At 45.8% G+C, this 60948-nt stretch overlaps 4 protein-coding genes across 11 annotated transcripts; 1 reads left to right on the top strand and 3 right to left on the bottom strand.

Annotated features, from left to right (window-relative positions):
* Positions 1 to 221: 221 nt before the first annotated feature.
* LOC136520650 (putative disease resistance protein RGA1) lies at positions 222 to 7178 on the bottom strand. Of its 4 annotated transcripts, none has more exons than XM_066514238.1 (5): positions 7059 to 7178; positions 3582 to 3914; positions 3259 to 3468; positions 2933 to 3110; positions 222 to 2747 (listed from the first exon to the last, which is right to left on the bottom strand). In XM_066514238.1, the coding sequence occupies exon 5, from the start codon at positions 2721 to 2723 to the stop codon at positions 507 to 509; it is 2217 nt and encodes a 738-aa protein (XP_066370335.1). In that variant the 5' UTR covers positions 2724 to 2747; positions 2933 to 3110; positions 3259 to 3468; positions 3582 to 3914; positions 7059 to 7178; the 3' UTR covers positions 222 to 506. The 4 variants fall into 4 exon arrangements, with proteins under 4 accessions (XP_066370335.1, XP_066370334.1, XP_066370336.1 ...); XM_066514237.1 differs by having other exon boundaries at positions 3259 to 3471; positions 3582 to 3918; positions 7059 to 7167; XM_066514239.1 differs by having other exon boundaries at positions 2933 to 3113; positions 3582 to 3918; positions 7059 to 7167.
* A 178-nt stretch (positions 7179 to 7356) lies between these two features.
* On the top strand, positions 7357 to 9144 carry LOC136524534 (uncharacterized). The gene is made up of 2 exons (XM_066517872.1): positions 7357 to 7380; positions 8509 to 9144. The coding sequence occupies exons 1-2, from the start codon at positions 7357 to 7359 to the stop codon at positions 9076 to 9078; spliced, it is 594 nt and encodes a 197-aa protein (XP_066373969.1). The 3' UTR covers positions 9079 to 9144.
* A 2659-nt stretch (positions 9145 to 11803) lies between these two features.
* On the bottom strand, positions 11804 to 22561 carry LOC136520651 (putative disease resistance protein RGA1). The gene is made up of 3 exons (XM_066514241.1): positions 21472 to 22561; positions 12984 to 13671; positions 11804 to 12115 (listed from the first exon to the last, which is right to left on the bottom strand). The coding sequence occupies exons 1-3, from the start codon at positions 22559 to 22561 to the stop codon at positions 12106 to 12108; spliced, it is 1788 nt and encodes a 595-aa protein (XP_066370338.1). The 3' UTR covers positions 11804 to 12105.
* A 12620-nt stretch (positions 22562 to 35181) lies between these two features.
* LOC136520649 (putative disease resistance protein RGA1) lies at positions 35182 to 51483 on the bottom strand. Of its 5 annotated transcripts, none has more exons than XM_066514232.1 (7): positions 51349 to 51483; positions 50680 to 50887; positions 50506 to 50588; positions 49905 to 50355; positions 49572 to 49783; positions 35708 to 38208; positions 35182 to 35546 (listed from the first exon to the last, which is right to left on the bottom strand). In XM_066514232.1, exons 6-7 carry the CDS (start codon positions 38182 to 38184, stop codon positions 35519 to 35521), a joined length of 2505 nt encoding a protein of 834 aa, XP_066370329.1. In that variant the 5' UTR covers positions 38185 to 38208; positions 49572 to 49783; positions 49905 to 50355; positions 50506 to 50588; positions 50680 to 50887; positions 51349 to 51483; the 3' UTR covers positions 35182 to 35518. The 5 variants fall into 5 exon arrangements, with proteins under 5 accessions (XP_066370329.1, XP_066370328.1, XP_066370330.1 ...); XM_066514231.1 differs by having other exon boundaries at positions 49572 to 49780; XM_066514233.1 differs by lacking the exon at positions 49572 to 49783.
* Between the last annotated feature and the right edge of the window lie 9465 nt (positions 51484 to 60948).

Raw genomic sequence — 60948 nt, 5'->3', positions numbered from 1 at the left:
GTTGAACCCATCTCCGGTGACTCTCGGCTTCTCCTCTTCTCCGACTCCGGCGGCTCTCACCACCAGCTTCCTCCCCGACACCGCCTCCTCGGCTCCGATACCAGTTGTTGGCGCAGGGACAGCCCAGCGCGTGATCGATGACGACGACGACGATGGTGGTGACCACGGCGAGGTTTTAGTAGATGGAACACGAACTCACAGAGATAAGATTTGGTGCTGCCAAGTTGCCGCAGCTTTTCGGTCTCTATTCATGCTCTTTATATATAGATGCAGATACACGCTTGGCCTTGATCTCCAAGCCTCCCCACGCCACACCGCGTACCTTGCGCGACGTCGTTTCACCGCGACGCGCGCCGCGTGCGCAATACTCGCTGTGGCGCGAACCAACTAGACCGACTAGGTTGGATCGCGATCTGGCACGCCACCGATCACGTCCACCCCCTAACCTACTAACTGAAGCAAGATCTTAACCGAAACAAAGATTACAAGCGTGCCTATCAATTTAGCTAACAGAGGCGGCAAAGCCCGTCAAAGGCTTCCTCTGGTTTCATCAGATCAAGCTCTGCACAATTATGAATAACCAACTTCTGGAGTTCGGAGAGCTGACTCATGGCAGAGGGAAGAGAATGCAACTTTGGACAGTTGAAGATGAATAGGTCTCTGAGGGAAGACAGGCTGCCAAGTCCCTCTGTCAATGATGCTAGCTCAAGGCAGTTGTCCAATTCTAGAACTGACAGGGAAGGCCAACCACAAAACCCATCTTTTAACAAATGTTTCTGCTCTGAAGTCAAGAAGAGAAACGTCAGGTTAACAAGTCCATGCACGTCTCTTGGTAGCTCCACTAGTTGGTCACACATATAAACATGGAGTGTTTGTAGATTCACTAATTTGCATAAAGAATTTGGTAGGTATTTGTTTTCTCTATTCCATTGTAGATCTAGATACCTTAGGTGCCTTAAATTTCCAATCGAACTTGGCAGCTCTTCAAATCCAGCTTCAGAAAAAACTAGGACACGAAGGTGCTTGAAAGTTGAGAAAAGGTCTTCAAGAAAGGCTTTACTCACAATGCCATAATTGTATCTGCTTATAAATGTCCTCGCCCTACAGGCCCTTTTTAGCTGCTTAGGAAATTTCATCTCCATTGAGAAGTCTTGGTTGTCCCACACTAGGTGTCTAATCCTCTCAGAGACATCAAATTTTTCACAACTGACAACTGTATGTTCCTTTTGGGACACTTTTATTGAAAGGTCATGAATAAGATCATGCATTTTACAATGCTCTATAGTAGAGTCAAAAACAATATACTGATCTTGTAAAAGTGATCTTCCTAAAAGTTCATGACAGTATTCTTGGCCAATACTGATAATGTCATTGCTTTCCTTTCCTCCGTCCAACAATCCTAATGCCATCCAGAACCTAACAAGACCTTTTGTAAAAAGATTGTAGTCTTTTGGAAAAGTGGACAAGGAAGCAAAACATGCCCACAGATGGGGTGGTAGTGCATCATAACTTAGTTTTAGTGCTGCCAAAATTCCAACGTTATCTTGCTTCACATTCCATAATTTCAATTCGTTGATGCGATGCCACTCTCCAACATCTCGACTGCTTAACAACTGGGAACCCAATGTCTTTGCAACCAAAGGGACACCATAGCATTTCTCAACAATTGAGTGTCCAATTTTTAACAACTTAGCATCCCTTTTTTCGTCACCTTTGAATGCATATCGGAAAAATACTTCCGTGCACTCTTCTTGTGGTAGCTTTGCTACTTCATATGGCTCCAGTGTCTTCACCACTGATGCAACATTTGAACCACGTGTGGTTACTATAATTACACTTCCATTACGACCACTACATAGAAGGCTTCTCAAGTCTTCCCATTCACTCACTTCTTCATTCCACATATCATCTAGTACAAGAAAATATCTCTTTTCATGTAAAATCCCACGCAACATACACTGTAGCGTCTCAAGGTTTAGTTCTTTGTGGCTTGCACCAGAAGATGATTGTATTATGTCATCCAAGATCTTCTTAAGATCATATACATCAGAGGCACATGCCCATAACTTCATGTCAAATTTGTTGGTAATCTGCACATCATTGTAAATTAGTTTGGCCAATGCAGTCTTCCCAATGCCTCCTAAACCAACAATGGGAAGTATAGACAAAGGACTCGTGGAGTCTGCAGCGGCTAGAATCCTTTCAACTATCTCATCTTTAGCACCATCTCTCCCAATAATGTTTGGTTCAATGATGGAGTGCGTTTCCCTACTACTACTTTTGGTTGCTGGGAAATCAATTAGCTTTTCAGCTAATCCAAACTGTGATTTGTTGGCTGCTATCTCATCAAGATTATCACGGACTTCTTTTATTCTGTGACTCAGTTCGAAGGGAGAAACTAGTAGATGTCGAAGTCGAGCATGGAAACCTTTGTGTACTTCTTGCTCCAGAATTCTGGTAGCCACATCATCCAACACATCATCAATGTTGTATACTGCATCCTTCAAGTTATCAAGCCACTCTTGGAGGGCATGCGAACTAGACTGCTTGTTCTCGGCATCTTGTAGAACAGCACAAATCGATCTCAGTGACCTTTCCAACTTCCCTATTTCTTTCTTGACATTCCAGGCTGACTTGATCTCATTAACTGCCCATTCTGTACCAAAGGATGTGACCTTCTGGAGAACAGAGGTTGCGAAGTGTGATAAAATAGCCTCAGCCATAGCGAGTGTCCAGCAATCTAACCACTGCAAAGCAAAAGAAAAACATCCATCAGGTTGTTACACTTATACAGATTTATATTTTGTTTTGTGCCACAAGACATTCTCTAATCATTGTTGGAATTCAAAAATGCAAAACAAGGTTTCATGTTTTGATAGTTGCAAAAAGGAAGCAGAGTACGTATGAAAGACTAAATACTAGATAGTAGTACCTTGATTTTTGGGAGAGAAATACAGGGCCTATTTGCAGCAGAGTGTAGCAAAGAACTAGAAGTATGAAACAACTAATTGTGTCTTGTCGTCTCCTTTCAGTTATGAGAGCAGCATGCAGCGGTCATGGCTCAAGTATAACTTTGCAGCTGGAGCATCATATTCGTGGTAGCTCCATGTCTTCTGTGTCAAAGCATGCCACAGGGATTAATGGAACTGACTTGATTGCAGAAACATCAGGCAAGCAAGGCACGAAGCAAACGTTGTAATTAAGGTTTGGTTGCCAGAAACAAAAAGGAAAATGATGGTTATACTGTAACGCACGTACCAGGAACCTGGCGATTTAAAGCGCGGTAGTAGTCCTCCCATGGGCGGTCTGAGGAAAGGTTCTTCTCCTTGCCGGAGATGAGGATTGAAATGGCAGGCAAGCAAAGACTTGAGGTCGTCTTTATTTTCTGCCGGACGAGTCAACTGTGATCCAGAGTTAAAAAGGGAGATCCATAACATAGATCTGCCTTGAGCTAACGGAGTTGGAGTCCTGCTTCATACACAGAAAATGAAGATTGAAGAGCAAGGGCGATTAATTAGTTGTCATGAAACCACGCATCAGTAGAGGAAATGAGATTCTGACTGAGGAGCAGGGATGAATACCTGAACAACTTAACCTTCAGATTTCAGTAGTGGAAGTGCTGATGCACAGACCACACCAACCGAGTTCAGCATGTGACACCCCTTGGAATCCGGAGGGAAGGATGACATTAGTTTGGTTTAAACATGTCAGATCCAGCAATACCGAGGCAGGCAAGCATATGTCGGTCTTCGTGAAATAACAGCGTTAGTTTAGTTGACAACCGGATAGAATACTTAATAGCCAACGACGCCGCGATCAACGTGCCCACCGACCAGCCGGACTTGTGCTTCTGAGCGACTGAGCTCGAGACGTTTGGCCTTCCCGCGCGTCCTCATCAGTCGGCCCGTGCGCACCTAGCTAAGTGTGTTTTTTAAGAGAAGACAAAAAAATTTGTCATGATTTTTATTAGACGGAGAAATAATATATGTGTCGGTTTAGTTTTTGAGTAGAAACCGAGCCCAAAAACCAAACAACTGGAAGAGTGGGTCACTCATCCTGCATAACTTCAGACCACAGACCAAACAACTTACAACTTGACGACACTACGTGCTCAACCCTGAGCTAACTTGGTCGAAACGGCCAAACTAGCAACTCAATTGCACTGACATTGAACTAACAACTAAAGCAACTCAGACATCACAACCTAAGAACCAACTAGGAAAACAACTTTCTATGTCAACCAACGTGTACAACTAACAAACTCAAAGGGTTGCTGAGCACCACTCTATAGCTTGAAGCAACTGCTGTGGCTAGACGAGAGTAACAAGGCTGGAAAAGCCTAGTGACGCCTTCAAGAAGGAAATGACGCCAAAGGCGCCGACAAGCTAGCTCATCATGGGAAGATTTTCACATACAATTCTAGCACGGTAAGAGAAGAGGTATAGAGAGGTAAGAGAAGGGGTGTGAAGAGAATGCGGTGTCCTCAGATGTCACTGTCTAAGTTTTCACCCTGACCTCAAGCAATCCACCCTCCTTGGCTCACCAAAACCTCCGCATAGGAAGGATATCTTGAAGAAAAACGCTGATGATGACACACGAGCATCCCACCAACACCAAACGCCAGCACGCGCACGACAGGCGTTCCCGCACCATAGCAAGAAGGCGGGATGCAGAGAGGAGAGGGGGTCGGTTGTAGCATCGAAGGATCAACCCACCGTCCCAGGAAGCCACAGCGTGCGAAGGACAGGAACCGTACCGGCACCCTAAGCTAGCAAGACAAAGCCTCCATGGCCGACATGACCAACATAGGACCTATTAGACAAGGAGCCTCCATGGCCGACACGCCCAACATAGGACCTATCGGACAAGCAGGGCCACCACCACAAGTGTCCGCTAGAGCACGCCCACTAACGAACTGCTACTGCCATTGTCACGACCACACAACGAGAAGACCACAAACATGTATGCATGGTGCCGGGAAAGAGCAACCAAATACGCAGGTAAAAACACAATAGCGAATTAGCGACCCCAGGAAGCGTGTGTGCTTAGCTGAGAGCTCACTGCATCAGTGGCGTACTGCTTCCTTGCCATGATTCAGGATCAGCAAGAGCTTGCCGGGTTCTTAACTCTTCCTATGCAGAAATAGAGTAAGACAAACTAGTACTATTTTTAGTTGGTGCAAGCAAAGAAAATGATGTGAATTTCTATTTAACTGGCAAAAAAAAACTACAGCCAACAATTATACTTTTCCAATCGCACCCCATCAAACCATATCTCAAGGATGTGGATCTAGATATGATAATCCTCCCTGGAACCCACCGCGCATCCTGTGCTCAATGTAGGGGAGTCACAAATGATAATTTTCTTAAGAGAAGTGAAGTCTTGGACTACACTTGGCAACGTCTCCAATCCTTTGCAATTTTCAATGTAAACGTATTCAAGAGAGGATGCAACAGATTTGAAGCTATTTGGAAATCCCACCAACTTTGGAAGAGTGGCAAGATTGAGTGAACCAAGGCAGCACTTTGCTTATGGCTTCTCTAGTTCCATCAGATCAAGCTATGCATAATTATTAATAACTAGCTTCTAGAGTTTGGAGAGTTGTCTCGTGGCAGAGGGAAAAGAAGCCAACTTTGGACATTTGAAGATGATTAGCTCTTTGAGGACAGCCAGGCTGCCAAATCCCTCTATCAATGATGTTAGCTCAAGGCAGCCATTCAGTTGTAGAATTGCTAGGGAAGGCCAACCACAAGACCCATGTTTTAACAAATGTCTCTGCTCTGAAGTCAGGCAGAGCGACATCAGGCTGACAAGTCCATGCACATCTCTTGGTAGCCCCGCTAGTAGGTCGCACATACAAAGGTTTGGGTGTTTGTAGATTCATTAACTTGCATAAAGAATTTGGTTGCCTGCCTTGGTTAAGTATTAACCGAAGTGGTTGCTGGCCCGGCTGTGCTGCCTCGAATAACCGAGGCGGGCAACCAGGCCGCCAGCCTCGGAGCCCCATTTGAAAACGCCTCGCAAAAGTTTTTGTGTAGTAGTGTAGGTATCTGATTTTTCTTATTCCATTGTAGATCTAGGTATCATAGGTGCCTTAAATTTCAAATTGAATTTGGCAGCTCTTCAAATACAACATCAAAGAAAACTAGAACACGAAGGTGCTTGAAAGTTGAGAAAATGTCTTCAAGAAAAACTTTACTCACATGGCCACAGTTGTGTATGCTTATAAATGTCCTCAACCTATAGGCCCTTTTAGTTTGTTAGGAAATTTCACTTCCATTGTGAAGCCTCGCGGTCCCAATTTAGAGACTGCCCAGCACCTCTTCATTGAATGTCCCTATCTCGACGGGTTTGGGTTTTAGTATCTGCTTGGAGTGGTTGTCAGAATATGAACCCAGCCCAGCGAATGGAAGTAGGTTATCTTGAAGCATGGCTATGCCAAGTGGTAATGACCGGGAACAGTATTGTCAGTCACAGCCTGACAATACTGACTCTGTGGTGCATATGGAAGCAGAGGAATGCGAGGATTTTTAGGGACGTACAGGCAGGAAAGCAGAACATGCTTTGTTTGTCGAGATTAAAAACACATGTCAGTTGTGGTCTCTTGCGGGGGGATCTTCCTGAAGCCCCTTTGACGACGAGATCCTAACATATGGGTATGTTAAGCCTTGGGATCGATGGTTTCCGACCGAAGAGAACTGATCGAGCCTGGGCACGCCGCAGCCCCCGCTAGTGGTGCCATGTCGTCTAGTTTAGACTGGAGTATGAAACCACTAGTGGTGCCATGTCGTCTAGTTTAGACTAGGAGAGTAGCATGCAGACGCAGTGGCCAAGGCTCAAGCATAACTTTGTGACCGGAGATCACAAGTTGGCATCATATTCATGGTATAAATGCTCCTTATCTTTTGTTTCACATGCTTGACGGGGAAGGGAACTGAATTGATTGCACAAAAATCAAACAGGCAAGCCACAAAGCAACGTTGTAATTATGGTTGGATCGTCTGAAATAAATAAAAAAAGATTAAAGGAATATCAAGGTTGAACTGTCACGCACATACCAGAGAATTGTTGGCGATTGAGAGCTGCAGTGTAGCAGTACTCTCCTGAGCAGTATGAGGAAACGCAATTCTTGCGGCTTCTTCTTCCTGCCGGAGGTGAGGATTGAAATGCCGATAATGCAAGAGACGACTTGACTACTGGAGGTCGTCTTTGTTTTCGGAGTAGGTGGCACGAGTGATGATCGACTTTTGCCGGCCGAGTCATTGGAGAGTTGGAATACATATTCCGAATAAAATATACGAGCTGCTAAGATCGCCTTTGATTCTTAGTGCTAATGGCGACAAGTTTATTTCTAAAATGGTGACAACTTCAGCAAGCCAGGTCAGCACAGCTGTTGGGACTGATCTTTCAACAAGTATAATATAGGAGGCTGATTGGGCTATGAGCCTATAACTTGTAAGGTATGACGTTACAGGGAAAAAAGAATCATTTCTGCAATATCAGTGGCCTTTCGCCGCTCTAAATGACAAGAAACTCGATGTATAGTTTAATGGTGAGGTAAACATCAGTGATACATCAGCGCGTGCTTAGTCGTCAATCAAGGAGCACAAGGACAGGAGGTAGAGGACGACCAGTAGAGGAGGAACAGAGCAAGGCGAAACTAAGGGGGTGTTTGGTTTAGCTTTTGGCTTCAGCTTCAGCTCCCAAAAGCCCAAAAGCTAACCAAAGGGCACCTGCTGGCCCAATAGCTTTTGGAAAAGCCAGCTTTCACGTAGTTCAATTTTCACAGCTAGGGAGAGGCTGCTTTCACCGGCTGGGGGGGGGGGGGGGGGGTCACTTTCAACAAAATTACCCGCACTGCCATCGGTTATGAAGAAAATGTTTCGTTCTTTTCACTTCTCTTCCCTTCCGCGCGACTCCGAGCCCCTCCGTCCGCAAGTGGCGACGCCTAGGCGGAGCTAGGGTTTGGCGGCGGCGCATCTCGCCGGCCGTGCCCCGGCCTCCTCCAGTGCCGCCCGGTCCTCTCCAGCGCCGTCCCAGTCCTCTCCGCTGCCGAGAATCGCCGGCCCTGCCCCGTCCTGGCCTCTCTAGTCCAGCGCGAACCCCTGCCGCCAGGTGCTCGCCGGCCCTGTCCAGCTCCTCGCCAGCCCCCGGAGTCGCCGGCCACGCCCCGTCCCTCCTCTCTGCTGCGGCACGGGATTGGTCCTCTTCGCTCCTCTCCGCTCTAGTTCGTCCCTGCCCAGCTCGCGAGTGAACCGCGCCTAGCCGCAGCACATAAGGTCGGCGCCCCTTTCAACGGCCTCAGCTTCATTGATCTACGCCTCCAGTGACCGGATCTGCAACGTAGGTACCTCAATCTCCGATAAATGGTTCGATGCTTGTTATTTATTCATGAGTTCAAGAATGGTGGACTGAACACCTTGCTGTAAGAACTAAACTCTCACTATTGATATTCTATTTCATACTTTGATATGGTGTGTCTTGCTAAAAATTTTCACTCAATTTCAGAGATGCGATAACCGTGGGAAAGGACTGAAATGCAACCATGTGAGGTTCAGAAAACAAGGACCGAAGTACTTTGATGATCTTGATCTAATTTTTGGCAAGGCACATGTGACTGGGGCCACTGCATCCTGTCCTGGAGATATATCCTCTGATGAGGCAAGTGATGAGGACGTGGCTGAGGTACCAAACCCTCCATATAATGATAATGCCAAGCTAGCCGCTTTGAAGAAACCAGGGAAAAAGAAACGCAAGAGCTCTTGTACTGAAGACAAAGAAGAGAATAGTCCATTTTTTCGCATGTACAAAAACACATGTTTGAGGATAGAAAGTGCAGCAGACAAGATCTCCTCAAGTGTATCTGCATCATCAGCTCCTCCAACTAATTTTGTCCCCACTATTGGAGAGGCTATGACGATGGTCGAAGAGTGTGGGGTGGAAGAAAGAACTGCTCTAATGCACACTGCCACCATGCTGATCATGAAGTCTGAATTTAGAGAGGTCTTCAGCCATATCAAAACGAATAAAGGAAGGCTAGATGTGATTGAGAGGGAGCATGCTGAAAAGGAGAGCTGAGGCGACAGTGAACCAATTTTTATTTCTATTGCTGTCGTGTGAACCAATTTTACTCTCTATTGTTGTTGTGTGAACCAATTTTAATTTCTATTGTGAGAACTATTAGTTGTATGGCTGTAACAAATAATTTGATTGTGCTGAGACTATTTGCTTGTGCTGAGACTATTTGTGAGATTATTTCTTTGTGTGAGATTATTTCTTTGTGTCAGATTATATCCTTATGTGAGATTATTTTCTTGTGTCAGATTATTTTCTTGTGTTAGATTATATCCTTGTGCATATACTGATGTATCCTAGTTCAATTGAATTAATAAATTTTAATATCCTTTGTAGATGGATGACAACTTGGAAGGTGTAGCCAAAGAAGGACAGAAGGGACTAGTGCTCCTAGCTGAGCTTTCCCAGCATGCTGCTGTTATTGGTCAAATGGGTGCACATTACACTAAGTGTTATTTTGACAAAGGTGAGTACAGGGAAACACCAGAAATTGAAATTCAATGGGTGCTGAGGTGCTTTGCTCGTCCAAGGTACTTCTATAAGATGTTTCGAATGAGTACTGAGGTCTTCACAGCACTACATGAGTTGCTAGTATCTACCTACGGTTTGACCTCCACTAATAATATTTCATCCATTGAGTCATTGGCAATGTTCTTGTGGATTATCGGAGGCCCACAATCATTTTCACAAGCTGAAAATTGCTTCACGTGGTCACTGTGGACAGTTCACACTAAATTTCACGAGGTACTTAAGTGTTTGCGCAAGTTAGCTAAGGACAATATTAAGTCGAGAGATGCTGGTTTTTCTACGGAACATGAAAGAATCAAAGATGAATGTTTCTGGCCTTACTTCAAAGGCGCTATTGAAGCAATAGACGGTTCACATGTTCCAGTGGTTGTGCCAGCCGAGGATATGGTTAATTACACATGCCGTTTTGGATATACATCTCAGAATATGCTAGCTGTTTGTAACTTTGACATGAGGTTTATCTTTGCGGTTGTTGGTTGGCCCGGATGTGCACATGACACACGTATCCTCAATCATGCAATGGCAAATTTTCCTTCATTTACCGTGCCTCCTAAAGGTATAAACATATCCTTACTAAGGTAGCAGTAAAGTACTTGTATTATTATTTGCTTATACTGATTTGATTTTGTAGGATAATATTATCTCGTGGACTCTGGTTTTCCAAACCGAATAGGGTATCTGGCCCCTTTCAAAGGAAGCACATACCATATACTAGAATTTCATAATCGTCCTGGACCACTCCAAGGGAAGTATGAGGTGTTCAATTTCTTGCATTCATCCCTTCGAAATATCATTGAGCGGTCTTTCGAAGTATTGAATGAGAAGTGGCGTATTTTGAAGGGCATACCAAGTTTCTCAACTCGTACTCAGAAGCATATCATCATTGCTTGTTTGGCATTGCATAATTTTATCCGTGACAGCCATTTGCGTGATAAGGAGTTCGAGAGATGTGATGCTGATGAGGAATACTTGGTACAAGAGACAAGTGGCACAACACAAACATAGGGAGATGAGAGTGAAGATGTGGAGAATGAGGATACTATGAATACCATTCGTAGTAGAATAGCTGATGCTTTGGTTAGTGCGAGAGGAGGATAGTTATGTTCAGAGATGACATAGTTGGATGAGCCCTTATCTTTTGGTTCTATTTATGTGGACTATATCACTTTGAATGATAAAAAACTTAGAATAAATTAATTTTTCCTTTCCAAAATAATTATTTACATGCGAATAAGTGAGTGCAATAGTTATTTAGGAGCAATTTGCATATAAAATAGTCTGTCAGGCCTTTAGGGGCATTATAGACATTTCTTACACGGCCTACAGTTTCACAGCTTCTCCAACCAAACGATTTTCAGCTTTTCCTACAACTCTCAGCTCACAGCAGCTTTTCCGCAGCTCATAACTCAGAGCAGCCTTTTCAAAATCCACACCTCAACCAAACAGGGCCTAAAACTAGACGAATTTCAGCTCGTATGCTTCTAGGACCCAGCCCATCTCAGGTCCACTCGCATTTTCATTGGAGGCCCATTTATATGAGGAATCAGCAAGACCAGTAGCACAAACATTCGAACGAATCAGTAACGTCTAACCGTTGAGGATACACAAACTTTTTTCTCCCTTGCGGGCGATACATAGGATTTCCGCACAGACAGAGCACGTGAACAAATCGCACGACACCAACGTGGCAGCATTTGGTCGTCACTCGTGAACAAACAGGCATGTCCTGCTGACGAAGACTTGAAGTTATCTGACACCGTTAACCCGACTACACGAGCGAGGTGAACAGATGGTCACGCACTAGACATATTTACGACGCATGTTTGTCGCCGATGGATCGGAGCCTGGGCCTGGCCAGCGCCCGCAGCACGCACACCGCCGGCCGGCCGGCATCGACGCCTCCCTTGAGCTAGCAAAAACATGCCACGCGCCTCTCGTCTCACAAACGAACACAAGTGACAAGTGGGTTAATTAAGCCGATCGAGGACGCCACGCCACGCTGCCACATGTTCAGCAGCCCCTGTGCCGCCCGAGGCTGAGCCCCGAGGTGCTCGCCGGCCACAAGAGCAAATAAAACCACGCCACGCCAGGATCAGTGAAGCAACAAAATCTTAACATGCATGGATAATAATATTTGAAGCCTAGCATGTAACCAAGCGAAACCAATCATGAGGTCCGTAAGCTCAACACATTTGCTAATAATTGTCCACTTGCACAATTGTTCAGCAAACATAGAAATTCAACCATGTATGTACAACGAAATGTGGCACTAACGTTACATTTTAAGTAGCTGTGTCCAGCTTATTATAATTATTTATATATCACAAAATGCAAGTGTATCACGATCACTCGACGAGAAGACCACAATCATCGGAAGCACTAAACAGGATGCTGCTACAGAGATATACGAATAATACGATAATAGGCGAAGAGCTCGCAGCGTTGGTGCTTAGCAGCTCCTTTTAGTCACGGTTCAGTACCTAGGACGTCGTTGCTGGTGCCTCAAGTGGTTCTGCGCATGCAATGAGCCAAAAGAGTCGGAGTTAGAATCCTCAGCGGGGAAAAAAACGTGTGGGATAAGATTTTTACAGCAAGACCTTTTGGTTGGTAGAATAAATAAAACAACCAGTAAATACAATTGATCAAGGAGTAAACCAGAGCAGACAAAGAATATACCTTTTGAAGACTATGCCATCAATGTGTATATCTCACGTACGTGGCGGATGAGAAGATAATCCTCCCCAGAACCCACGGCACATCTCTTGCTCAACGCAGGGCAGTCACCAATCACAATTTTCTCAAGAGAAGTGAAATCTTGGATGAAACTTGGCAGCTTATCTAATCCTTTGCAATCGTGGATCAAAATATATCCCAGAGAGGAAGCAGCAGATTTGAAGCTATCGGGAAATCCCACCAACTTTGGAAGAGAAACGAGCTCTAGCGTACGGAGGCGGCAAAGCCCGTCAAAGGCTTCCTTTGGTTTCATCAGATCAAGCTCTGCACAATTATGAATAGCCAACTTCTGGAGTTTGGAGAGTTGTCTCATGGCAGAGGGAAGAGAAGCCAATTTTGGACAGTTGAAGATGCGTAGCTCTTTGAGGGAAGCCAGGCTGCCAAGTTCCTCTGTCAATGATGTTAGCTCAAGGCAGCCATTCAATTGTAGATTTGCTAGTGAAGGCCAACCACAAAACCCATCTTTTAACAAATGTTTCTGCTTTGAAGTCAAGTAGAAAAACATCAGGTTAACAAGTCCATGCACGTCTCTTGGTAGCTCCACTAGTTGGTGACACCTAGCAAGATGGAGTGTTTGTAGATTCACTAATTTGCATAAAGAATTTGGTAGGTATTTGATTTTTCTATTCCATTGTAGATCTAGATACCTTAGGTGCCTTAAATTTCCAATCGAACTTGGCAGCTCTTCAAATCCAGCTTCAGAAAAAACTAGGACACGAAGGTGCTTGAAAGTTGATAAAAGGTCTTCAAGAAAGGCTTTACTCACAGTGCCATAATTGTATCTGCTTATAAATGTCCTCGCCCTACAGGCCCTTTTTAGCTGCTTAGGAAATTTCATCTCCATTGAGAAGTCTTGGTTGTCCCACACTAGGTGTCTAATCCTCTCAGAGACATCAAATTTTTCACAACTGACAACTGTATGTTCCTTTTGGGACACTTTTATTGAAAGGTCATGAATAAGATCATGCATTTTACAAGACTCTATAGTAGAGTCAAAAAGAATATACTGATCTTGTAAAAGTGATCTTCCTAAAAGTTCATGACAGTATTCTTGGCCAATACTGATAATGTCATTGCTTTCCTTTCCTCCGTCCAACAATCCTAATGCCATCCAGAACCTAACAAGACCTTTTGTAAAAAGATTGTAGTCTTTTGGAAAAGTGGACAAGGAAGCAAAACATGCCCGTAGATGGGGTGGTAGTACATCATAGCTTAGTTTTAGTGCTGCCAAAATTCCAACGTTATCTTGCTTCACATTCCATAATTTAAATTCGTTGATGCGATGCCACTCTCCAACATCTCGACTGCATAACAACTGGGAACCCAATGTCTTTGTGTAGCACCCAGTTTGAAGAACAAAATCAGATACGCACCATATGTGAGCCCAGGAAGTCAAATCTCACATATAGCTACAAATAAGGGTAATATCAATAGACAATACTTAAATACATAATGTATTAGTATAAAGTATATAACCTCAGAGTATAGACAGCGGAAAGACAACTCTGATCTTCAAGCGAAGACTCCAAATCCACAGGGACAACTGACTGGTTGATCACAAGCCTAATTCCTTCAAACTCTAGCAATCTGGTACCCATCCAGGATTTTTATCCAAATAATTGAAAATAAAGCAAGCGTAAGTACATGTCGTACTCAACAAATATAACAAGGGGTTCATGAGGCTCAAAAGACTGACACTGGTTTAACTGTGATTAGCTTTTAATGAGTCATGATTTTAGCATAGGAGTAGCAACAAGTTTATCTCAAGCCCATAAACACATGATGAGGTAAACATGAATAATGAATAGCATAAACAATAATCATTAGTGAGCATCTTCATCATCAGTATCATCTGTGTTCATCATCTATTCCGTAAATGTTCCAAGGCCACTCGTGACCGTGAGCATGGCTGATATACCAGTTTTATACTCTGTAGAGGTTGTACACTTTCACTGTGAGTCGTGATTTACCCTTTCGCCCGAGGTGATCAGCCTCTTGACCCACTACCAAGGAAGGTCGGCAAGGTTCACTATGAAGCCTTTCAAAGGTTCGTCTAACAAGTTAGGGCCATTAGATTCACTCGGCAAACAGATATAGGAACCCCCTGTCGAATGGCACAATTCCATCACGGCTATACACATAAGAGTAGAGGTTGTCCTATACCTGATTCGGCAAGCCATTCTTACGCCAATAAAGGTAACCTCTAACAAGCTAGAAAAGGTCATCATACTGAGCTAAAGCCAGAGCCATATAACCCTCACAGCTGTACTGTAAGTCCCGGATTATCACTTACAGATAAGTCCTTAGGGAGAGGAATCTAGAGCACCATAAAATAGTCCAATGCTCCAGCCCCCTTGTTCCAGGTTGCTAAAAAGCATCTTTTAATGTTTATTGCATAATCCATTAGTCAAGTTATAAGATCATGGTTGTAGTTGAGCACTAGCATCATACTACCCAATGCAATACCCCATAGGAGTCAAGGTACAAGTACAAAAGACTAGGATATCCTTAGTGGTAGTCAAGGTAGACACATGCAATATGAATTAAATGATTAAAGGTGAATAGGAAACAAGGAAGATGCTATGCTATACTTGCCTTAAACACCGATCCTTCGATAAGCTTTAATCTTCAACATTCTTCTTCTTCTTGATCACCACGTATATCTCACCGACTGGATAAAATCATAAAGCACCACACAAGTATCCATACAATCATACACGAAGCAAACAATAGATCTATATTAAAATAGTACACCAAACATAAAATCAAGATGAAAAGTTTGTACAACGAATCTACGTCTCACTACGAACAAAGACACGAAAAGCACGCTAATCAGAGCTACGGTTAAAAAGATACAACTACCGATAGATTTACTCATAAAACTATTAGTTTCATGTGTCTTAATGGTATAAAAACAAATATAAGATATTTTAGAGATTATAATTTAAGTCAAATTTAGATTTGATTTATAAAACTAAAGTAAAACAAATCATATTTTATTTATAAAACCCAGTTGCATAATTATTAATCAAGATATGATTTAAACCATGAAATTTTAGAAATAGTGACATGGTACACAATGTTACTAACGTGTTGATCTCGTTACAATGAATCTAGCGCAACTTGAACGGACTAAAACGGAGTTAAAACGCAGAAGATATGATTTAAACAAGATTTCCTTTAATCAAATAATAGATTAAATCTAATCACGAATTTTAAAAGTTTAAAACACATCTAACAGTAGTACAAACATATAGATTATGAAATTACGGACCTAACATAAGTTGAACGGGTCAAATCAGAGTTAAAACGAAGAAGTTATGGCTAAAACAAAATCAGTGGCAAATCTGTAAATAAGTGAAAACGTATTTTGGATCTAAACCGAAGAAACTACGCTTTTCGAAAGAAGAAAACGTAATCTGTGATTGCGCTATGGTCTGCGGGTTCATTTCAGAAAACATCGGGGCTCTTTTGCAAAATTCCCAGACGAAGGGGTATGGATGAATATCGGCCGTCGGATCAGACACGGGCGGCCGAGATTGGATTAGCTGTGGAAGAGACGACAGTGGTCGACCGGAACAGGGAAAATCACGGCGGCGCACCATGGCCGGCGACGGAGCTCGGCGGCAAAACTCAAAAACAACCCTACAGTGCATGGTTTTCGATGGAGAAGACACAGAAGGATAGAGGAGGAGATGGCGAACTTACTGCGAAGGATTGCGGTGGCGCAGAGCAAGCGGAGGCAGCGCAGAGCTTGGCACAGCGGACGGCTCATCGGTGGCACGGACAGCGGCGACGACGACAGCGACGGCGACGACGACGGCGACGGCGACAGCGAGAGAAAGAGGAGAAAAATATAATTTACTACACGAGGGATTTCCCAAACTAGGGGCTCCCCTTACGATAGTTTTGGTGTGCTTTACCCAAGGGGTTGGTAGCTATATATAGGAAGAAAAACTCCCCACATCTACATCAACTAGCAATATGGTACTAATCGATGTTACACCCTCCACATTTACTAATGGGCCTAAATAATCATTAAAGCCCATTAGTAGATAAATGCATGGGCCTTTAGGATTTATTATGATTATTGCACATGGGCTTTGAGCGTTGGGAAAAATGAGAGATTTATTATTTTCGGAATTAATTAATTTTGTGGATAAAATAATTCTAGAAAAGTCCAGAATTGATATTTAAGCCACGAAAAATACTCCGAGACCTCCGAAAATTCAGAGAAAATTCTCAGAGATACTTTGGAACATGATGAACCCAAATAAAGTATTTGGAGACCATAAAAAGATTGATGAGAACTTGGAACATAAAGATTAAGGTGAAGGAGTTAGGAATTAAATTCCAGAAAGAAGCTGGAAAATTTCTAGAGATAGATATTCGTCTCCTAAACGTATAAAAACACACATTTTGCAAATAGAAACACGAGGTGCGACTGGCATGAATGCAACAAACACGTTTCTACCTTATGATAAATTTTAAATTAATGAAAATTTTTATTTTCCTATGTTTTCATGAGCACAAAATTCCAAATTAAATCATTTTAGCTCTATTTACAGAAATTCAAATTTTAGGGTGTTATAATTCTACCCCCCTTAAGATGAATCTCGTCCCCAAGATTCGGAAGACGTCGACTAAGAGATAGGGATACTCTATCTTTGAATTCTTCTTTACTTCATCGTGTAGTCTTAGTCCATAATCTTACTAAACTGATTTCAAGATTCTGACAGGTACCTTGAACAATACTCAGGTAACTCCAATCACTAGGCCACCTTTCCTTTTTAGTCCGTAATATTAATTCTTTTTCTTAGAATATTCACCTTCCAACGAAGCCTGACGAATCTCTTGGTCAGAAGGATATTCTACTACCAACCTTCAAAACATTAATGATTCCGGTCAAGTTGCTCAAACTTGAAATACAATTCTTAGTCCTTGGTGTCACCCAAACCTTCTTAGCATGATTCTCCATTGCTAAGGGCATCGGTCGCGACTTTTGCTTCTCCAAGTGTTAGCACTTTTCCAAGTCATAACCAATTTCATTCCAACGAGGATATCATAAGCTCAAGACCAACTTAGTAAAGATGTCCGGTAGATTCTTGTGATCCCCTTATATACCACTTTTACTTCTAAAAAGACAGTAGTTCCATGCCCCACAATGGATAACTCTAGATGCATGTTAGGTAGTTCAACTCACGTTTCCTTAGTTGACTTAGTGAACATGCCACTTCTTTTCTTCTTGTATAAGGACACATTCCACACCTTGACAAGGTCCATCATTGTAGATATGAATCTCTCGAATGGATTTGGCAAAGCTAATACTTAGGTTTTACTCCAACCTTTTCTTGGATTCCTTCAAACACTTAGTTGAGGTCTCTTGATCCAAACTAACTTAAAACTTCTTCCAATAGCATTATCAATATCCTGATGATCTTAGTTAAACCTCCCTTGAACCTTTAATCAAACTTCATTAAGACTCTGAGTTTCTCTCACATCTTTGAGTACCACCACGCTTCCGCTGCGCAAACTAGAACGTATGATTCTTTATCTTACAAATTCTTCACTTGGCTACCCCCTTAAGAAAAGATAGACTAGGGGACACAAGAAGGGTAGCTTGCACCTTCTTCCAGAGGAGCTAACTAGTATCACTACGTCCTGACATCCCAATGAGGTTCTTGTGTATGGGCAAGAACAAGAAATCTAGAATTCCTCGTGAGTAGAAAAATAATAGCATTGTAAAACGACTGTAACTCTCATTCTGTTAATCCAATGAAGTTGTAGCTTATATCGTTGGAAATCTTATCAAATTCTCCATAACTTCCTTATAAAACACTTTTCCAAATTCCTTAGTTTTCTTGGTCGAAAACAGTGCACAACAGAAACTATTCTAGGTTCCAAACAGCACAGATGCATCGCCTTGTGATTTTCGTATCTCCATAACCAAAATAGCTATCAAGTTGATTCTAGCGCTCAGAGAAAGATATTGAAGTCTACTGTTGTCCAGAATTTTATCATGATTTTTGGTTGTCCAAGAATAGAGATATAAGCCGAAGAGTGTAGGCTGCTCTGAAACGACAGGATAGGGAAAACAGAGAAAAACTATAACCCAACTATTTATTTTACAAATCCTTATACCTTAGGCCTATAAACTAAATGAAATTGTGGGAACACCCAACAAGATCATTGCAATCATTACAAAGATACAAAACAATCATAAACATAATGACAATTCAACAAGCAATAAAGATGCACAATTCAATCATTGACTCAACTTGTGATACTATCATCCTCATTGTACCAGGGTAACAATCCTAAGACTTATCTTCAGATTACGCAAGAAGGTGGTGAGGAACAGTTAAAAGCATGTCAAATCAAGGAGTGAAGATGAGAACAAAGGCTTAAAACTAGCATCAAGGAGGAGATAAATATCAAGGATAGAGATATAGTAGAGAAGAAAATATCAAGGTTCATAGAGCAAGGATTTTTGTAGCAACTTCTAAACCTTAGAACGACCAGTTTCTACTAGGCTTATGTCCTACAGTCAGCATTGCTCTGATACCACTTTGTAGCACCCAGTTTTCCCAGGAAGTCAAATCTCACATATAGCTACAAATAAGGGTAATATCAATAGACAATGCTTAAATACATAATGTATTAGTATAAAGTATATAACATCAGAGTATAGATAGCGGAAAGACAACTCTGATCTTCAAGCGAAGACTCCAAATCCACAGGGACAACTGACTGGTTGATCACAAGCCTAATTCCTTCAAACTCTAGCAATCTGGTACCCATTCGGGATTTTTATCCAAATAATTAAAAATAAAGCAAGCATAAGTACATGTCGTACTCAACAAATATAATATGGGGTTCATGAGGCTCAAAAGGCTGACACTGGTTTAAGTGTGATTAGCTTTTAATGAGTCATGATTTTAGCATAGGAGTAGCAACAAATTTATCTCAAGCCCATAAACATATGATAAGGTAAACATGAATAATGAATAGCATAAACAATAATCATTAGTGAGCATCTTTATCATTAGTATCATCTGTGTTCATCATCTATTCTATAAATGTTCTAAGGCAGCTTGTGACCGTGAGCACGGCTGATATACCAGTTTCACACTCTGCAGAGGTTGTACACTTTCACTGTGAGTCGTGATTTACCCTTTCGCTCGAGGTGATCAGCCTCTTGACCCACTACCAAGGAAGGTCGGCAGGGTTCACTATGAAGCCTTTCAAAGGTTCGTCTAACAAGTTAGGGCCATTAGATTCACTTGGCAAACATATATAGGAACCCCCCTGTCGAATGGCATAATTCCATCACGGCTATACACATAAGAGTAGAGGCTGTCCTATACCTGATTCGACAAGCCATTCTTACACCAATAAAGGTAACCTCTAACAAGCTAGAAAAGGTCCTCATACTGAGCTAAAGCCAGAGCCATATAACCCTCACAGCTGTACTGTAAGTCCCGAATGATCACTTATAGATAAGTCCTTAGGAAGACGAATCTAGAGCACCATAAAACAGCCCAATGCTCTAGCCCCCTTGTTCTAGGTTGCTAAAAAGCATCTTTTAATGTTTATTGCATAATCCATTAGTCAAGTTACAAGATCATGGTTAGAGTTGAGCACTAGCATCATACTACCCAATGCAATACCCCATAGGAGTCAAGGTATAAGTACAAAAGACTAGGATATCCTTAGTGGTAGTCAAGGTAGACACATGCAATATGAATTAAATGATTAAAGGTGAATAGGAAACAAGGAAGATGCTATGCTATACTTGCCTTAAACACCGATCCTTCGATAAGCTTTAATCTTCAACATTCTTCTTCTTCTTGATCACCACGTATATCTCACCGACTGGATAAAATCATAAAGCACCACACAAGTATCCATACAATCATACACGAAGCAAACAATAGATCTATATTAAAATAGTACACCAAACATAAAATCAAGATGAAAAGTTTGTACAACGAATCTACGTCTCACTACGAACAAAGACACGAAAAGCACGCTAATCAGAGCTACGGTTAAAAAGATACAACTACCGATAGATTTACTCATAAAACTATTAGTTTCATGTGTCTTAATGGTATAAAAACAAATATAAGATATTTTAGAGATTATAATTTAAGTCAAATTTAGATTTGATTTATAAAACAACCCTACAGTGCATGGTTTTCGATGGAGAAGACACGGAAGGATAGAGGAGGAGATGGCGAACTTACTGCGAAGGATTGCGGTGGCGCAGAGCAAGCGGAGGCAGCGCAGAGCTTGGCACAGCGGACGGCTCGTCGGTGGCACGGACAGCGGCGACGACGACAGCGACGGCGACGACGACGGCTACGGCGACAGCGAGAGAAAGAGGAGAAAAATATAATTTACTACACGAGGGATTTCCCAACCTAGGGGCTCCCCTTACGGTAGTTTTGGTGTGCTTTGCCCAAGGGGTTGGTAGCTATATATAGGAAGAAAAACTACCCACATCTACATCAACTAGCAATATGGTACTAATCGATGTTACACCCTCCACATTTACTAATGGGCCTAAATAATCATTAAAGCCCATTAGTAAATAAATGCATGGGCCTTTAGGATTTATTAGGATTATTGCACATGGGCTTTGAGCGTTGGGAAAAATAAGATATTTATTATTTTCGGAATTAATTAATTTCGTGGATAAAATAATTTTAGAAAAGTCCAAAATTGATATTTAAGCCACGAAAAATATTCCGAGACCTCCGAAAATTCGGGGAAAATTATTAGAGATGCTTTGGAACATGATGAACCCAAATAAAATAATTGGAGCTCATAAAAAGATTGATGGGAACTTGGAACATAAAAATTAAGGTGAAGAAGTTAGGAATTAAATTCCAGAAAGAAGCTGGAAAATTTCTAGAGATAGATATTCGTCTCCTAAACGTATAAAAAACACACATTTTGCAAATAGAAACACGAGGTGCGACCGGCATGAATGCAACAAACACGTTTCTACCTTATGATAAATTTTAAATTAATGAAAATTTTTATTTTCCTATGTTTTCATGAGCACAAAATTTCAAATTAAATCATTTTAGCTCTATTTCAGAAATTCAAATTTTAGGGTGTTACACTTTACAACAAAAGGGACACCATAGCATTTCTCAACAATTGAGTGTCCAATTTTTAACAACTTAGCATCCCTTTTTTCGTCACCTTTGAATGCATATCGGAAAAATACTTCCGTGCACTCTTCTTGTGGTAGCTTTGCTACTTCATATGGCTCCAGTGTCTTCACCACTGATGCAACATTTGAACCACGTGTGGTTACTATAATTACACTTCCATTACGACCACAACATAGAAGGCTTCTCAAGTCTTCCCATTGACTCACTCCTTCATTCCACATATCATCTAGTACAAGAAAATATCTCTTTTCATGTAAAATCCCACGCAACATACACTGTAGCACCTCAAGGTTTAGTTCTTTGTGGCTTGCACCAGAAGATGATTGTATTATGTCATCCAAGATCTTCTTAAGATCATATACATCAGAGACACATGCCCATAACTTCATGTCAAATTTGTTGGTAATCTGCACATCATTGTAAATTAGTTTGGCCAATGCAGTCTTCCCAATGCCTCCTAAACCAACAATGGGAAGTATAGACAAAGGACTCGTGGAGTCTGCAGCGGCTAGAATCCTTTCAACTATCTCATCTTTAGCACCATCTCTCCCAATAATGTTTGGTTCAATGATGGAGTGCGTTTCCCTACTACTACTTTTGGTTGCTGGGATATCAATTAGCTTTTCAGCTAATCCAAACTGTGATTTGTTGGCTGCTATCTCATCAAGATTATCACGGACTTCTTTTATTCTGTGACTCAGTTCGAAGGGAGAAACTAGTAGATGTTGAAGTCGAGCATGGAAACCTTTGTGTACTTCTTGCTCCAGAATTCTGGTAGCCACATCATCCAACACATCATCAATGTTGTAGAGTGCATCCTTCAAGTTATCAAGCCACTCTTGGAGGGCTTGCGAACTAGACTGCTTGTTCTCGGCATCTTGTAGAACAGCACAAATTGATTTCAGTGACCTTTCCAACTTCCCTATTTCTTTCTTGACGTTCCAGGCTGACTTGATCTCATTAATAGCCCATCCAGTACCAAAGGATGTGACCTTCTGGAGAACTGAGGTTGCGAAGTGTGATAAAATAGCCTCAGCCATAGCGAGTGTCCAGCAATCTAACCACTGCAAAGCAAAAGAAAAACATCCATCAGGTTGCTACACTTATACAGATTTATCTTTTGGTTCCCGATGACGAGTATAAAAAATTGAAAACATATATGCGCCAGTTGCATAAATATTACATGGCTCAAGCAACCGAGACGGAGGACATTGGTTTTGATGTTATTATCCGTTCGCCACATGTTTTTCATTATCCTGAAGAAGAGAAGTTCGATGTCGAGTGGGAGTGCTTGTTCCAGCTATACCAGAAACGCTCTCTCGATTCACAAATGTTGACGTTGTAGACTATGTAAGTACCATACACGCACGATATTATAATTAACTACTCTCTCGGGACAAAAATTGTTAACTTTTGACCAATTACCATGATTTTATATAGGTGTATAGCAAAAGTTTGCATACTAAAATGCAAATGGGATAACATAGGCTTCTTGGACCCCTTGCGAGTCAATGAGAAGACAAGTTTAGGCCTCCATGGATGTGACGTGGAAGACTTGAAAGAGAGCCACTTGAAACAGAGATTGATTGTTGTTTTCGATGAATTCAAGATGAAGAACAAAACCCACATACTTCTAGCTTACAACTGCGAGTATGTGTTCTCGGCTTTTAATTTTATGCTTCTTTTTTCGTTAAGATTATTCGATAATTAGGATTCTGTCATTGCAGCAACCATTTCATCTTCATTTGTGTCAATCTTGCTAAAAATCTGATCGAGGTGTGGGACTCGAAGAAAAAATCATTTCATCATCTGGATGCACTGGTGGCAGTGCTGAATTAGTAAACGATCCTAATAACATATTATTTTCTAGTCACACATACCGCTTTCTAATGTTTCTCCTTTTAATGTTGCACAGTGTCCGAAGAAGACATATCGGTGGGACGCAGGTCCCATTCAAGATTGTCGAAATGGAGGGAAGTACCTAAAACAGCCGGCGGAAAACAATGAATGTGGGTTTTATGTAATGTGGGCAATGCTTCGCTACATCGGCGGGAAATCGGAACAAGCAGATAAGTTGGTGTGTATAATCCCCATTTCATTTATGTCTGTTAATAATTCAACAAAATGATTTACTGATTCCTGTTTGGATATCATCTTTTTTGAACGACAGCGCAAGAAATATAACCACGAAAGGTTGTTAGACATGTAGATCGTCGCACTGCAATTGGAGCTAGCAAAACTCATCTTAACCGAGGTATTGAAAAAAGATGAAGTATTTTCCATCGCACAATCCGTGAAGTTCAAAGACCAGTATGGCCCAGAGCGGCTCGCTAGATTATTGTAAGAAGTCCGAGAAGCATGCTTCATCTTATCGAATAATTTCTTTTTTATTTTGAGGGATCGAGTTCTTGATAAGAATATATGAACTGTAACCGTAACATTTGTAATATTTTATATTGATGGACCTGTCGTCTACGTAGCGTATATAAAGCGAAACCCGATTCCATGAAAAAATATAAATTAAAATAAATTATAAAACAATAAAATGCGAACGGACCATCACTGCCGGTTAGCAACAAATCGGTAGTGTTGTCGTAACCTTCACTGCCTGTTAGAAACAAACTGACAGTGTTGGCCTCGATGGCACTGCCGGCTTGAGCCACAAACCGGCAGCGTTAGCTTAGCCATCACTGCCCCTCGATTTGAAGCATATAAGTCATACTTTAGTGCCTTTCATGAGTATTTAGAGATCACCCAAATCTCATAGACTGTGACTAGCAGTCTGACTCATATAGATGTGTTCCTCAAAAGATATTATGTAGGACAACATCTTTGCTTTGACAAGCCACTTGGAACGCATTAAGACAAAAGCCAGCCTGTCTTGCAGAAAGGAAAGATATGCATCAGAAATGAGTCTTAATAAAGATCTTTCCTCACAATTTACTACTAGCTTGTTTCACTGTCCTACTTCACGGGATCTCCGATCACGTAGAACAGGTTACCACTATAGTAAATTTCAAGTGGGTCTCAAACCCATCTCTCTCGATGCACTTTCTATCACGTTGCGTGATATACCCTTAGTGAATTGATCTGCTAGATTGTTAGACGTGTGAACATAATCCAACGCTATTACTTCGGAGTTTCTTAATTTTCTGATAGATTTTAGTCGTCTCTTAACATGCCTTGTGGACTTCATGTTATCCTTAGAACTGTTAACCTTTGTAATCACAGTCTGGTTATCACAGTTCATAGAAATAGCCGGTACAGATTTTTCAACAACCGGTAAATCCATAAGGAGATCACAAAGCCACTCAGCCCCAGATCCAGCAGTGTCTAATGCTGTGAGTTCTGCTTCCATTGTAGACTTCGTTAAGGTAGTCTGTTTGCAAGACTTCTAGGAAACAGCACCACCTCTAAGCGAAAACACATATCCACTTGTGGCATAAAGCTCATCAGCATCAAAAATCCAGTTGGCATCACAATAGCCTTCCAGCACTTTTGGATGTCTGGTATAACAAATACCATAGCTCATGGTCTCTTTTAGGTAGCGCATCACTCTCTCAAGAGCTCGCCAGTGATCATCTCCTGGGTTTGACACAAACCGGCTTAGCTTGCACATAGCAAATGAGAAGTCAGGCCTTGTTGCACTAGCAAGATACATGAGCGAACCAATGATCTGGGAATATCTCAACTGATCCCTTGCTATTCTCCGATTTTTCCTCAATAGCACGCTATGGTCATAAGGTGTAGGAGCAGGTGCACAGTCACTGAACCCAAAGCGACGCAACACCTTTTTCACATAGTGGGTTTGTAACAGAGTTACCCCACCATCACCTTCTCTTTGAAGCTTGATATTAAGAATAACATCAGCCTCTCCCAAATCTTTCATCTCAAAATTTTTAGATAGAAATTCCTTCACCTCCTCGATCACTTTGAGGCTGGATCCTAAGATCAGTATGTCATCAACATATAATCACAAAATGACTCCTTCACCTCCACCATACCGATAGTATACACATTTGTCAGCTTCATTCACAACAAAGCCAGCAGATGTTAAAGTTCTGTCGAACTTCTCATGCCATTGCTTAGGAGCTTGTTTTAGGCCGTATAATGACTTTAATAATTTACACACCTTGCCTTCTTGACCATTTGCTACAAACCCATCAGGCTGATCCATATAGATCTCCTCCTCCAACTCTCCGTTTAGGAAAGCTGTCTTAACGTCCATTTGATGAACGATAAGACCATAAGAGGCTGCTAGGGAAAGCAAAACTCGAATTGTGGTCAATCGAGCAACCGGTGAATAAGTATCAAAGAAATCCTCACCTTCCTTTTGAGTATAACCCTTAGCCACAAGCCTTGCCTTGTACCTCTCAATAGTACCATCAGGCCTAAGCTTTTTTTGAACACCCATTTGTAACCTATAGGCCTGCACCCATAGGGACGATCAACTATTTCCCAAGTTCCATTAGACATAATAGAATCCATCTCACTCCGTACTGCTTCCTTCCATAAGTCAGCATCAGGAGAGAAATATGCCTCTTCAATGGTCGTTGGTGTGTCATCCACAAGGTACATAATATAGTCATCACCAAAAGACTTTGCAGTCCTCTGTCTCTTGCTTTTCCTGGTGACTATAGTGTCATCCTCCTCAGCATTTTGCACATAGGGTTCCTCAATTTGTTCTATCGGAATAAAATTTTCATGCTAATGGGGAATTATAAATTCTTGACCAGTTGTGCTAGGTGCATTTTTCATGGGAAACTCATTCTCAAAAAATGTAGCATCTCTAGATTCTATGATTGTATCAACAGCCATCTCAGGAACACTAGAGTTTATAATTAAAAATCTATAACCCACGCTGTGAATAGCATAACCAAGAAAGACATCATCAATAGTCTTTGGTCCAAGCTTTCGCTTTTTGTTTATTGGCACATTCACCTTTGCCAAACAACTCCAAGTTCGCAAGTAAGAGAGATTTAATCTATTCTTCTCCCATTCCTCGAATGGTGTGATTTCTTTGTTCTTTGTGGGCACTATATTCAGGATATGACACGCTGTCAATATAGCCTCACCCCACCATTCCTTAGATAGTCCCGCAGTCTCCAACATGGCATTAACCAAATCAGTTAGAGTGTGGTTCTTTCTCTTTGCAATCCTATTGGACTGTGGTGACTATGGTGGCGTCCTCTCATGAATAATTCCATGCACCACACAAAACTCAAAAAAAAAATCATTTGAGAAATATTCTCCCCCACGATCGGACCGCAAACGCTTGATTTTCTTCTCAAGTTGATTTTCTACCTCAACTTTATAGACCTTAAAATAATACAACGCTTCATCTTTTGTTTTCAGCAAATACACGTAGCAAAATCTAGTGCAATCGTCTATAAATGTCATGAAGTATCGTCTACGCCTTTAGTCAATTCGCCATTCATTTCGCATAAATCAGAATGAACGAGTTCTAATGGTGCCAAGTTCCTCGCCTCAGCAGCCTTGTGAGGCATGCGCGGTTGCTTCGATTGCACACACACCTGGCACTTAGAATCTTTGACTAAGTTAAATTTCGGGATTAAATTCAGATTTGCAAGCCGCGTGAGACAACCAAAGTTTATGTGACAAAGTCGTGAATGCCATATATTCGACTCATCCAAAACATTAACATTGTTCACCACTTTATTACACACATCATCAAGCAAAGATAAGCGGAACAAGCCTTCGCAATCATAACCTTTTCCAACAAATGTTCCATGTCTCGACACAACACATTTATTGGACTCAAGCACAATTTTAAAGCCATTGCGACACATCTGAGAAGCGCTAACAAGATTCTTTTTGATGGAGGGACATGCTGCACGTTCTTTAACAGCACCGTCTTTCTCGAAGTAAACTTCAGAACGACCGTACCAACACCAAGAAGATGCGCATGCAAACCGTTTCCCATCAGCAAGGCTCCACTCCTGTCGACCTGATAGGAAATAAACAAAGAAACATCAGCACACACATGAATATTAGCACAGCTGTCCATCCACCACTCAGGTGAAAGACAAACTGAAAGAACAAAAGGTAAAGAATTACCATACCCAGATGTTCCTCCTCCAGTCTCGCTAATTACCATGTTTACTGATTTCTTTTCTTGCTTATATTTGCGGTCTGGGCACGCACTTGCCCAATGCTCATCACTCCCGCAAACAAAGCAACCTCCACATTTCTTGTTGTTTTTCTTCTTAAACTGTGCAGTCTGATTAGGCTTTGCATTGTTGTTCTCTTGCATGTTCTTCTTCTTTTTATTACGAGATGCAAATGAGTTTTTCTTCTGCACCATATTGGCAGTGGAAGACTCAACTCTTTTTCCACGGTTGTCTTTTGCTCTCGCCCTCTCCTCAACATCAAGAGATCCAATAAGCTCAGCCACGCTATACTCTTGTCTCTTGTGTTTTAGAGAAGTAGCAAAATCCCTCCAAAAAGGTGGCAGCTTAGCGATTATACCGCCGGCCACAAACTTGTCGGGCAACAGACATGGGAAATGTTCTAGTTCCTTCGCTAGCGCCTATATCTCATGAGCCTATTCGACCACAGAACGGTTTTCAACCATTTTGTAGTCATACAGCTGCTCCATAAGGTACAGCTCACTGCCAGCATCAGAAACCCCAAACTTTGCCTCAAGAGCATGCCATAACTCTTTGCCTGATGTGCAAGATATGTAGTTTTTTTCATACTTGGGATGAAGTGCACTAATCACGGTGCCTCGAAACAGGTTATCGGTAGCCAAGAACTTTCGCTCCTCCTCAGGAGTAAACTGTTCAGGCTTCCCCTGTGCTGCATGATAGCAGTTCATCGCAGTCAACCACAATACCATCTTGGCACGCCATATCATCAAATTCTTGCCATCAAATTATTTGGCTTCAAAGCAGCAGCAAAACCACTGACAGAAAATTACCTAACATTAGGTTTTTAGATTGTTAGGAATTTAGACAATTTCATTATCAGTTTAATCCAGAAAAATAACATCAGCAGGTTTGTGACAACGTATATGTGCATGTGTATATTTCTTATGAACACTACAGCATGAAGAGATGACATACTGGTGAATTCAGTAAAAACACAAAGTACAGAAATCACAGAGATTAGACTGTACCCAGCGGAGGGTCCCATGCTGAGGGCATCGGAGGCTCCATTCGCACTAGTCGACATAGTGCGTTGCTCGAAGTCGCGGACCACAGTCGATACAGGAAGATGTTCGCAGTGCAGTCCCACGAACGGATCACCAGGAAGAAGACGCCTTGACGTTCCATAGGCAATCACCGGGAAGAAGATGTACGCGGACGAGCAGTCACGGATCGCTCCCCAAAAACCTAATCGCTGCTCACCCCGCACAGAGTTCTCAGGCGGACAAGGGTTCCGGAGGCACCTTCCTTCCGCTGACGGAGAACTCGGATATATGAGTGCGACGGGAAGGAGAGAGGCAGCGGAGAATCCCAGGAGACGGAGACGGAGAGACGGAAGCGGAAAGGACGTCATCAGTTCGCCTCCACTATCAAGGGTAATAACTCCCGTGATAATGTGGATTTAAGTGGCAAAAGACTAGCCACGTCCGCCGGCCTCGGCCCGGCCAGCCGGCGGTGGCGGCGGCGCGCGCGCGCGGCACGCCTTTATCCTTTTCTCAGCTTCTCAATTTAGATGAATAATTTCCAACCATATAAGCTGAGTCAGCGTTCAGTCAAAATCCCGTATGGTATTAAGCCATACAGCACTTAATGTTGCGTACCATAGAGTTTTATTTGATTTATTAAATATTATATGGGCCAAGCCCATATTATATCCAACACCAACTTCTCTATTTCTTTCTTGACATTCCAAGCTGACTTACCTCATTAACAGTCCATTCGGTGCCAAAGGACGCGACCTTCTGGAGAACAGAGGTTGCGAAGTGCGATAAATTACCTCAGCCATAATGAGTGTATGGTGATATAGGTACTGCAAAGCTAAAAAGCATCCATGAGGTTGTTACCCTTACAGAAATTTGTATTATTTTGTTCTGTATTCTCAAAGCATTGGTGGGAAATCATAAATTAATGTAACAAAGTTTCATGTTTGGATAGTTGCCAACAACAGACTACAGAGTACGTATGGAAGATTATCAAATGGTAGTACCTCGATTTATTACTGAAGAAGAATACAGGGCCTGTAAGCGGCACACTGTCAAACAAGGAGAATGAAACAACTAATAGTGTCTTGGTCTCCTTTCAGTTAGGAGAGCAGCTTGCAGCGTTCAAAGGTTCAAGCATAACTTTGCAGCCGGAGATCACGATCGAGTCCGTCTAATATTAATGGATGCTCCTCTTTTTCTTTTTCTTTTTCTTTTTTTGTCTCGTGCCTGACATGGAAAGAAACTGAATTGATGCCAAGTCCATGAAGCAACGTTTTTAATCAAGAATTAAACTATAATAACACAAATATTTGGACTTGGCGACTGAGAGCGCTGCAGTACTACTCTCCAGAGCGATGAGAGGAAGTGTAATTCTTGCTTCTCCTCCCAGCCGGAAGATTGAAATGGCGGGCAAGCAACGACTTGGCTACTGGGTGGCCTTTGTTAATTTTCGCAGGGTAATGATCGACTTCTGCCGGCCGAATATGCTACGAAAGCTGGGCCTGGCCTTGGCATCGATGACGCGTCCGTCAACGCGTGTTTTGTCGTCAGCGAGCGGCTCCATTGAGCATTCCGAACTCAAGACGCCAGAGGAGCGTATAGACAATATCGTCGGGCAAGCAACTTGTATTCTGGAGTTATTATTATATTAATAATGGAGGGAGCCTGTCAGTTGAGAAGACAACATTGGTATTGGAGTATAGTATAGACTAGGTAGTTGCTACTCCTTCCGTGTTCCAGATTATAAATCATTCCTGCTTTTTTATAGAGTCAAAGCATCTTAATTTTGACCATATTTATATAATAAAGTAATAAAATTTATGATGCCAAATAAATATAATTAGATTCTTCATTAATTATATTTTTTATACTATACCTATTTGATGTCATAAATCTTTGTAGTTCTCACTATAATTTTGGTCAAACTTAAGATGCTTTGACTTTCCAAGAAAATTGATGACTTATAATTTGGAACGGATGGAGTAGCAAAAGTTCAGTTAACCATGTGTTATTTCATTTAAGATCGATCAAAGTGATTTCGTGCACGCATATAGCCACCCCGAGGGCTTCTTCGCACACAGCTGGCCCACGTTCTAAGAGGTCTGCCTGAGCGGGGCTAGCCATTGCCAGTTATGAATAAGGACTTCAAGTTCTGCGGAGTACTTGCTACCTTGGGCTGACCTGTCTTCGCGCCCAGCACACCCTAATTAGGCTTAAACTGCTTGAGCGATTTCAGTTAACAAATAGCTCTAGTAGCCAGCTAACAATTAAGCCGATCCAATAAAACCTTAGCAGGATTTCTCTTTTTTTTTCTTTTGTTATATACTATTGTTTTGCTATGTAATGAGTCACAGTTTTCAAAACTTTATATGATATTCTAAGGTATATTTTAATTTTAATTTGGACTCTTGTGAAATCGTATTGGTCCATGCATAATAATTTTGTCTCTACCTTAAAGCATCTTCAACAGCTTCTTAAAACAACTCCTCAATTCGTTCTTTTGGAAAAAAAAAGGTAACATGGGACAGCAGCAAGTTCATCAGGGCTATGGCTGGTTATAGAAATCAAGTGGCCAAAATAAGAGAGAATTTTTCTTCTGGCTCTTACTTAAAGACAAGTTAAGTACCAGGGCCCTCCTCAAGAGAAAGAACATGTATCTTGAAGACTACAATTCTTCTGCAGTTTGGGCCTGGAGGAAGATCTCTTTCATCTATTCTTCCATTGCCTGTTTGCTATTAGTTGCTGGTACACGCTGAACTTGATGGTCCCTATCACCACAGAAGTGGAATCCATCCTCTTGAGCTTCAGATCTCAGCTTCAGCTCCCCTTCTTCGTGGAGATAATTTTCACAATGTGTCGGGCAATTTGGACTATGCGTAATGATGCAATCTTCAACAGTTTCTCCCTCGGTGCATCGCTGCAAGCAAGTCTTCAAGGAGTAGTTTGCTCTAGCTATTCCAAAAGCAAAAAGCAAGTTTCACCCTTCTATAGATTCATGGCTAGAGCCTTCGTGTAATCTTGTTTTTTTTCAATATATTTTTTTGTTTCTTGAACACTTGTTTTGTGGGATCAGAACCCCTTCAGGGATGGATTTATTGGCCGGAGGAGGCGCAGTTTATCTGCGCGTTGAAAAAAAATCCCCTCGTCTGTCCCACACCAAAGCACAGGTCTAACGTCAGCCCAGTCTCACAGGACGTGCGGTGCCGCTGTGTATAGGTGGGGCATAGGTTCGTGTATTTTCTCGATCTGCGTGACAAGGTCTTCTTCTTAACCCTAATGCCCTTGGGCTATCCTACCCCGCGGGTCGAGTTTTTTTTAAACAATTTTAATAAAATTTCAGTAGGGGCTTCAGCCCCTCTGTTTCATAAAAAAAACAGTAGGCCTACAACAATTTTGTATCTTAACTCCCTATAAATAAATACGTAGTAAATCTCCCTATCAACTCGAAAATATGTACCTGTGCTCCACGCTTGCTACCCTCAATAGAGCCGCTAGCTGCTGCGTGCGTGCTGCTACCTGCCTACCTCTGCACTGGGGCTCTGGCCTCTTGCCTCTGCCGCTTGCCCACGCCACACGACCGCATACTCAAGAGAACGACCGAGAGAGTAGGAAGAAGGAACAACAGAGACAGCAATGAATTATCTTTTTTTTAGAGGAAGGCAGGCATACTATTTATTAGCAGTCATAATATTTTGAGGTACATGCAATATTTTTGGCCACTCATGGAGCCAAACATATCTCCCTGGCATCATATTACATACACTTTAGCAATAGCATGAGCCTCATTGTTGGAACACCTACCTTCATGCTTGAAAATTACATCCAGAAACAACATACTCCTAGTTTTAATATCCCTTAGAATGGAGGAGTAAGCACTAAGCACGTAGATTTTGTTTCTGAAGATTCATAATGACTTCCAAACAGTCTGGAGCTATTACACGATTGCATGCATCAACATCTATGTAACACCCCACGTCCAACACTGCTTATATGGCCTATCTCCACACGTGGAACTGGCCTGCATACGCGTAGCACCGATCTTGCACTTTCGTCCTCGCTTCGTGTAAAAGGATTAACCCGGAGGTGCTACTATTACACAGTTGAGTGCATCAACATCTATGTAACACCCCACGTCCAAAACTGCTTATATGGCACAGCTCCGTACGTGGAACTGGCCTGCATACGCGTAGCACCTCGCTTGCACTTTCGTCCTTGGTTCGTGTAAAAGGGTTAACCCAGATGTGCTACATTTGGAACGACAAGGCTTATAAGCTGGCCCTCACCCTCCTAAACTTCCAAGATGGTACTAAACCCAACAACAACAACCACACATGAGCCAACTTCACAACTATACTACAGGCTACTAATGGGCTGGGGTGTTACATCACCCCCTTAAGGGCTGACGCCCTCGGCAGCTCACCACATATATGTGACAGATATCCAGGACCACCCCTTGGTACACCCCTCCACGGGCACGTGCGGCAAGGGTATGTGGCAGATGTCCAGGACCATCCCTTGGTACACCCCTCCACGGGCACGTGCAACAAGGGTTGATGCTCCGAATATCATCTGTAACATCGCTCGTCCAAAACTGCTTATATGGCCCAACTCCGCACGTGGAACTGGCCTGCATACACGTAGCACCTCTCTTACACTTTCGTCATCGCTTCGTGTAAAAGGGTGAACCCGGAGGTGCTACGTTTGGAACGACAAGGCTTATAAGCTGGCCCTCACCCTCCTAAACTTCTAAGATGGTACTAAACCCAACAACAACAATCACACATAAGCCACTCGGGCGACATGGACCAACTTCACAACTACTACAGGCTACTAATGGACTTAGGTGTTACAATCTAGCGCCAAGGATATCGGTTCATTGCAGGCCATTGCTTCCAAAGAGGGTCGATGAACATGCCCATTAATGACATTAGCACTAGCAGCAATGTAGTTCCCTGCACTCTCCCTACAAATCACTCCAACGGCTCCTTTGTCACCAGATCGCGCCACTGCACCGCCAACATTGAATTTCAAGAAACCGAGCTATCCATTTGAGAGCATGTTGTTTGGTCTTCACTGGCATTGTTGCTGTACTTTTCTCGCAAAGCCCAGCTAGTTCCGTATCACCAAGGTACTTTGAAATAAAACCAAAATTTTATAGCGGGCTTTGGAATACATCTTCATATAAAGCCTTCCTCCTAGCACCCCATATTGCCCAACATATGACCAGAAGTTTCTGAAAATCTTTGCAGGTAGTGTTTTTTGCATGAAGGACGACCATAGCTTTGGATTATTAATTTGAACTGCAGCAATATGTTCAGTGAGATCCTCATCTACGAGAACCCAAACGCATGTTGCCATAGTACACTCAAGAAGAGCATGCTGCCAAGAGTCAACATCAACACCACACAGTTTACATGAGCCATGTTTTGTCGTTAACCTTTCTTTAAGCACTTCCCCAGTTGGTAAGGAGTTGTGAATTAGTCTCCAGATCGACAAAAATGCGAATTTTTTATGGCACTCTAACTTTCCAAAATAATTTCCATCTCCTTCTATATCCTTCAATATCAGAGTTTCCAGCTTTAGAGTCACGCCAATCTTCAAACTGGTTCCTGGTGTGCACAAGCATTCTATATTATGCTGGGACAGCAATGAATTACTGGTCGTGTCATCGACCAATCCTGTGGCTCCCTGGACTAGCCCATCGTAGGTCCGCTTGCAATTTCTTGGAGGCCCATTTGTATCAAGATTAAGGAAGTCCAGTAGCCCAAACATTCCAATGAGTCAACGTCCGACGTCTCCTTGGGCAAACATGGCACCTCTCGTCTCAAACATTCACCGACGCTTATATGAGCCTGCCGAGGACACGCCACACCACAGAGGTTCAGCCGTTCAGCTGCGCGCACCCAGCCGCCCTGCCGTCCGAGCCTCCGATCCTGAGAGGAGTGTATGTTCCGTTCTGGCTGCCGGTGTTGGACTAGCTAGCGCTGCTGCAGTTGTGCTTCTGAGATAACAGTTGGTGGCTATAACCATTTGCTAAGCCTTAACAGTACGTGCGTGTTTTGGTTAGCTAGTAGGAGTACAATACTAATTTCCTCTGATAAAACCCGGCTGCCATCAGGGTCTCAACATGGTGCTAGGCACGCACGCTCATCAGCTCATGAATACAGCCTATACGTACGTAAGAGTATTACCGAGGAGTAAGCAGATGTTGAGCTCAAAAACGTGGCACGACCTGTATTGTATTTGTGCATCGACGGACGTACGGCGTCCACACATCCTCGTCCAGCAACATCAGCCACCGACATGCTATGCCAGCCTGATGACCATTATTGACCAACGACACGAATGAAGGCCATGATTGGTGTGCTGCGCCACACCCACAAGCTCGGCCACTGACAAGTAGCTCGGCGGCGAGCCGGCGACAAGGGCAATAAACCACGCATCACCAGGATCACCCAAGCAACACAATCTTAACATGCATGCATGAAGAATAATATTTGAAGCCTGTCATCTAACCAAGCGAAATCAATCATCAGGTCCATAAGCTCAGTACATTTGCTACGTACGTATCCAATTGCACAGTTGTTCAGCTGACATAGAAATTCAACCATGTACAACGAAATGTGGCACTAAACGTTACATTTCAAGTAGCGGTGTCCAGCTTATTAATTATTTAGATATCACAAAATATATATTTCACGATCACTTTCCACAAGACCACAAACACCGGAAACGACACTAAGGATGCTGCTACAGCCATATATCATACGAATAATACGATGATAGGAAGCGACTGAGAGCTCGCTGCTTCCGTTGGTGCTTATTCGCAGCTCCTTCCTGTCACGGTTCAGGACGTTGCTGGTGCCTCATCGGTTCTGCGCATGCAGTGAGCCAAAAGAGTCGAGTGAGAATCCTCACAAGAAACAGGAGTCGAGCGAGATAAAATTTATAGCAAGATCTTTTGGTTGGTAGAGTAAACAAAACAACCAGTAAATTAAATTGACCAAGCAGTAAACCAGGGCTGACAGGAATATACCTTTCGAGGAGTATGCCATCAATCCGTATCTCAGGTATGTGGCGGATGAGAAGAAAATCCTCTCCGGAACCCGCGGTGCATCTCCCGCTCAACGCAGGGCAGTCACGAATCACAATTTTCTTAAGAGAAGTGAAATCTTGAATGAAACTTGGCAGCTTCTCCAACCCTTCGCAATCACGAATCCAAATGTATCCTAGAGAGGAAGCAGCAGATTTGAAGCTATCCGGAAATCCCACCAACTTTGGAAGAGAAACGAGCTCAAGCGTACGGAGGCGGCAAAGCCCGTCAAAGGCTTCCTCTGGTTTCATCAGATCAAGCTCTGCACAATTATGAATAACCAACTTCTGGAGTTCGGAGAGCTGACTCATGGCAGAGGGAAGAGAATGCAACTTTGGACAATTGAAGATGAATAGGTCCCTGAGGGAAGACAGGCTGCCCAGTCCCTCTGTCAATGATGCTAGCTCAAGGCAGTTGTCCAATTCTAGAACTGACAGGGAAGGCCAACCACAAAACCCATCATTTAACAAATGTTTCTGCTTTGAAGTCAAGAAGAGAAACGTCAGGTTAACAAGTCCATGCACGTCTCTTGGTAGCTCCACTAGTTGGTCACACATATAAACATGGAGTGTTTGTAGATTCACTAATTTGCATAAAGAATTTGGTAGGTATTTGATTTCTCTATTCCATTCTAGATCTAGATACCTTAGGTGCCTTAAATTTCCAATCGAACTTGGCAGCTCTTCAAATCCAGCTTCAGAAAAAACTAGGACACGAAGGTGCTTGAAAGTTGAGAAAAGGTCTTCAAGAAAGGCTTTACTCACAATGCCATAATTGTATCTGCTTATAAATGTCCTCGCCCTACAGGCCCTTTTTAGCTGCTTAGGAAATTTCATCTCCATTGAGAAGTCTTGGTTGTCCCACACTAGGTGTCTAATCCTCTCAGAGACATCAAATTTTTCACAACTGACAACTGTATGTTCCTTTTGGGACACTTTTATTGAAAGGTCATGAATAAGATCATGCATTTTACAAAACTGTATAGTAGAGTCAAAAACAATATACTGATCTTGTAAAAGTGATCTTCCAAGTTCATGACAGTATTCTTGGCCAATACTGATAATGTCATTGCTTTCCTTTCCTCCGTCCAACAATCCTAATGCCATCCAGAACATAACAAGACCTTTTGTAAAAAGTTTGTAGTCTTTTGGAAAAGTGGACAAGGAAGCAAAACATGCCTGTAGATGGGGTGGTAGTGCATCATAACTTAGTTTTAGTGCTGCCAAAATTCCAACGTTATCTTGCTTCACATTCCATAATTTCAATTCGTTGATGCGATGCCACTCTCCAACATCTCGACTGTTTAACAACTGGGAACCCAATGTCTTTGCAACCAAAGGGACACCATAGCATTTCTCAACAATTGAGTGTCCAATTTTTAACAACTTAGCATCCCTTTTTTCGTCACCTTTGAATGCATATCGGAAAAATACTTCCGTGCACTCTTCTTGTGGTAGCTTTGCTACTTCATATTGCTCCAGTGTCTTCACCACTGATGCAACATTTGGACCACGTGTGGTTACTATAATTACACTTCCATTACGACCACTACATAGAAGGCTTCTCAAGTCTTCCCATTCACTGACTTCTTCATTCCACATATCATCTAGCACAAGAAAATATCTCTTTTCATGTAAAATCCCACGCAACATACACTGTAGCGCCTCAAGGTTTAGTTCTTTGTGGCTTGCACCAGAAGATGATTGTATTATGTCATCCAAGATCTTCTTAAGATCATATACATCAGAGACACATGCCCATAACTTCATGTCAAATTTGTTGGTAATCTGCACATCATTATAAATTAGTTTGGCCAATGCAGTCTTCCCAATGCCTCCTAAACCAACAATGGGAAGTATAGACAAAGGACTCGTGGAGTCTGCAGCGGCTAGAATCCTTTCAACTATCTCATCTTTAGCACCATCTCTCCCAATAATGTTTGGTTCAATGATGGAGTGCGTTTCCCTACTACTACTTTTGGTTGCTGGGAAATCAATTAGCTTTTCAGCTAATCCAAACTGTGATTTGTTGGCTGCTATCTCATCAAGATTATGACGGACTTCTTTTATTCTGTGACTCAGTTCCAAGGGAAAAACCAGTCGATGTCGAAGTCGAGCACGGAAACCTTTGTGTACTTCTTGCTCCAGAATTCTGGTAGCCACATCATCCAACACATCATCAATGTTGTATACTGCATCCTTCAAGTTATCAAGCCACTCTTGGAGGGCATGCGAACTAGACTGCTTGTTCTCGGCATCTTGTAGAACAGCACAAATCGATCTCAGTGACCTTTCCAACTTCCCTTTTTCTTTCTTGACGTTCCAGGCTGACTTGATCTCATTAACAGCCCATTCTGTACCAAGGGATGTGACCTTCTGGAGAACAGAGGTTGCGAAGTGTGATAAAATAGCCTCAGCCATAGCGAGTGTCCAGCAATCTAACCACTGCAAAGGAAAAGAAAAACATCCATCAGGTTGTTACACTTATACCGATTTATATTTTGTTTTGTGCCACAAGACATTCTCTAATCATTGTTGGAATTCATAAATGCAAAACAAGGTTTCATGTTTTGATAGTTGCAAAAAGGAAGCAGAGTACGTATGAAAGACTAAATACTAGCTAGCAGTACCTTGATTTATGGGAGAGAAATACAGGGCCTATTTGCAGCAGAGTGTAGCAAAGAACTAGAAGTATGAAACAACTAATTGTGTCTTGTCGTCTCCTTTCAGTTATGAGAGCAGCATGCAGCGGTCAAGGCTCAAGCATAACTTTGCAGCTGGAGCATCATATTTGTTGAAACTAGCGGTTTCAATCCGTGTGGCGGAGATCGAGGCCTCCGTCCGTCTGACGATCGGCCTCGGGCGGAGGCTCGGGATACGAACGACAGGGGGGATAGTGGTGAGTAAGGGAATGACGCGGAAAACTATGGTTTCATTAACTCGTTCACCCACCAACCTCCATGGTTACAAGTGTCCCCTATTTATAGGACTCGACTACCACATAACAGAATTTATTACAATGCCCCTCAACTGCTACAGTACATTACTGGAATATTCTGCCGCTAGCCTCTTGTTCGCGGGGCAGTCCTGCCATACCGTCTCCAAGTAATGGGCTTCCATGAGCAGTCGGCCCACTGTAGCTTGGTCTTCGGCCCAAAGGCCTGGGTCCCCGGCGCTGGCCTTCATCTCCCACGGCGCGCCGCTCCCTCGGCGGGTCTCCGCCGGACGGTCGGAGACGTTATCTGCCGGTCTCCGCCCGGCCGCGCGGGGGCCATGGTTCTCGCCGCCGGCCTCCGCGTTCAGGGGCGCGCCGTTGCCTTGGAGAATCTTCGCCGGTCCAGGCGGAGGCATCACCCGCAGGTCTCCGCCCGGCCGCTGGCCTCCGCCCTCAGGGGCGCGCCGTCACCTTGGAGAGTCCCCGCCGGTCCGGGCGGAGACATCATCCGTAGGTCTCCGCCCGGCCGCGCAGGGGCCATGCTGGCGTGCTTGCGCGGACCACGAGCGCCCGCGCTTGAGTACCTGCGCACACTTAGGCAAGATCGTTTGTTTGATTAGTTTATAGATAAGGCTGCCTCCGCCCATAATACCGGAGACGCCCGCCTGAGCGGTCGGCGGGATGCGTGCCTGGCCTTGGCGGAGTCCGCGATGACCCCTCGAGCATGGTCGGGAAATTTCCTAGTCAGCGTCGGGTCTCCGCCCCAAGACGCTCGAAGACGCCTTGGCGACACCCCGCTGCCGGGGGCCTTTGCCACCCGCCAAAGCCATGTTACAATAGTTCCCCCCTTTTGAGACCATGGTTCGCCGGAGCGTGCCGTGATCTCAAAACGCCTTAGCCGAAGGCGTCCGTGGGGGCGGAGGCCGCCTTCGGTGTCTTCGAGCGAGGCCCCGCTACTTCCCCCCTGGCCCGCTTTGGCGTAGCCGTTGGTCTCGTCGAGAGTAGCCGTTGGGTGGCAAATCTAGCCGTGGCCCTACGTCGCGGCCGTTTCCGCTGTGTCAGTGTCCGTTGCGTTCCCTGCGATTTTTTCGGAGGTGACCGTTGTGCAGCGGGCGAATCTTCCGGAGATGACCGTTGTGTGGCGGGAGTCGGACCGCCTGCCCGCTGCCTATATAAGGGTGCTTTTGGCGGCGGGGTCCCCCCACACACCGCTCACTCGCTTTCATTGCGTTCGAGAAAATGCTCTCTGCCCTCTTTGCTTTCGCCTCTTGCTGCCCTCGCTCGTTCCGTCTTTCTGTTCGCGTCTCGCGCTTAGGTTGCAGTCGCGGTGGCTTTCCTTTCCGCCTCCGCCCAAACTCGCTGGCCCGCCTTCTCTGGACCCTACCGCCACCTTCTCGGCGTTAGGGCCGTCGGCTGGGGTGCACGCTTTGAGGAGTGCATGCTTGCCTCCGCCTCCGTGTTGGAGTTGGAAAACTGGTGGAGGAGGATTTGGGGAGCGTCTCTGCGTCTATCGGAGACCTAATCACCGTGGACTCCGGAGACATGGCGATAAAATCTTGGGACTTCGGCCCGTCCTCTATTACTGAGGAGGCAATCGCGGAGATGCTGAAGGAGTCATGTTTTCCTTCTTCCAGGGTGAAAATCCCTCCGCCGGGTCAGACTGTTTCGGAGCCGGAGGAAGGATACGCGGTGGTCTTTCGGGACTTCTTCACCTGCGGCCTCCGGTTTCCTTACATTCCCTTCCTTCGCCGGGTGTTGGAGACCTTCAATGTTCAGCTCCATCATCTGACTCCCACTGCTTTCCTGACACTTAGCAAATTCTGCTGGGCATGCGTCTCTTACGGTGCCGAGCCGGATGTGGATACCTTTTGCACGTACTATGAACTGCAGAAGCAGCCGAAGAAGAAGAAGGAGGTGCAAGATGGCAAGGAGGTGGAAGTGACCTATCAGTACGGTAGTTGCACTTTCATGTCTAAGAGGAACCAAGGCGTGGACCGCCTAGAGATCTCTTTTTGCCAGAAGGGCAAGTGGGACCGCGGCTGGCTTGAGCAATGGTTCTACGTGAAGACTTATGGGGTCCGCAGCACAACCGAGGATGGCGAGGAAGTCTCGGAGTATCCACTGACTTCTCGGATGAAGGAGATGGCGCCACACATGCGTGTGGATCCGCCGGAGGAGGTGTCTCCGACGCGGGAGGCCTGTGATCAGGCTTTTGCGGCAGCGTGCCGCTACTCTGGTGGTCACGATCTGGTGGAGGAGATCATGGCCTCCAACTACTGGCCCTTGGGCAAAAACAACCCAGCTTTTCAGCTGGAACAGGTCAAGGTTCCCATTTTCGGGCTGGAGGCCGGGATTCCGTTCCCCCGCTTCGGTCGGTCTTTGGGGGAGGGGGTGACAGAGGACGGTTTCGTCTCCGAAGTCAAGGAGGCCGCCATAGGGTTGGTTGGCAAGATTTCCGAGCATGAGTACACGTCTCGGATGGCCGTGGCAGGCACCATGCCGCGGCTCAATCGAGTTTTTGAGGAGGTCGGTATCATATACCGGGAGCGCGAGGTTTCTGCTAAGGTCCTGGCCTCGATTGAAAAGAAGAAGAAGAAGGCCTACGCAAAGAATGTTACAGCGGAGCCCGAGTCCAAAAAGAGGAAGGACGCCGTCGTATCTCGGGTGCCTGTGAAAAAGAAGAAGAAAAGCGGAGCCCCATTGATCGCGCCGGCCTTGTCTTCTGCTGGCAGTGCGGGCGCTGCCTCCACCGGCAGCGAAGACGTTGAGAGCTCCTCCGCCCTGTCAGCGGACGCTCGAGTTGCGAGCGGGGGGGAGCGCGACTCTCCCGTAGCTCCGGTGTGCCCGACGAGAGGGGCGGTGAGCGGTGCTGGGCGTCCGGAGACCGGCGTTGTCCTGGCGCGCTCCTCGCATGGTGCTACGAGCGTCGGTGAACGGCCAGAGGATAGCGCCGCCGAGCCTATGCCCGACGTTCTTGGCGGGCTGTGCTCGAGCTCTGAAGAGGACATGGAGGCCATCCTACGGCGTGTTCCTTCGCCCTCTGCCACTGTCACGCTTTCGCCCGTACCTGCGGCCGACGTTGGGCAGCTGGAGGCCGCTCTTGCTGAGGAGGCTCCGGCGGCTCAGCCTTCTTCGAGCCCTCCGCCCACCGGGCCGCTGGCTGAGGAAGTCCGCCCCTTTGGGCCTTCGCCACACGATACGGCGGAGACTTCTGCTCAGAGGGCGCGGCAAGCTGCTCTGCCTGGGCTCTTTATGAGTAAGCTCGTTTGGTGCACATCCTTATGTTTATTGTCTTCGCCCAGTTCATTCCTTTGCGTATTGTGCTAAGTGCCAATACTATGCACCTGCTGCTTTGTAGGTGATGTCATGGCTGGACTTCTCACCCCAGAGGAGCGAGCAGCCACCGCTGGTGCTAGGTTCGGTCCGGGGCAACCGGGGTTGACGGCGCCGAGTCCGAGTAAGTAAAAATGTTTTCATTTTGATCATCATCTGGTCTGTTTGTGATCTGCCCTCCGACCTAAGCTGCTATTGTTGTTTTTTTTACGTAGGCTCCTCCGACACTTCTATCTTAGGTTGGGAGGAGTGTTATCTTGCCGTTCTTGGAGACGTCGGAGGTGGTCTTTGGCTGTTGGTGCGTTTAACGTGAGATTTGCTTTTCTCACCTCATCGTTTCTTGTTTGTTTGTTCTTCTTTGAACAGATCGCTTCAAACAGCGTCTGAGGGATATGGATTTCTTCCAGCTTCTTCACATTCACCTGGAACACCAGAGCCTGGTGCGCCTCCGACGGTTTTGCCCCTTTCCTTGTTTTATTATTTTTTGTGTACGCTCGTTTCTAGACTTGTTCTTGATTCCGCTGTTGATCGCTTTGGGTTTTTTTGTCGCAGGGGTATCACATGGGTGTTGTTATGGAAGAGCGCTGCACCCGCGAGGTTTCCGACCGTGACGCCGCGATCAAAGCACTCAAGGTGGAAATCGAGCGCTTGGAAGGTGAAAAAGGGGGTCTGTCGGACTCTCTCACAGCTCTCCGCCTGTCTCTGACGGAGAAGGAGCGAGAAAAGGATGGCTTGAGGGTCGATCTTGCCAAGACCTGGGAGGCGGAGGTTTTGTCCGCCGAGCAGGCTCGTAGGGCGAGTGAGCTGGCCAAGGGTCTCCGGTGAGAGCTTGCCTCCGAGAAGGAGTCCGCAGCAGCGGTGAGGGAGCAACTTTCTCTGACGACGAGGCATTTGGACTCGGTCAAAGGAGTCCTTGCTGCGACCGTTGGTCACTACCGGGCCACCGTCGCCGAGCTTGGAGGCGAGACCTCCGCTCCTCCGGAAGAAGACAGCGTGTACGCCCTCGCCTCCTGGCTAAAGCGTCATCTTGCGAAGCTCCCTGGTCTGATCAACGGTTGCACGGACTACGGGGCACTAGCTGGAGTGGCGAACTATGCCAAACTTTTGGCATGCGGCGGGTGTACGCACACCGAAAGTATTCCGGAGGGGGCGCTGCCTGGTCCAGAGGAGCTCGGTGAGACCTCTCTTGGTTTGCGAAAAACCTTGAGAAATTTCATCGGGCACTTTTGGGCTCCATTTCGGAGATCTGCTGCCCGGAAACTGGCGGAGGACAAGAGGGCGAAGGTACTTACAATCTTTGTAGTCGCCCTTTTTCTCCTTTTTTCGTTGCTTTTGCCCCTGACATTCTAGCCTACGTTGCAGGATGCGCAGAAGGGTCTTGCGGGCAGGCCTCCGTCGGTTCCGCGCTCGGCGACTGCGGTTGGTGCCTCCGCCGCTGGTGGCGCTCCGGGGGGATCTACGATCGGCAAAGTCGGTGGTTGAAGGCCGCAGGCGCCGTGCCCACCCACCGCTGATGCGAGCTCCGCTCCAGGGACTTCCGCCGCGGCTGATGCGCCGGAGGTCTAGGCTCTTTGTAGCATTTAGTTGTTCTAGCGTGTACCTCGCAGTCCAACTGGGGTTTTGTGAATAAAGTTTATTTTGTTCTGAATGGTTTTGTGCAAAATTTTAACCTTGCACAGGTTCCGAATCGGGAGCCTGCGCATGACGTTGCTCCTTTGACTCTCTACAACGACGGTATTTACGTGAGCGGACAGCTTTGGGAGTATTGGCGTTCGGCCTTCCCCCGCAGCATTGCGCACGACGTATTTGAGTCGGTTAGGTTTGACATAGACGACGAGCGCGTGGGGTTTACTCGCGCGCTCGCTTGGCGCGGACCTCCGCCACAGTAGTTAGGATTTTATTTCAAGTTGGTGTCCTGTAAGAATGTTTCTCGACGCTTTATGGAATGCAAGACAGGTTCACTTTCTTGATTGTTTGTGCGGTGGCTTGAGCCCGTCGTGGTAGTTTACATATCTCGTCTAGTCCCGAGCTCGCGCACCGTTGTCCTTTGCTTGGGCGATCGAGCGCGATACAGAGGTGGTGGCCAGGACCTTCTCCCCATTTTTTTTTCTCATTCTCTGTGTTTGCTTGATGGCCGGGGCGGAAGTCTCCGCAGCTTTTCGACCGGCGGAGGCATACTTGAAGTCCGCCTGGTGAGGTTTGCCGATTCGTCGTTTGATCCGGCTGGGGGTTTGGCGCAGCTTGTGCAGACGGCGGAGACTCTAGATATTTCTTTAGCTGGGTGTTTTAGTTGTCTGGAGGCGTGGGTCTCTGACGCTGCACACCCGTGGGACAAGGTTGATCTTTGGAGATGGCAGGTTAGGTCTCCGGCGTCAGGGGGATGTTATGAGTTTTCGTGCGATATCCCCCTACTCCCATAGGCCTTTGCTGTTCATCACCGTGCCATGGGCCCTCTCTCTTTTCCCACTGTCTCTGACTGTGTACCGTAGCCTCCGATTTTACGAGTTTTCGTACAATATCTACGGCCGATTTGGATATCTAAGGAGACCCTGCCTCCATGGCTATTGCTATGGCTTTTGCCTACACTATGCCTTGCTCCCCCCTTGCGCTCTTGCGCCTTATGCTGACTGAGTTTCTCAAGGGCACGGGGGGAATCTGTTTTTATAATGGGGGGGGTGGCTTTCGAGCGTTAACATTTTTGTACGTTGTTAGGTGGAACGTATCTTGGCTTTAATGGCCTGTATGTTGCCTAAATTATTCGTTCTTCTTGAGATCTTTGAAGTAAAGAGGCCTGGCGCCGCAGTGGTGGCAGTGTTTTGTCAGGCACTTTCTATTTTTCCTATTTCGGATAGCGGCGACCTTTTTCCTAGTTCTGGCGCCACAATTTTGTTTCCCCTGACGCTAGGTTTTTTTAAGGTCGGAGGCCTGTTCCACCGAGGTTGTTGCCTTGATGCCTGACTTCGGTCAGGTCTTTGTCAATGGTTGGAGGTCTTTTTGGCCGAAGATTTTTGGCCATAGAGGTCGTTTTAAATTGCCCTTGCCTATGGCTGGCGCTTTGAAAGGACCTGTGGTTTTTGTTTACCGAATATTGCGGCGCCAGAGCTGGCCGCTTTCGGTTTTGGGTTCTTTGTGGCGTTCTTTTAGGAAATTACCTCTTTATACTTGTAGAGGATTTTTACATTGAGCCTGCCTCGTTAAAAACCTCACCTCCATTTGGAGTTCTCCTGTGAGGAAAAGAGTGCAGGCTCTTTTACATTTTGTTTTGAATGAAGTAGAAAAAAACTAAGGTAATTGCATGTAGGGGCCTCCGCTTATATTTTGTGGAGGTTGCCCTTTGGTACATTGCCTAGATGTAGTATCTACGAAGGCTGTCGATATTCCATGTGTGGGTTGTCGTGACACCTTCGCTGTCGGTCATGTGGAAAGAACCAGGTCGGCCTGCTGCCGTTGCTGTGTATGGGCCTTCCCATTTCGGTTGCAACTTACCGACAAGTTGTGCGTTTGGTTTTCTCCTGAGTACGAGGTCTCCATGTTTTATGTCTTTCCTTACCACCTGAGAGTCTCTCCACTTCTTGGTTTGGGACTGATATTTTGCAATGTTGTCGACTGCTTCCAGTATGGTGGCTTCTATTGTTTCTTTTGCATATTCTTCATCTTGCAACATCAGCTGACTTGTTGTGCGGAGGCTTTCGTGCTTTATTTCTTCTGGCATCATGGCCTCTTCTCCATAAAGCAGTTTGAATGGTGTGAATCCTGTTGTTCTTGAGACGGATGTATTGTGTGACCAAATAACTCTAGGTAATTCATCTATCCATTTTCCTTTACGTAGGCCCAGCAGTGTCTTTGATATTGCTGAAAAGACTATTCTATTTGCTCTTTCCACTGCTCCATTGGACTCCGGGTGGAATACAGAGGCGAAGGCTAATTTTGTCCCGATGCTTTTGTAGAATTCTTTGAAGTTCTCTGAATCGAATTGTTTTCCATTGTCTACTGTCAAGATCCTTGGTACACCGAATCTGCAAACGATGTTCTGCCAGAAGAACTTTCTGATAGTTTCTGAGGTTATCTTCGCCAACAGCTTTGCCTCTATCCATCTTGTGAAATATTCCACTGCCACTACTGCGAATCTGTTTCCTCCTTGGGATGGAGGTAATGGGCCGACCAGGTCCATCCCCCATCTTTGCAACGGCCATATCGGAGGTATAAGCTGGGGTCTCCGACGATGGTTTTGACTGTCCTAGAGAGAATGTTTGGCATGCTTTGCATGTTCTGACTGTCTGCTCTATGTCTTGTATGTGTGTTGGCCAATAAAAACCTTGCCTTATTGCCTTTGCTGATAAAGCTCTAGAGCCGATGTGCGACCCGCAAATTCCTGAGTGTATTTCTTGAAGCAATTCTATGCCTTCGCTCTGCGATATGCATTTGAGGAGAGGCTGGACTACTCCTTTCTTGTACAGTACGCCATTTACGATTGTGTAATTTCTTGCCCTGGCCTGTATTCTTGCTGCTTTTGCTTCATCTTCTTCGATTGTTTTGCCTTCTAGGAATTCTGTTATCACCTTTCTCCAATCTTCATTTTGTAGGTGTAGTATGGGTTTTAGTGCCTTGGATGTCTCCGCAGTTGCCGGAGACTTCAAGATCTGGTAAAAAGTGTTTGGAGGCAGTGGCAGGTTGTTTGCCGCAGCCTTTGCCAATTCATCTGCCTCTGCATTTTCTGATCTTGGGATGTGCTTTAGGGTGAAATCCTCGAATCTCCGCTCCAAATTTCTGACAACGGATAGGTATTTGATGAGTTCTGGCTCTCTTGCTGTGTATTCTTTCTCTACTTGGCCAGTGACCACTTGAGAATCTATTTTGACTGTCAATGTTTTTGCCCCTAGGGCCTTTGCTTTGCTCAGCGCTAGGATCAGGCCTTCGTATTCTGCTATGTTGTTTGTTGATTTGAACTCTAGCCTTGCTGCGTATTTCAGTCTGACGGAGGGTGCCGTTAGGACGGCGGAGGCTCCTGCTCCGGCTTGGCCCCAGGCTCCATCCGTGAATGCTATCCAGCCTTGAGCTATTGGTTGCGTCTTGGGCTCTGTCGGAGGTGTCCAATCTGCTACAAAATCAGCTAATGCTTGTGATTTGATTGCTGTTCTGGGGACATATGAGATTCCAAACTGTGATAGCTCTGTAGCCCATTTGCCTATTCTGCCGGAGGCTTCTTTGTTTCTGAGCAAGTCTGGTAGTGGCAGAGATGTTGGAACTGAGATTTCGTGGGCTTGGAAGTAATGCTTTAGTTTTCTTGATGCCATCAGCACTGCGTAGGCGACTTTTTCTACCTCTGTATAGTTTAGCTTGGCTCCGGACAGTGCTTCTGAGATGAAATAAACTGGTTTTTGAGTTTTGCCTAATTCTTTTTCCAGCTCGTGGACTAAAACTGCGCTAACTGCATGGTCGGAGGCCGCCACATGCAGCAATAGGTGGCTATCCGATTCTGGGACGGAGACCATCAGTGAGTTTGCCAGATACTCTTTCAAGTTATGAAATGCCTCCGACTGCTTGGGCCCCCATTCGAAGTTGTCTCCGCCCCTCAGGGCTTGGAAGAAGGGTAGGCTGTGTTCTGCTGATTTTGAGATGAATCTATTGAGCGCTGCTATTCTTCTCGTTAGCTTTTGTACTTCCTTCTTGTTTTTGGGCTCTGCCATTGCCATTATTGCTCTGGTTTTGTCCGGGTTCGCTTTGATGCCTTCGCTGCTTATGATATAACCGAGCATCTTCCCTTTTGTGACTCCGAATATACATTTCTCTGGGTCAGTCTTTCCGTTGAACTTGGGTAGTGTGATTGACTTGTACGATGTTGGCCATGGCGACTATTGTATGCCTTCAAATAGTGGGGACTTGGGATCGATAGGCCTCCGCATCACTTAAGATGGCATCGTCGGCTGGTTGATCACTGGCGTAGAACCTTGAAGCATGGCTGCAGTTGGTGTTGCTGCGGAGGCTGGGATTACGGAGGTTGTTGCTGGTACTGCATGCTGCATACTTAGCATCTCAGCATGTAGGACTGCCAACTGCTGCCTTATTTCTGCTGCTTGTGCTGACGCTTGAATAGCTTGCTGATTAGCTGCGAATGCTGCTGCCATTCTGTCCCTCTCTTGTTGTGCTCTTTGCAACTGTGCTTGCAGCTGTTGCAGTTCTTGCTCGGGTGCTGTGGCTGAGTTTGGTTGGGCCTCCGGATCTTGAATCTCTTGGTCTTGGGGTTCCGGTGGTTGACCCTGGGCGTCTGCTCTGGTGTCATCCTCCGCTGGCGAGGTTGCGTAGGCGCTACGAATGTTGCGCCTAGGCCTTCCTCGCTGACCTGTGGTCGCTGCTGCTGTGGTGGTGGTCTTTCTTTTCCCTGCCATCGTTGGTTTGCCTTGGCTCAACCACGGTGGGCGCCAATGTTGAAACTAGCGGTTTCAATCCGTGTGGCGGAGACCGAGGCCTCCGTCCGTCTGACGATCGGCCTCGGGCGGAGGCTCGGGATACGAACGACAGGGGGGATAGTGGTGAGTAAGGGAATGACGCAGAAAACTATGGTTTCATTAACTCGTTCACCCACCAACCTCCATGGTTACAAGTGTCCCCTATTTATAGGACTCGACTACCACATAACAGAATTTATTACAATGCCCTTCAACTGCTACAGTACATTCCTGGAATATTCTGCCGCTAGCCTCTTGTTCGTGGGGCAGTCCTGCCATACCGTCTCCAAGTAATGGGCTTCCATGAGCAGTCGGCCCACTGTAGCTTGGTCTTCGGCCCAAAGGCCTGGGTCCCCGGAGCTGGCCTTCATCTCCCACGGCGCGCCGCTCCCTCGGCGGGTCTCCGCCCGGCCGCGCGGGGGCCATGGTTCTCGCCGCAGGCCTCCGCGTTCAGGGGCGCGCCGTTGCCTTGGAGAATCTTCGCCGGTCCGGGTGGAGGCATCACCCGCAGGTCTCCGCCCGGCCGCTGGCCTCCGCCCTCAGGGGTGCGCCGTCGCCTTGGAGAGTCCCCGCCGGTCCGGGCGGAGACATCATCCGTAGGTCTCCGCCCGGCCGCGCAGGGGCCATGCTGGCGCGCTTGCGCGGACCGCGAGTGTCCGCGCTTGAGTACTTGCGCACACTTAGGCAAGATCGTTTGTTTGATTAGTTTAGAGATAAGGCTGCCTCCGCCCGTAATACCGGAGACGCCCGCCTGAGCGGTCGGCGGGATGCGTGCCTGGCCTTGGCGGAGTCCGCGATGACCCCTCGAGCATGGTCGGGAAATTTCCTAGTCAGCGCCGGGTCTCCGCCCCAAGACGCTCGAAGACGTCTTGGCGACACCCCGCTGCCGGGGGCCTTCGCCACCCGCCAAAGCCATGTTACAACAATATTCGTGGTAGCTCCATGTCTTCTGTGTCAAAACATGCCACAGGGAATAATGGAACTGACTTGATTGCAGAAACATCAGGCAAGCAAGGCACGAATCCAACGTTGTAATTAAGGTTTGGTTGCCAGAAACAAAAAGGAAAATGATGGTTATACTGTAACGCACGTACCAGGAACCTGGCGATTTAAAGCGCGGTAGTAGTCCTCCCATGGGCGGTCTGAGGAAAGGTTCTTCTCCTTGCCGGAGATGAGGATTGAAATGGCAGGCAAGCAAAGACTTGAGGTCGTCTTTGTTTTCTGCCGGACGAGTCAACTGTGATCCAGAGTTAAAAAGGGAGATCCATAACATAGATCTGCCTTAGCTAACGGAGTTCTAGTCCTGCTTCATACACACAAGATGAAGATTGAAGAGCAAGGGCGATTAATTAGTTGTCATGAAACCACGCATCAGGAGAGGAAATGAGATTCTGACTGAGCAGGGATGAATGCCTGAACAACTTAACCTTCAGATTTCAGTAGTGGAAGTGCTGATGTACAGACCACACCAACCGAGTTCAGCGTGTGACACCCCTTGGAATCCGGAGGGAAGGATGACATTAGTTTGGTTTAAACATGTCAGATCCAGCAACACTGAGGCCGGCAAGCATATGTCTTGTCTTCGTGCAATAACAGCGTTAGTTTAGCTGACAACCGGATAGAATACTTAATAGCCAACGACGCCGCGATCAACGTGCCCACCGACCAGCCGGACTTGTGCTTCTGAGCGACTCGCACCTAGCTAGGCTGCCGGTGTTGGAGTGGCGCTGCCCCCGCGTCCTACTCCGATGTATCCAGTTGTGCACTTGCTTCGTTCTGAGATAGCAGTTGATGGAACCCTGCAACTTTCATACGTCTTCATAGAAGTGTGATAAAGTAACCTCAGCCATGTTGAGTGTCCGGCAGTCTAGCTAGCCACTGCAAAGCAAAAAAAACATCTATCGTGTTGTTACACTTACACAGACTCGTATTTTGTTTTGTGGAACTCATAAATGCAAAACAAAGTTTCATGCTTGCATATTTAGAAAGAAAACAGATTATGTATAGAAGATTAAGTACTACACATGCCTGTCTGGGAAGGGATCTGAACTGATTGCAGAAATATCAAACAAGCGAGCCACGAAGCAACGTCCTGGTTAACGTTGGATTGTCTGGAACAAAAAAGATTAACAGAATATCAAGGTTGAGCTCTAATAATGCACATACCAGAGAATTGGCGATTGAGAGCTGCAGCAGTAGTACTCTTCTGAGCGGTCTGAGGAAACGCAGTTCTTGCTGCTTCTCCTTTCCTGGGCCGTGAGGTGAGGATCGAAATGCCAGGCAACAGACGACTTGACTACAAGGCCATCGTCTTTGTTTTCAGAGTAGATGGCACGAGTGATGACAAACTTCTGCCGGCCGAGTCAGTGGAGTAGTCTCAGCCATATCAGAGTGTCCGGCAATCTAGCCACTGAAAGCAAAAGAAAAACATCCATCAGGCTTTTACACTTACACAGATATGTATTTTGTTCTGCGGAACTCATCGATGCAAAACAAGGTTTCATGCTTGGATAGTCGCAGAAACAAAACAGAGTATATATGGAAGATTAAATGCTACTTGTAGCTTGATTTATTGAAGAAGAATACGGGGCCTATTTGCAGCAGATTGTAGCAAAGAACTAGTAGTAGTATGGAACTACTAGGGGTGCCATGTCTTCTAGTTTAGATGAGGAGAGTAGCATGGAGACGCAGTTCACGTCATATTCGTGATGTGCTCCTTGCCTTTTGAGTCACATGCTTGACAGTGAAGGGAACTGAGAGTTGAATGCAGAAACATCATACAGGCAAGCCACGAAGAAGCAGCCTTCTAGTTAAGGTTAGGTTCTCTGAACAAAAAAGGATATCAAGATTGAACTGTAACGACGCACAAACCAGGGAAACGGCGACTGAGAGCGCAGTAGTAGTCACTGATCCCCTAAGCGGTCTGAGGAGAGATGCAATTCTTGCTTCTTCTCCGTTCTCCCTGCCGGCGTCGAGGATTGAAATGCCGGGCAATGCAAGAGACGACTTGAGGTCGTCTTTGTTTTCGGAGTAGTAGGTGGTGAGAGCTAGCGATAATGGTCGACTTCAGCTGACCGATCGAGTTAGTGATGCATCTTTCCGTACGTGCAGTAAAATGTACGAGGTGGTGCGCCTTTCCACCACGACAATGGGGGAAAGACGAGCTGTTTCAAAAGTCTGCACGATAATTCGCGGCTTTGGCATCTCGACGCGTCAGCGCGTGCTTTGTCTGAATTGTTAATTAAAGAACCTCACCTGCCCAAGCATTCGTTCCATCAAAGCTTTTTTTTTAGCCAGCAAGAAAACTTGCATCGCGGATCAACGGCCATGAGACGGAGCACATCCAGCACCTCGCATGATCAGGCAAACCAACCTAGACGACTTGAGGGCAGAGGTCGTCTTTGTTTTCCGCGTAGGTGGTGAGAGTAACGATCGACATCAGCCGCCCGGAGTTAGTGGTGCATCTTTCGTGCAGTAAAATGAACGAGTTGGTGTGCCTTTCCACCACGACAGTGGGGAAAAAGGCGAGCTCTTTGAGAATTCCACACTATAATTCGCTGCTTTGGCATCTGAGACGCGTTAGCGTGTGCTTTGTCTCAATTGTTAATTAATGAACCCCAGCAGCTCAAGCATCAAGCTCCATAGAAGCTTGCATCGCGGGCGATGGCCATGACACGGAGCAGATGATCCACCTACTCGCTGTTATTGCAGGGATACCACAGGAAGTGTGTATGCTTATCTCAGAGCTCACTGTATCGCAGCATGCTCTTTTAGCCAAGGGATGTGCTAGCGCCCGGACATCCGAAGGGATAGGATTCCGTCGGACGGCCGATTCTTGCGCGTACCTGCACAGTCTGCCCTCCGTCCACTAATTCACCCTGCCAGTATGCGCATCGCACCATCGTCGCGTCCATACGACTCGCAATATGCCCCGTCCGCCTCGACTTGACCCGCCCCCATCCGCGCACCCCGCCCCCATCCGTCGCCACGCCCCGCAGGCACACCCCGCCCCATCATGCCTCCGACCGCCGGCCCCCAACACGCTGCGCGCCACGTCCGCCGGCCACCGGCTCGCCGTGCCCCATTTCCGTCGCCCGTGCCGTGCCACCATCACTCCCCCGTGCCCCTGACTCTCCGAACAACATGAAACACGTGCAACATGAAACACTTGAATAAAACATACGTTTGAAACTGATGAAACATCTAGAAAATACACTTCCAACATATGTGCGAAAACATATGCAACATTCAGATAAAACACTTGCAAGTTGCAACAAGAAAACACTTACTGCAACGGAAGACTGGAACAGATGAAACATTTAGAACATATTATTGCAACATATGTCTGAAACATATGCAACATCCAGATGAAAACGCTTTCAACATATGTTTGGAATAGATGAAACATTTTGAACAAACTCTTGCGACATGTCTCTAAAACACTTGCAACATATGCAACATCCGCCGATCTACTTTTGCAACATCCATATGAAACAACTGCAACATACCTCTGAAACGTCTGAAACACTTGAAACATATATTTGCAATATACGGGAGGGGGAGCGCCTGTGCCGATCAATTCCGACCATCGGGGTGGGAGCCGGCGGCGATTGGTGGCGCGCGAGCACCACTACCATCCAGCACCAGCGGCGCAAGCGAGCACCATCACCACCAGCGTCACCAGCACTGGGCTTGGGTCAGGCGGGCGGGCGGCGCGCGCGACGGGCGGAGCAAGCACCACCAGCACCAGCGCGCGGCAGCAGCGAGGGGAGTGCATGTCCGCGCCCAGGATGGGACGGCCGCAAGGCACGGCGACAGGGGAGGAGGAAGCGGAAGGGATGAGGATGGGTGGATTTTTTTATTAAACTCGCGGGCAAAGCGAGCGGCGACGGGGTAAAAGCGTAAGTAACGAGACAGTGGGCCTGCAGAGCGTCCGACGATTTACTCGTGTGGACGTAAGACGTGTAGTATTACTGTTTGGCCAACGCACGATTCAGGATGTGGGCATGTGGCCAGTGGCCAGTGGCCCTGTGCGATAGCCAACGACGCCGCGGTGAACGTGCTCGGTACCGCGGACGGACGAACCAGCCGAAGACACCAAGCCACATGTTGAGATCGATTGCTCGTCGACCAAGCCACTGCCGTGCCCGATCGAGGTGTTGGACGGCCTGCGCCCGCGCGTGGCGGTGTAGTAGTAGTTGGAGTGGCGCTCGCTGCCGCCGCTTGCTACGATGTATCCACTATCCAGTGCGCTTCGTTCTGAGATAGCAGTTGATGGAACCCTGCCACTGAATGATCATAAGCAGTGCTTTCATACATGCATCTTCCTCTTCCTAGCTAGAAGAGTCTCTCGAGCAATCATCAATTTGCCGTCATGGGAGCTCGGAGGGACAAATTAAAGGAAGCAGCCAAGGTTGGGAGCAGCGACACAGCACAACAGTAACCGAGGAAGAAGGAGCTGGCAGGCCTAGTTTCCTCCTTGTATGTATGTGGACCCAGTCCATTGCACTTCTTACATTTTAAGTTTCATTGGGGGCCCTGAGGCCCATTATTTGACCCAAATAAATGCATGCACCAGGTCGCGAGAAGCTAACCAATAAGAGTAGCAAAATGTTACAAACAAGCAATGCCAACTTCAAGCCACTTTCTATCCAGTCCACCTTATTATTTAGACGATGAACTGCTACTGCCATTGTCACGACCACAAACATATAAGCATGGTGCCCGTAGGACCAACCAACCATGTGGGTAAAAACACAATAGCGACACCACAGGAAGCGTGTGCTCTTAGCCGAGAGCTCCTGCATCGCTGGCGTAAGGCGTCCTGCCACGAATCGGGATCAGCAAGAACTTGTCGGCTTCTCAACTCTTCCTGCGCATAAAATTAGGCAGAGATACAGAGTAACATAAATCAGTACTGTTTTTGTAATGACTATAGGATCGATCTAGGGTAGAACCGAGGGCCTTCTAGGTAACCAGTTGATCCAAACAAGCCCTAGTACATCTAGACAGAGAGATGGAGACAGAGAGATAGAGAGATAAGGGTTCGAACCTGAAACCGCAGGGGTGGAAGATCCAGTGGCCTCCATCAGGTTCGTCGATGCGGTCTGCGCACGGGCAGCGATGGTCGGGGAAGATGTCGGTGTAGTTGCCGTCGTCAGAGCGGGGCGGCGCGGCTGGTGACTTCCCGTCACTGGCTGCTCCCCTCTTGATCGGATTAGGGTTTGAGTGTCGATGGGGAGCTCGGCTCAGGTCAACCTCGTAGTTAGAGCCGCCGGCCCCCACCTCTTTATATAGCGCAGGGTGATAGGGGCCCTCCAGCCATGGTGGGCTGCGCGCCCCCGATCAGGCGCGAATCAAAGGCCCAACTGGGCCGTTGGGTCCAGTTAGGTTAGAGATCATATCTAACAATCTCCCCCTTGATCTCTTTCCATCTTTCACTTTCATTTACTTTTATTCATTCCATTACAGATTAGCGCATAGAGCATGTCTCATCGTCACGGTCCTGTCGATGCGGGACCCACAGGATACCCCGCAAGGGAGAGAGAAGATCTAGTCCAACTAGGATTCTTCCCATGTAATCTTAGTAGTAGTACTATTCAGTAATCCTACTAGGAAATCTCATTGTAAACCGACTAGGACTCTGGCCTCCTAACTATATAAAGGAGGGCAGGGCTCCTGGGAGAGAGAGAGAGACAACAATTGTACAACACAACACTTCACAATCAATCCAACGCAAAGGCTAACGCCGACTGGACGTAGGGTTATTACTCGATCTACGATCGAGGGCCTGAACCAGGATAAATCGACCGTCTCTTGCGTTCACCATCGAGTTCAGCATACGCCGAAGCCCGAACATACTGCCTCGGGTATCCCCGTGGCAGGCTATCGATGGTAAAACATCGACAGCTGGCGCGCCAGGTAGGGGATTTTGGCGACTTTGCGTCCGAGAGCTCGATGGACCTCAATAACATGATCTTCCCGACGGGATCAACTTTCATCTTCGGCTCATGGATCTGCGAGGCAGACAACTACGGCAAGCTTCAAGGCTATCTCCTCAAAGATCCGGATCATCATGAAGAATTTCCTATTTCGACAACTACGACGGATCAGCTCACCAGAAGATTCGCGCAGCTCATAATATCCGATTCAAGTCAGATTTCACGGCTACGCGCATCCGACTCGAATTCAAGTTCCGTGTCCAAGGTGAAGTTTCATTCGAGTTCTTTCAAGAAACCGAGTTCTTTTTCGGCAGGATTCCAGAGCACAACCCAAAACAATTCGGATTACACTCAGAGTTCTTTCAAGAAGTCGAATTCTTTTCCATTTGGGCTCGACAACATGGCAAAATCCTATCAGGGACAGTTCGAAAGATCCTTCGATCCAATGCTTGGGATACCACTGACAGGAGCCCAGGAGGGTCTCGTGCTAACGATAACATCGCAAGACTGTATCATCCACTGGCCAGGTTCCGTCCCTGAAGATAGCGGAACCCAACTAGTCGGCACAACAACAACAGCAATCCTACCCTACCAAGAAGGGGACTCGATCTGCGACATCGAAACATCTACTGAAGTCATCAGCAACTCCGACAGTATGAAAACTAACACCAATAACAGAACGGCTCACGCACGGGAAGTACTCATGGTTCGACGTCCATGGTCACCATTAAATCCCCCAGAAGCGCCCGATGTCAGGTCATCGGATGAATCAGAATCCAACATATCACCCTTTGCCCAGGGCTACGATGGAGAAACAGAGAGTCAGAAACAAGCTAGAGAAAGGAAAAACAAGTTGAAGCAAGGGCGCCAACACCGTGCTAGGCAGCGCAGGGAAGCCTGGATCAGATATGAGTCAGAGTTGGCTAAATACGACAGAAGAAAATCACAACGAGAAGTCGAAGGAAGACACACGGCAAATACGCCTTACGATAAGATTCGAGAAGCATTAGAAGAACTCAGAGCAACTTCACATCCCGATGAGAAGTATGAACAGCTCCAAGACTTACTCCGGTCAACGATCCCAAAAACGCATGAAGACAGAGACCAATCAAGACTACCCGCCAGATCAACAACCCATAGGCAAGAAGATCAAAATCAAAGGAAGTCCGCCTTCGAAAGACTTGGGCCAGGTGGAAGCCATAACGGAGGAAGTAGGAAGGAACATAATCAAGGCCACCAATTTGAACAACCAAGAAAGACCAGGAGTAAGGTGCCTACCCGGACAGCCTCGCAGAGTTATTCCCATCAAAACAATAGTTGGCTAGAAGGAGGTGCCGAATCCGAATTCAAAGAAGCCGGAACGCACGATAGATTCCCCTGTTTCGCGAACAGGCTTGCATCAGTACGATTACCTCACAAGTTCAAACCGTCTAACCACTCCAAGTATGATGGCAAAACTGAACCAAGGCAATGGCTCAGAATATATTCACAAACAATTGAACTAGCCGGAGGAGACGACGATATCAAAACCCTATTCTTTCCCATGGCACTAGAAACTATGCCCCTCCAATGGTTCGATAAATTGAACCCAGGATCGATCAGAAATTGGGAGGACTTGCAAAGAGCTTTTTGTGAAAATTTTGCGGGTATCATCACACACCCGATCACTCATGCAGAACTAAAAGGACTCAAACAAAAGGGAGGCGAAAGTCTCAGAAATTACTATCGACGATTCGGTGAACTACGGGCTCAAGTGCATGACATCACCGAACGAGAAGTAATTGAAGCTTTCTCTCACGGAATCATGGCTAGGTGGCAATTTCAAGACTTCTGCAAAGAAAATCCGAGAAACAATGAAGAATTCAGACGAACAGTAGAAAAGATAATTACTGCAGAAGAAAAAACACGAGAGAGGTTCCCGGATAGAAGCAACCAAGACAACCCGGACAAGCAAAATCATTGGAATAACAGACATCAAGAAAGAAAACGTAGACCAGACAATACCGTGGCAATGGCCGACAAATCAAAGAAATTTTCTAAACCCAGAAGATATGATGACATTGAAAACATACGTTGCCCATTGCATCCCAATGGGAAACACACCATCGGAAATTGCTACACTTTCAATGATCGATACACAAGAAAGGATAGTAAGGAGAACACCAAAGAGGACAATCAGAAAAAAGACGAAGACAACCACGAGGACAAAGGATTCCAAAAACCCAGGGGAATGGTAGCAGTGATGGTCTCCGGCAAAAAGCAAAATGGCTGAAAACATGCCTGAGCATCCCGGCCGAGAGCAAAATAGCTGAAAAGACGCTTGAGCCCGCCGATGAGGGTAGCTAAAAGCTAACACCCGAAACAAAAAGCAAAATGGCTGAAAACATGCCTGAGCATCCCGGACGAGAGCAAAATAGCTGAAAAGACGCTTGAGCCCGCCGATGAGGGTAGCTAAAAGCTAACACCCGAAACAAAAAGCAAAATGGCTGAAAACATGCCTGAGCATCCCGGCCGAGAGCAAAATAGCTGAAAAGACGCTTGAGCCCGCCGATGAGGGTAGCTAAAAGCTAACACCCGAAACAAAAAGCAAAATGGCTGAAAACATGCCTGAGCATCCCGGCCAAGAGCAAAATAGCTGAAAACACGCTTGAGCCCGCCGATGAGGGTAGCTAAAAGCTAACACCCGAAACAAAAAGCAAAATGGATGAAAACATGCCTGAGCATCCCGGCCGAGAGCAAAATAGCTGAAAACACGCTTGAGCCCGCCGATGAGGGTAGCTAAAAGCTAACACCCGAAACAAAAAGCAAAATGGCGGAAAACATGCCTGAGCATCCCGGCCGAGAGCAAAATAGCTGAAAAGACGCTTGAGCACACCGATGAGGGTAGCTAAATGCTAACACCTAAAACAAGTCGACCGAAACTGAGCTTCAAAAGACCCTCCAGCTCTTCGTTCCGAAAAGCAAGAGGCTCAGGGGCTACATCCAGATAGGAATACTTTTTCCTCAGAAAAGCACAAGCGCCACTCAAAAAAGCACTTGGATGCCGAAGTTTGTCAAAACAACATTCCATGCCGAGTCGTTTTACATAGCGTAGACGAAAGGTTGTCAACACAAAGATCTACATCTAACAAGTCATAGCGCGGACAAAGCACTCGATGGGTCACAAAAGAGGAAGAAAAGAAAAGTACTCGACAAATCGAGGGATTTCGTCAGGATAACGCACAGAGTTGTTTACAGAGCAGAGACGAAAACGGAACAAAGTACTCAGCAAGTCAAGTAACTCCGACCACACCCGAGCAAAGAATACATCAACGAAAATAAAGAATCTTCATTTGAAGAGGAGTGTAATATTACAAGAGGCTGGTCAATTGGATCAGGCATTGTCATCAGGAAGGGAAATATCAATATTAAGACTGTCTACAACCCTACTGGCTAAATCTTCGACCTCAGACTCCATCCTCTCAACGGCATCAAGGTATTCTTGACTATCAGCTTCCTCCGCTATCTTGGATAGAGGCGCCTCTGGAGCAAGGACCCGGACCTGAGCCAGCACATTCTTGATACATACTTGAGCGCACTTCTTCGCAAACTCTTGGAAACGAGTTGGAATCCGAGGAATGAACTGAGCCCAAGATTGCCCGTCATCCGCTGGAGTCTGGAGAACATCAGCTACTGAACGAAAGGATTTCCACAAAACGTTCCAATTTTTAGTAGCCGTCGCCAGCTTCCCAGACAAGTCTTCAATAGTTTTTTGGGCCTGCACAAGATCTTTATCAGCTCCACGCCTGATCAACTTAGCAAGTGCAAGTTCTTCTTCAGCACGAGTAGTTACCCCCTCAGCCTTGTTATGGCTGGTACGAACAAGAGTCTTCATTTCATCAATGCCCTCTGAGAGCTTTTTTCCTTCAACTCGGAGAGCTGGACAAAACACCAAACAACAAGTCAGCAGAAGGGGAAGGTTTGAATACTGAAAGAAACAAAAAGAACCCGGAATACCTTTACATTCTTTCTTCACGGCTTCCAAGCTCTTCATGGCCTCTGAGTTCTTTGAAGCCTCCCGGATAGCAGCATCTTTCTGTTTCTCCAACTCCTGGGCAGCAGTATCTCTCTGTTTCTCTGCCTCTACCACCCGGGCACGGAGAGCTTTTTCCTCTTTTTGATGCGACTTACGCTCAGTCTCCAACTCGGCCCGGAGGAGGTCAAGGTCAGTCTTCAGAGAGCTTACCTCGGAGGACAACTTCTTCTCGGTTTCAAACGAAAAAAAGAAGCCGGTATGGTCACGAGAGAAAGTCTAAACAATTAAAGAAAGAGAAAAATAAGGCGTAAGGACGAAGGCAAAACAAATGGCCTAAGAAAGAATCTTAGAAAAACTTACGTGAAGCTTCTCCCCGAAAGAAGTCGCAGAAGACGCCAGGCTCCCCCAGGCTACGGTCAGCTCCGATAGCCGATGGGTGGCATCGAACTGTTGCACCACGTCACCTGTAAAAGAGGGACCGCCGGAAGCAAGAGAAGGGGAAGGAGAGGCCGACTGGGGCGAAGAAGGAGCGACCAAAGCAACTTCCAGGGAAGCCGAAGCCAATCCCTCAGAAGGACCCGACGCGACGGCCACAGTCACCTTCGGGGCGGCCAAGTCCGCAACTTCGCCGGGTAGCTCCGAAGCCCCCGCAACAACTTCACCAACAGTATGTTGTGAGTCCTGAGGCTCGGAACTCGATGGCACGGCGGAAGGCTGAGAAGAAGTCGATGAAGAAACGAAAGAAGACGAAACACTGAAAATTGATAAGAGAAAGCACCGATGAGAACCAGAAGAAGGAAGATAGAAGCAAAAAGATGAAGCCAGAATCTACTCACCCGACCACTTTCTTCTTCGCGAAGCCAAAAGAAGACCTCGCAGGGGGGACCACCACGGCAAAAATGTTCCCGCCACCCGACGACGGGAGCGGGATAGCAGATAACGGAGCCACGGAAGAAGCCGGGGCAGGAGCCGTGGAAGAACTCTGCACTAGAGGAGCGGTAGAGCTCGATACCGAGGCTACCAAAGAACTCGACACCGGAGCTTCAGAAGAAGTCGGCGCGGGAGCCTCAGAAGAACTCATACCCGACGTCCGGTTACTTCAAAAAAGTTCAAGACTAAAAGTCAAGACAAAGAAGAGAAATTCAATGCAACAGGAATATGAAAACAACTCACCGCCGCATGATGAGAGGTACTTCATCGTCCTCCTCTCCCTCAGCCAAGGAAACCAGAGCACCTACTGAAAAAAGAATAAAAAGTACTCGGTTCAAGAGAGAAACAGGAAAACAAAGGAACAAAGAGTATTAAATGTGCTCACCTAAGAGCATGCTAGCAACAACTAGAGTACCTGAGAGAGTACTTGGTTTGCGAGGCTTCTTGGAGACAGGCAGGCCAGATGAAGACCCATCAGTTCGCCCCCTCTTCGGGACACTACGAGGACCGCGAGGGACTAGACGAGGAACATATTCTTCATATACATCAACAAATCCGAAAGAAACTCCAGGAAGCACTGTGGAG

This window comes from Miscanthus floridulus, chromosome 18, assembly GCF_019320115.1.
Source record: "Miscanthus floridulus cultivar M001 chromosome 18, ASM1932011v1, whole genome shotgun sequence".
NCBI classification, from domain to species: domain Eukaryota; kingdom Viridiplantae; phylum Streptophyta; class Magnoliopsida; order Poales; family Poaceae; genus Miscanthus; species Miscanthus floridulus.
The sequence above is the reverse complement of the archived record's forward strand: the minus strand, read 5'-3'. Positions and strand labels throughout refer to the sequence as shown.

Excerpts from the sequence above, each read along its gene's own strand:
- LOC136520650 (XM_066514238.1), bottom strand. The coding sequence starts at position 2,723 with ATGGCTGAGGCTATTTTATCACACTTCGCAACCTCTGTTCTCCAGAAG.
- LOC136524534 (XM_066517872.1), top strand. The coding sequence starts at position 7,357 with ATGGTGACAACTTCAGCAAGCCAG. Across the intron at positions 7,381-8,508 it reads TGACAACTTCAGCAAGCCAG|AGATGCGATAACCGTGGGAA; the intron begins GTCAGCACAGCT and ends ACTCAATTTCAG.
- LOC136520651 (XM_066514241.1), bottom strand. The coding sequence starts at position 22,561 with ATGGCTGAGGCTATTTTATCACACTTCGCAACCTCAGTTCTCCAGAAG. Across the intron at positions 13,672-21,471 it reads CTATGGTGTCCCTTTTGTTG|CAAAGACATTGGGTTCCCAG; the intron begins TAAAGTGTAACA and ends CTGGGTGCTACA.
- LOC136520649 (XM_066514232.1), bottom strand. The coding sequence starts at position 38,184 with ATGGCTGAGGCTATTTTATCACACTTCGCAACCTCTGTTCTCCAGAAG. Across the intron at positions 35,547-35,707 it reads GATGGCATACTCCTCGAAAG|AACCGATGAGGCACCAGCAA; the intron begins GTATATTCCTGT and ends CTGCATGCGCAG.